Consider the following 69,772-nt stretch of genomic DNA (forward strand, 5'->3'; position numbering starts at 1 on the left):
GTGGAGGAGAAGGAATTATTGCGCACGGCCTGGTCATATCGCTGCTGCAAGGAAACGCTACAAGCACGCGCCGCCTCTCTGAGAGCTGCTGTGGGCGTGTGGGGTACTTATTAGAAATTGAATAAGGATATCACCATTGAGCATTCATAACACAAATCAATAAAGATATATGGACTTACCGAAGGCGGCTCAAGGTGTCTCGGAGACCTTGCGATGGCCTGAATTCACTCGGCTGGATTTCTGCAATGAGGAGTAGAAGAAAACATCATTGTTTAAAACGTATTTTGTCAATTATAGCATTGTGAATATTATTTTCAATCAAGCGATCCTTGTATATGCCGAGGTATACATTGTAGATATAAATAGTGAAGCTGATGTTATTGTGCGTAAATGTTCGGGCCCTGCATGTGTTTAAATGGTGCACAAAGAGAAGAGCTAAATCTGATCAAATTCGTTGCATGCATTATTAAAATTGCATTGTAATTTGATCAAATTTTCTGTTTAACAATACGCTGCATGATTGTAATAAAAACATTTGAAGCTTATTGAAACCATAACATCTAAATTCCTCAAATATCACCCAGATTAATTCCATCCATAAAAAACACGAGATCATGAAATACTAATGAACAAAACGCATGAGTTAAAGCCTTATATGAAGACTATTCTGGGACAAGAACAACATCTCGGCCAAGCATTGCGGCACTATCACTAAAACATAAAAATGGGTCCATGCAAATAACGAGTTTGTTGTTTCCCTGCTGGCTGCTGAGCATTTTCCCCACAAACTGATCGAATAGTCATTAGCTCTCGCGCACCATCTTCCCCAAGTCCCCGTGCCCATAAATCAAGCTGGAGCGCCGTGACCCCAGCGCGGCCGCGCGGTCCTGGATGGCACTCTGTCTTCCATTATATCCTCGTTTCCCCGGCGGAGCGACACAACCCCACCGCTTTCCCCTACGTTTTATGGAGCTCATCTTGATGTACCATTTTACGCACGAAAAAAAAGAAAATACACGCGTAAAAGACACAAGATGTTTTTTTTTTATAGGACAGGTTGCACCTTAGAGCGGCCGCGTGCTTTGTTTGGGTTTTCCTTGGAAGCTGATATTTAAATGGCCGCTTTATTTACAAACGGTTACACGGGCCTGTTTATCCCAAATGGTAGCTCGTTATATTAAAGATATCAGAACAAAAATATTGAGCTAATAGTGGATTTATTTTAATTAAAAATGGAACAAATCCCTGTGTATTTTACATGGATAGCTTCTTGCTACCTGTCTATTTTGTAGCCCTGCAAGAAACCCCTGGACCCTTTTTACTGACCTCTGCCTCTCGCGGCTATAACTCACGACAGTAATGAACAATCGGCGGAAATACCTCAAAATAAAATCCATCCTCCCAAAGCTCGGGCTCTGACTCTGTCCGCGTGGAAAAACATATCCGTCCGTGACAGCAGTATAATACATCCACAAACCCGGGGATCCTCTGTCTTTTCAGTCTGCCTCCTCTTTTCTTTTTTCTCCCCCTCGACAAACAAACTACACGGCCCGGACTCTCCTCACGGAAAGTGGGGGTAACCCGCATATAATCAGCATCATATGGCCAGACCGGGGCTCCGGTTTTCTTCCCCGTGCCATAACACCGCGCAGTATTATGCGCCGCGCTCACGTGACGCAACGTCAACTTAAATCCCTTTATTTGAGCCCGTGAATCATTAATGGAGGCAGTCGTTGCCCCCGAGGAGAAGCGGATCAGTTTGGAGGGAGAAAAAAAGAGGGGCTGTGTGACAGTGCGATGTATCTGGCAGAGGAGCGCGGCTCTCGCAGAGAAGCAGCTTTTTCCACGTGTCGCCCATTCAGAGGGAAGGACTGCTCTGTCAGGTTTTAAGTGCCATATATTTGGAGCCTGTTAGTGGCTGAAAGAGCTAATCCTGCTGTATTATGCTCGGTTTCAAGTGCAGCCACGGCTCGGAGCCGGGCTACAACCAAAGTGTTTTGCACTGCAGCGTGACAATTCGCACTATGTGAGAACGAGGAGGCTTTCCCTACAAAACACCATTTGAGGATGGCATCGTGATTACTCATCACACCAATAAAGCTCTCCCTCTCTCATTTCTCACTATTGCACAGCCGGGGTTGCAGAGTGCATTACACACTGCTCAACTCAATATCGCCCCCCGCTCTCATGGTCAGACTTGGGCTGTAGTATCACTTAGTCAGCGCCTGCCTCTCCATCAGCACAAGCCTGCATGCTGCTGGCTAAAGTGGAACAAAACGTCACACGTTTACCTGTCCAACATAAGGAGGCTGGGAGTCCCGGTGGTCGTGAGGGGTGCGTGTCAGTCAGCAGTGGGCGGAAAGTGGAGGTGAGGTAACCAAAGAGTGGCTGCTCGACCCCGCTGATCAGAACAGGGACCCCCATTAGACCTACATGCACTTATGCGTTTCCTATGACCAACTGAGTGATGGTAGAAATCACAGGTTTACGCGATGGAAGAGTTTAGCATTTTTTGCCTATGGGAGGAGCAGGATCGTGTGGCAAAAGTGCCGACTAAGCCACTATCTTTGCCACGATAATTTTAAACAACCGTCTTATCCAAAGAGTGTGCCACGCGTGCGTCGTGGAATAAATCTGGCTGCAAATTTTTTAAGGTTTTGCCAAAAGTCAGAGCCCCCGGAAGAGCCCCTCTGTTTTTCGGCACCGTTTGGCGCTTGTTTTCCGTCAACGCCGAGCAGCGGGCGTGGAAAAATCCCAACACAACTATTAATCATTCGGGGCGGACATGGACGGCATCCCACTCCCACATCAGCCTTTGTCCTCTCAAACTACAACTTGAGCGGTAAACTTTTAAAGACGGGAACAGAAGCAGGCACCAGCTCTCATTAATTCACCTTTAACACTGACCAAACCGAAGAGGAGGAATGTAAAATGTTGAGGTTTAAAAGTGAACTTTTACGCATAGCTTTTTTACGCATGACGGTTATGAAAGGAAGACTGTTTCTCGTCTGCGAAAGAGAATGCATGTTTATAAAATACGTTATTTTGTTCCGTATTTGTCCTCCCACAGGTGGAGACTGTCACTGGGATTACTTGGCTCGACCTGACCGTGCACTGGAGCCTCATCCAACCTTGCCTTTCGCCACCGCACCTGAACTCCCCCCTGACCCGGGCGGAGGCACACACAGTCGAGTGGATGATCTAAACCAGAGGCCCCAAGACTAACTTTTTCACATTTTGCCTAACTTTTTTTTTACAGAATTGCTTTTTGCACAAAAGTAGAAGTTGATTGATCATGTTTTAAATCTAATCTATTTTAGCATTAAACAAATGTTTCAGAGGTATTCACACAAATCAAGGCTCCTTATCACTGTCAGCGCAGAGGAGTACGAGGCGCAGACCTCTGGATGTCGGCCAGTCGGCGGTCCATATCTTCCCACAATGTTGACACTCGGAGCTCTTAACAGCCAGGCTTGGGTTACCGATACACTCAGCAGAAGATAACTCTTTCTGCGAGGTTTGCACCGGCCAACATCAAGGCTAATGCGAAATTCAACGCCTTAAGCAGATAGGAGCCATCTCTCATGGACGCAGAGCAGCACAGGGGCGGATTATGGGACTGGAGATCTGTGCCTATATAGTTGGTTTTAATAAAGCTATTTGATTTTCATGTTGAACTCACAGGCTCATTCTAACTAAAAATGTTTCCTTATAATATAGCCTACAAAAGTTTTTGGTGCAATATCTGCCTATTCAATTTTGGAGGTAAGTGCAAAACAGGTCAAAATTAATACTCATACTAATATTTATAATGATAGCCTACATATTTTACCCACCCTCAGAGCTTTGTTAATGTTTAACCTGTGTCTAAATTGACCATTGTGTGGACTCTAATGAAAGGCTCTTTCATGCTGTGTTGTCCTGACAACTTTTAGAAGCAACAGATCAGCCCTTTGCATTGTCACTGTCGTCTAAGCACCTTTTCTACCATTTATGAAAATAAAAAGTGATGAACAACCACAGTCAAGATTCTGGGAGATAGTTCTTAAGCTATTTTTGACATTCCTGAAGATAATCAACCGTGCCAACACGAATGCAGACTTATTAGTATAGGAGCATACCACATTTCAGCACTGCCGCCACATTTATTGTTGACATATCTCTTCTTTTGGATTAGAATTTTTGTGTTTGCACATTTAGTTTTTTTAATAGTTTTAGCATCTTACTTGTTGCTATGATTCAAAGGATTAATAACTTCTGAGAAATTGAACCTGTTATCATGCAATCATATTTTATGAAATACTCAATATGATACAGTTTAACACGAATATGACCACATTGTAATGTCTTACATGTTTGAAAATAAACTGTGATTATCAGATATGGGAAAATCTTCATTTAAACGACCTTAGAAAAATACAAATAACATTTTAAAATACATTTAGCAATTGACATAAACAATACAAATGTGATATGAAAGATAATCAAACAACTTAACTTCCGGGAGATTTTATATTTTATAAGATCACAAAACTAATGGCAAAGACAAATCTTTCAGATCTACTCACAAGCCATGGTGGTGCGTGCCCAGCAGACAGTGTGGTGTCAGGGGAGAAGAGCTCTGACTCGCACCCTGCAGAGGATCACTTCAAATGAAAATAAGGCAGATTTTCTGATCTATTTCTGACCCCCGGGGCATTCATTATTCAGCAAGTCACGTGGACGGGCGAATTAAAATTTCAGTACTTTGGAAGTGACCTCTATTCGCGAATCAAATGACTCCAAATCTGTAATTTAGCTAGTTGGGACTTCTGGGAGTCTGCAGTGCCAATCAGCTTCAACGCCATCTTCTTCAGAGCTTCCATGGCTGCAGGCAGGGCTGCACAGAGCTGACGAGGCTTTGCAGAAGTGTGCTGGAACATTTATGCCGGAAATCTAGGCATCCTCGTTTTATTCAGGCTCTACAGAGGTGTATGTTGAACAACTGAGTGATATACACATATACTATGTATAATACACCATGTGAATACATGGATTTTACATTGCGTATTCTGGTGAATGTTCATTTTATCAAATTTACCAATAAATAGGCGGCCCATTTATTACCCAATAACTGACGTAATTGTTATTAAGACACCATCGTTGCAACAGCAGACTAAGAGCCTTAGTAGATTACATGCACAATACCAGCATGTCTGTGCTGATATCTGCCCTCTGTGCGCGGCCTGACAGGGGTGTTTCTGTGATGGATTGCAGAAGAGCTGTCTCTAAGAATAATTTTGGGAAAATTCATGGCTCGCATTCACAGCTAAACACCGTTTTTGTTTCCGTGCTGTCTCTGGGCAAAATCTGAAATGAGAAGAAAAAAAGGCTCGCGGACGTCTCGGTGCTGATGTATGGTCTTAACATTGTGTGTGTCGAGAGGTCAGGGGTCAGAAGAAGTGCTCCGGGCCGGTGATTGGCCAGAGCTGGCTGTGTCCCCTGGTTGAACTCTCTATTGTTTGGATGTAGCAGGTAGTGACCAACACTCACACTCTGGTGCACTGAGGTTGGCTGAGATCTCCATAATGGCCGCATAAGAACAATACGTGTGTCCGGATACATTTCACATTTGGGGTTTTCTTTAATATTCGTGACATTAGGAAAACCCTGCAACACGAGGATCCAACAGTTGGTACATGAAATCCCTACCTAGTTTGCATCCATGCCAATGCGTATGAGAACGGTGCACATTTTACCGTTTTCAGCCATATGAGCATTGAAATACTAAAAAAATATGGTGGATGAGAACTTTTTATGGGATATATTATACCCAAAGGCATACATTTCTTCGAAGAGCCCGACAGAAAAATTCTGTAATTCAAGTAATTCTGAAAAGACGGCACATACTCATAACCTGAATATATTAAGGTTTTTTTCTATTAGTACAACTGTGTGTTTAGAAGAAACTGTGCAACCTTGCGGCTGGATTACCAAATTAATCTTCTCCGCAAATACCATAAACTCTTATTGTCTTTTATTACAGATGGCGTCAAAAAGATATATGGTGAATTCTCTCCATAGAAGTGTAGCTAGGTAAATTATCCAATGTTCAGACACGCCATTAGTTTTACGCACGGATCTCCAAACACTGAATAAGTGATTTAAATGCTCGAATCACGTTTCAAATACGATTTTAAAAGTCAGTCCGTAAAGGATAATAAACAGCATGAAAATAATATATATATTTTTTTTAGATTGCTATTCCAAAAATTGGGAGAACATTAAAAAGATAAAGACCAAATGCTAGACATTACGCACGGCTTTAACAAAGCATCTTTCGCCCGAATCAACCCAGTACAGGCGGTGACAAAATATTTCAAAGTCACGTCAGCTTTTTATGTGAAGTACATATTTATTTCACAAGGACAATTTGATCCTACACTAACCTACATCACAACGGTCATTACTGAGACAACACATACAAATATTCACAGTTTAGAACAACAACACAACATGGGACGCACTAGCACAAATAAAACTACACCTCACGATACCAACGAACGGAATTCTAGTCGACGAAATGCTTTTCTTATTGTGCCTTCATTATGATTTGTCTATGTACATTAAATGTGAAAGTCACCTGGACTACATTCAACAGTAAACCAATCCACTCAGACACACAAACTACACTGTTACTCTGGCTGAAGCCATACCTCTAAAACAGCCGCCTGGTTTTCTAAACAGGCATCTATAGATTCTCGCTAAATATCTTTCAAGTATATTAGAACTTTCCATGAGCAATAATACAAAACTGAAAAAAAAACAATATTCAAAAAAGGAACATATAAAAATGAGCTCGAACGTACTTTTACCTCACTCAATTTAAACTGTAACGGTACATTTTTGATCCAAGTCTTATGTCTGAGTGTGCGTAATCCTTCTTTCATAATAATACACAAATATATAAACACTTCAGTTGCCACCGTGGCATTTAAAGGTGAATTTCAAGCTTATATGAAGAGGGCGAGGACGAGCGGAGAGGGAAAGGGTACAAAGGACGTGACAGGGGCCCAATGGCAGAGGCAAGGTGAAAGAGAGAACACCATGTGTGTAAAATACTGAGAATTGGTCCAACAAATCCCACTTGTGTTATTTGCCATCTCAGTCTGGATTGGGTTTTTGTGGGGTGGGGTTCGTTCATGAACTATAGACCTGCGGTGCACGGCGTGGGGACAAGCTGCTGGCCTGTTTTGATCTGCTGCTGCTGCTGTTGCTGGGGCCCCGAGGCTGAGGCCGAGGTGGAGGAGCGGATCTTGGTGTTGGGGAGCTTGTGCTCCTTCTTCCACTTCATCCTCCGGTTCTGAAACCAGATCTTGACCTGGCGCTCAGACAGACACATAGTGTGCGCAATCTCCACCCGCCTGCGCCGGGTCAGGTACCGGTTGAAATGGAACTCCTTCTCCAGCTCCAGAGCCTGCTGGCGGGTGTAGGCAGTGCGGGACCTCTTGGGCACTCCTCCAGTGTAATTGGGATTGACTGGAGGGGAAAAAAACAGCCACACATAGGCAAGCAAGCAGGTGTTATATGCTGGCGTTTAATCCAAACCAATATAGTTCCTTCACTGGACGCATAAAGAGGTGGAAAAAAAATAAAATATCTGCGGATTCAGTGAGCAATAGCAGTCGCTCTGTTTGTTTTATTCGGTCCTGTTTCAGTTTACGAACATGACCTTAAATGTGGCGATGCCGAGTGCACAAGCATCCGCATCCAGGGACAGATTAAGCGTAGAAATGATTAACAAAACAGCGGGGTTGGATATTACAGTTTGGCTCGGCTCCAGTGGTGGAGGTAGTTTGGGTTAAAAAGCAACAAAGGCACATGGCCCCGACAGACGAACATAGGCAATAAAATTTACGAGGGTCCTTAATTACCGACCCTGCTGCTCGATAGTCGTAAATTGCTGTATGGGCTGCTACTAGTGCTGCCTCAATGGGCTGGCGTGTGTTCCAGTGGTTGTTTCGCAGTGGTTCTGCTGTTTAAACATGACGATAACTCACCGTTGTTAACGTGGACCTTTTTCATCCAGGGATAGACCACCGGCTCCTTGCCCTTCGCTACGCCGGGATATACCTCAGTGGCAAGGCTGCAGTCTTTGCTGGCATTTGCTCCTGCGCCACCGTCTGGGGCCGCGGCGAGACGAGGACCGTGGCTCTGTGGAACCGGCTGCGGCGGTGCGTGGTGCCCGTCGCTGAAATCATCGAGTCCGGTGGCGGGGACGTTCGCGTAGTCGTATCCCGATTCCGTGTAGTTTGACCTCGGATAGGATGGCTCGTCGTGATGGGGGAAGCCCGTATCCTTTGGCCGCTCGTAGTAATCACCGGGATTGGGGATGTATCCGCTCTGCTGGTATTCGTCGCATGGAGGAAAGGACGGCTCGATATAGTTGGAGTTTATCAAGTAGGAACTCATGGTCATTAATTTGTGAAGTGCAACAATACTAATTTTTATCGCGCTGTCGTTTTTCTGATCTCCACAAAACCCTCCTACTCCCTGTCAAATGTACAAAGTTGCCTGGTCACGTGTGAGGCGCCTCCAATCACAGCGTGTCCTGTGGGCATCATGTAAACAGGAACCAATGGAAAGCATGGCACTGGTACCACCAGCGCTGGTCGGACTGGCTTACGTTGGTGTTTTCCTTATTAAATCACAGTATATAAAGCAAAACCAATCAACTAGCTTGTTTACTGCATGAGGCCAAACTTATGTGGGTGAGGCTTTCCTGCATGTGGAAGAAAAAAAAAATCCTCCTCGGAAATCGAAGGTGAATATGAAAATGCAGCTCGGAGAAAATACAGATTTGACAAACAAAAGACTGTTTCTGACCGTCTATGACACTAGCCTGTGGTTTTTAGTGTCAAATGTGACGCATCCCAATAAAAAAGAATGAAGACACGAATAAAAAAAAAAAATAGGCTTATGCAACAACAAAAAGTGGAAATGCACAATATAAGAATATCCAAATGATGTAACGAGGAGAACAGTTAGTGCACAAGCCTATACGAGCCGCTATTCTGCGGACATTCGAGCCTGCATATAAAAAACACGACCTGTGCATCAGTAGAACCTGGTTATGTCTCGCTCAGGAACAACAGCACCACAAGACGCACGGCTGTGCTCGTGAACAATGAGCATTTTCAGCTCCCATCATGTTCATTAATGTAAGAAAAGCTGATTTCAAAGAATGAAAAGACTGATTTTCTAATTAACCAGGTCGTGGCAACAATTCCGAACCATCTTTGGCCTCTGTTTGGTCTTCTAACACCGCACTGAACTCATCTGACACAGAGCGCACGGCCGTGTTAATCACTTGTGCTGTGTTCACTGCAATTGACAAGCTCATGCAAACACTGGACAAACACATCGCAGACATGGATTCTGCGTAAAAAGCCAGAAGCCCAAACAAACCGTGGGGTTTTATTTTAAATCAACGAGCAGAGCATTTATAAAAAGAGATGGCAGCCCCCCCCCCCCCCCCCCCCCAGACACACACACATACACACACAACACACACCTAATTTAAAATATAATTAAATTATCTACATCTGAATATAATCAATAACATACTAGAAACATATTCCAACAACTTCTCTCAGCATGTCCACACAAATCTTTCAACATGTTTGATACGAGAATCTCCTGCAGCAAAACTTTACTGTAAAGATCATGCAAACTGTCATGTGCCATAGCAGTGAAAATACACGCTCTGTAGTAATAGTCACTCATAGTCACAATTATGTTATTATTAAATACTATTTTATGGTCGAATTCGCCCGAAAAACTCACTTTCCACATATGCTTGGCTCAAATTTAGCTAAACATAATTTTCAAAACTCAAATTTTCAGAATTTTTGTGAGTACATGTTTACAAAGAGGAGAAAATAAATGTAAATGTGTCTGACCGTGCTCTGCGCCATCTGCCCTCACGTCCAGGTCCTGATGTTTCGTGTCCATGTCCGAGGTGTCACACTGTATGTGCGTCCCTCGAAGATGCGGCAGCTGATCCACACTGTCCACGTCAACAAGGCCTCTGCAAGGAGAAACAAGAGGCCAAACTTCGGAAATATTGAAAGCTTTCTTTTTTCTTTTCTCCAGTTCTTTTTTTTCCCTTCTCTCTTGGCCTCCTGGTCCTCCCCTATTCTATTCGCTCCCCTAAACAGAGATAACTTCTGCCTGACCCCAAAGTGACACCGTTTCCATTTTGTTTCTGATTAATCTTGCCCATTGACAGTCTTTGTTAAACAACAAGGCGTGCCCCCTCTTTTCCAAAGAGGCGACATTTTCATATCTGTTAGACGCGGTGACCTGGGATTCACCCCGGACTTGGACTTCAGTTCTGCGGGGTCTGTTGGGGAGCACTTAGCGAGGGGTCAGCACCCAGGATGGTCCCCAGAGGAATTTTAAAATGCGCAAAAAGACCAACAACTATAAAGAAAGAATCCCACTTCGAGCTACGAGGGGGAAATGGAGAGTGGTTGTCTTCTAAACAGGAACAGGCAACTCACATATTTAACATTCAACACATTTCTCTCTTTTTTTTCACATTCTCAGAATTTCTACTTTTTGGATGTGCTGATGCTGAAGACTTAAAACAGGTGGAATCGTATTTCAAGCAGCAGCCAAAGGAAGGGCCCCATTTTGCTCTGCTAAAAAATGATTTTCTTTTTCCATGTGAGCACAGTGTTGCTGTGAGGCAGAGCTGCTGCTGCCGCTGTCTTGTGTATCTTACAGCCAACGTAACTCATTGTAAATGGCAGATGATGTACTTTCTACCATATATCCAGTGTTTCCGTATGGCCGAGAGACCACCTGAGAGGCAATATGTCAACATAATGTCAGCGGTAAGACGTCTTCACATGATATCTAAATTTACAGTCTGCTGCCATTCTATTATAGTTCCTGTATAAATATGGGCCAGGTCATTCAGGCTATTATCCACTTACAGTAACTTAGCCTTGCGTGAATAGTTCTGCTCTCTACACTTGTTGCTGTGGCCTATATATCTTTTTTCTCTTTAAATTTGGTTAAGTTAAACATCATCATAAAAACGCTATTCAGAGCTACAAACTAAGTACTTTAGATTAGAGGCCTAACACCTATGTTATCTCACATGGGCCTGCAACGTGCTGCTGTGCTGTGCGTAAAGACGCATTAAAGCATCTGCAAATCTCTCAAACACTGCAGCTTATTTCGAAAATGTAATAGGATAATAACCATCCAATTGACCCTTGGACTAAAAGGGAGCATCTGGAAGCAATGGTAATAATTTTCACAAAGTTTCACACACGTTTTCCTCAACAGAATCCGTTACAGGGTCGTGTTGGATCATTTCAATTATTGTTATTAGAGGAGAAAATAAGTTAACAAGTCCAGATGCGGTGCTCCCTCTCAGAGCAGGCACGGTGCAGTGAAGGTCTATTTAAGATAAATACATCATGCTGACAGTTTACTGTAAATTTAGTTTATCAGAGAAGTGCTGCGACGATGGTGACAGATTGCATGTGGCTCTCACAAGGTCTCTTGTCTGTGTGTGCAGCCGCTGCGTGACGGGCCGGCATAAAAAAATCCTCCCTGCTTCCCAGATGAGCCAAGGATTCGGCCTAGAGAACACCTTTCATATCTTTATGGAAATATTTATGATAAGGGTAAACACTGGTAATCAAATATTTTCCTTTTTTACAGAGTGTCACGTGTGAGCTTTCCTTTTACATATGTTATTTATCGCTGCACGGCAAATACGCACACGGAGAAGTGGAGCATGCAGGACTGGACACTGGGTTTTCATACAGCTGCTAACTTTGATTAGATATATAATATAGAGAAACTCCAAGGCTATAACTGAACAGTGAAGAGGTGAACCACAGCAGCTCCATTCTTTACGCATGCAGCGTATAGCGTATACGGACAACTTCCTCTGAGGATGGAGGCTCCTGCAGCGGAAAGCACCGAGTCTTATTTTTTATACAACCCATGTTTGTATAAAAATCTGTGCGTCTGTGCTGCTGCGGAAACTGTGAGCACACGTTTAAATAAGTTAAACTGTGCGTTTTAAGAGACTTTATGCAACCAGATCACTATGAATATCATGATTATTCAAAGAGAAAATATGTGAAATATTGGCAAAAATGACGATCTGTGACTTTAGTCAAAACTAATAGGCATCATGTTTTGTCGCCTTGTTATCTTACATAACGACCTTTTTATTTTGAATTTAACTAACACATTTGTGACTAGAGCATAATTCTGATTCATGTAAATTGATTTAATTTCCATTTGCTATTTTAAGTTAAATATGTTCCTTTTTCAATCATCACGAAAAACGTTCTGTGTGGACGCCAAATGAACAATACTGACATTCTATAACTGTGTTGAATTTTAACAAATTTGGAGATATGGGGGAGATGCATATTTTCCAACAATTTCATGTTAACACGACGATTTTAAAAAGTTAAAATCGAAAGTGGAAATAAAGACTGGTTTTATTTGCCTTTTTTCATAAGCGAAATTGTTTCCATGTTTTGCTATTTACTCTTTTGTCTATCTTGTTAGGAATCTGTGTTTAGTTGATCTTAATACGTTTTGGGATTGAGGAGACGGTTTTAAGTTTGAGTTTTTAAAGCAGAAATAAAGGAAATAAAAACGTTTTCTGATACGAGCCATCCTTTGTGTTCGTTTTTTTTTTATTCTTCCGTTACGACTACGACCAAACGTTCTATATTTTATCGAGCTAAAATCTAAAAAAAAAAGTGAATTTTGCCATTGGCGTTTTCATAGGCCTATTAAACAATACAATGCATATGAAACATATTGGCAAAAATATATATAAATATTTGAAAAACCAGCTTTCTCTCTATGGGTCAAAAAACATCTGTGCCATTTCAGTTCTCTTAAAGGGCTTCTATTCAGCTTATCAGGAAGAGAGGGTCTAAATGTTTTTTAAGGGGTCCGGGGGCACAGTTTGGGGGCTCAGGGCCTTCCCATTACCCTGTGACCGGGTCGAGAGTATCAATCCTCGAAATGCAAATGCTGCCCTCGTCCCTAAACATATCAAATGCAATTTATTCAAAAGAAATTCACCAATCAACCGCCCTAATAAAACGCCAGCCACTCAATCTTGTTGCCGGGGACGGGCGGAGGGGGTCCCCCTCCCCCGGTTCCAAACGCGAGGTCACTGCGCTTCCAGGGTTCACCTGGAGTGCAACGTGCCACATATGTAATTCAAAGCTATTCTCTCTTTTGTGTGGAGAGTCAAGATCGCTATTATAAGGCTGGCATCAAGCTCCGAGTGAACAGATGACGGAGACTTGTTCAGCGCGTAAACTTTTGACCCCAATTTTTCCTCCTCTCCCGCAGCTATCTCGCTCGCATCAGTCCCAGCCCAGAGAGATCTGTGGATCTGTTGAGATGAAAAATTCATTTCAACAAATGATGGAATTCATTTCAACAATGTGTACACCTTTTCGCCATCGACGCCATCACTTCCACGAATTTCATAATTAGTGGGAAGGTGCCAGCACAAGACCTGAAATGCAATTGTGACTTTGTGATGTTTCCAGGGAGGCAGTGGAATGATCAATCCGATGGGCTCCCACTTAAGACTAATAGGACCGTAAAATATGCAAATCATTCATTAGCGTTATAGAGCAAAGCAAAGCAGCCAAAAGTCTTTGTTGGAGGCAACACTCGAAGTTAGACTCCCTCCTCTCTGTTCCCCGCTCAGCCTCTGTCCTCCAGTGCTGCGCGTTACCACAGGCGCTCGGGCCTTTGGTGAATTCATTTTTACGCATTATGCTTATAGGCAACGCCAAGCAAACTTGTCATTAGCGTGAAGGCGTGTGTGTGCGCCCGCTGCAGTGGATGTGTGAGTGGTTTCTCCTCTCTCCATACAGCAGGGTGACTGTGAACTTGGCCTAAAGCGAGCTCTGCTGGTGGCTCTGAGAGGATGCAGATTTATCTTGGTGCTGTGGCTGACCTCCAGATGAACCTACACAGCGCTCCTCTCCCTCTCCCTCCCTCTCCCCGCCTGGCAGCGCGCCGCACATGGGGCCCTGTCCAAATTTCTCCCTTTGAAAGATTGGCGAAGGTTTTAATTTCCAAATAGCCGCATTCTCTCTGGGAAGAATATAAATCCATATTTTGTTAGGCTGGTGACCTCTTTACATAGCAATGCACAACGTTTGTTTAAGGAATATGACCGAGGACTTTTAGCAGTGTGTTGTTTGGATGGATCGAGTTGACTAATAATGCAACCATTGATTTTCAGTGAGTTTGTTTCAAAGAAGATTTTGCATTGGTTTCCTGTATTTCTTCAGAAAGTGGTCCAATTTCAAATAGATAGAGTTTCTCTCCACCTTTGGTGCAAAAAATAGTCAGAAGTCCTTACAAGTTATGGGCTCTGGTTGTTCTGCAGTTAAAAGTGAACAATGAAATTTGTTAGAAATATATATTTTTTGATGCGGACCTTTACACCAAAGGTTAATGTTTAGATTTAGGTAAAATTGGCAGTAAGGCTGCGTTAAATGTTTCCAAATCCGACAGCATAGTAGGTTTAAAAAAAAGGTGGAGTTGATGTTTGGCTGCAAAACATCTCCATCCCTTCCCAGATGAGTTGGTTATCTTTGAGCATATTTAGTCTGAAATGCTCTGATAAAAAACACGCGCAATGAGCCACATCCTTCCCATAAAAGCAGACGCAAAAGGCCAAGAAAAACAAAAAAATGATAAATCCATAAAGGGTCGAAAGAAAAGTCCAAGTTTTCGACTTCTCGTCCTTTTTGTACTATTTTGGAACCATTAACCGCTGGAGGAGGTGACCGCTCTCAACCTGGCTCTGATCGGGACAAGAGGTCAGCACAAAGCGAGAGTGACTTCTTTCTGAGGGGGTCATTTGAACTTTTCAACCCCAAACACAAAACGACTCGGCGGACACAAAACGGAATTCCTTTTCAGACGTCTCCCTGCTGTTGTTTGTTCCCGTGTTGTGTTTACATGACACTGTTTACAGCCTTTCCTAAAGCCATACGTGGTGCCAACATGTGGGGCGCAGGCATCAGGCGCTGCAGCAGAGACAACAACTGCAACTTTTCGTTTTTTTTTCCAGGGATGGAAACCGCAACTTCCCAAAAAAAGTCATCACAGAAGCCAATCACGCGGATCTAACTGTAAATTTGCAAGGCCTGCATTGGCATTTAACTTGATCAAGGAGAAGCTACACACTCCGCACACACAAACCCCTCCTGGAAACTTTCTGGCTCACGGTCTGCGAATTCTCCAACGTAATAAAACGACAACAACTCGAAGTTTGTGGGGGTGGAAATGGACACAGAGATAATTATCCAACATGTAAAAATGGATTATGAGTTACACCACAGATGGAGGGAAACAAGTTACACGGGGAAGGAAGCAATTAAATAGCCATGAGCCGGACCCAACCCTGCGCAACATCTGCCGAGACCAGTATTCAGCACTGCACAACTGACAAATTAGTGTAATGGACTAATAGGGACGGATAGAGGGAGCGAATACAATAATACGGCTGTTTAACGCAGACTGGCTGTTCTCAAGCTACCGGATAGTCCACAGAAACTTACCCAGAAACGTGGCGCTCATCCTGGGCAGCGTCCGGTCCATACTGAGCAAATGAGAAGGTCTGTATCGGTCAAGTAACACTTACAGGCTGCAAAGAGAGAGTCAGACGAAGCCTCGCCGTCACTGCGATTATATGTTATGTGCAATATACTGTCAACTCCCCAAAACCATAAAACTTACTTTAATGGCCACCACGTGACCGTTTATGGCCAGTGAGCCTATCTGGCCGCGCTCTGGATGATTTTTACGATCTAATTCATAGACAAAACCCCCCATTCATTTAGCACCCAAATGTCAGAGAGCCAGAATCGGCCCTAATAAAGTTTACACCGTGAAAAGTCGAGCTGATTCCCCTGGAATAGCCCAGTCCGTGCGCTAAAGGGACGCCCGGGCCCCTGGAGCCAGTCAGTGGCCAAGGACCCCCTGAAAAAGCCCCCCAGCTCCACAGAAAGGTGAGTAAAACTAGAAGCTTTTCATTCAAGGAGGGGACCTGTTGAGCTCGAGCCAGGATTAACTTGAGGGACAATTTCTGACAGATCACAAAAGTGGCGAGCAGGACTTTTGGACAAAAGTTGGAGCTCCTCTCTCTCCCGTCGTGGCAATGCGCAAACAGCACTCAAACCTTTTTTGTTTTTTTACAAAAACCTGGACTCACTGTGATGTTGCCGTTCCAGTAGAAAGTTTATTATAATGACCATCATCATCATCATCATCATCATCTTTATTATTATAGTATATTCTTGACTTCCAGTCTTTGAAAAACATTTACAAAAAAGCTTTATCACGATGGAGTTATACACATAGGCAATGGAATTTACCGTGGGACCCTCCACATAAAAAACTGCTACCAAAACAAAGACTTAACACTTTTCTCTTTTTTACTGAGATGTTGCGCCCAGGTGAACAACGCAAACAGCAGCTCTTGCAAAACGAAAAAATAAAAAAAAGACAAAGTAAAAGAAAGAAGGCACGGCTACTGTACACACAAGACTGAGTCTGCGCCTCTGTCCATACATGTGTTTCACAACGCACACAATGACCACACAAGGCTTATATACGTACTCTGCTGGCTCTACGTTTGGAAGCAAGTTTGTCAGACAAGAAGGGACAACACATCGAACAAATAAATACATACATATACAGTACATACATAGAAATCGAAGGCTAAACACAAAGGCAGCTCAACCCTTATCTCTCTTTTTTATTAGAGGCTGTTGTTGCTCTGATTGCTCACACAACTTTGACTGGATTTATTTGCGCTAGGTAGGTTGGTAGGTAGGAGATCAGGCTTTTTTTTAGATTTTTTTAGATTTTTCTCAGTCTGAACAAACAAGAAATAATTTAAACAAACATTTATTGTTGCTTTTTTTCCTTTCTAAATCTAGACAGAACTGTACATAATGCATTTTTTTCTTTTCGCACATAAGCATTACCGCGGTGGGAATAAAAAGGGGAAATAATATTAAGGAATATAATGGGACTGGTGTTGGACATACAGTGGGGCTGTGTGGGGTGTCCCCTGTCCCGCAGTCTGCCCGTCAACAAGTCTCTGCACTTTTTTTTGACATGACAATCTTAGTTTTTTTTTAATTCTTTTTTTCTTAGTGCTCGTTATCAGGGCTGCAGGAACTGGATATCAGGGCCTGTAGCCTCCCCCGCCCGCCGCCGCCATGCTCATGCTCTTCAGCTTGTTGTCCTTCTTCCACTTCATCCTGCGGTTCTGAAACCAGATTTTGATCTGTCTCTCTGAGAGGCAGAGGGCATGGGCTATCTCGATCCTCCGCCTGCGGGTCAGGTAGCGGTTGAAGTGGAACTCCTTCTCCAGCTCCAGGGTCTGATAGCGAGTGTATGCAGTCCGGGCTCTCTTCCCCTCGGGTCCTGCCAAATCTTGTGGAAGAAGAAAGTGGAAAAAACAACAGTGTTATAAAAATAGATGATCACAAAGAGAAACAACTTTTTCTTTTGTTATTTCGCAATTATTACACTTTTTTTTTTAAATATTGGCCAATACGGAAAAGGATTACAAGTTGGCACACAATAAAGTTTAAAAATGTGTTTAACACTAACCAAACTTATTTCAATGATTAAATAGCAATGTGTAATACACACACATTCACAAAGGCACCTCGGGTAAAGGCAATAGCTAAGTGCAAGGCGGACAAATTTGGTATTTTGGCAATTAAAATGTTACAAACAAATAAGTGCATTCTCCACATATCCAATACATTCAACTCATTTTGATATCAAGTTATGTTACAAAACAGTCCCGTAGCTCTGTTGACTGTAGTGATCATACAAAAACAGGTGAGAATCGCATATATGGCGCAACTTCCTCCTAATAACAAAGTACATTTATTGATGCTATCTTTAAATGATCCGGTTAATCGTGTTGGTACAAAGGACCAGAATAACATTCCAACGTGAATCCTGTTTTTCTAAACATTAACCCAGCGCCAGGTCTCTGGAATCAATGTAAGGTCGATTCATAAAAAGCAGTTTACCGTGATTTATGTGTAGTTTCCTCATCCACGGATAAATCTGCGGCTGGGACGAGTCGGTGACATTCTGAGGAGCTGTCGGTGCGCTCCCCGCGGGCTTCTCGTCGTCCAGGGGGGAAGCTTTGGACGCACAGTCCCGGCCGTGCAGCAGCGTGCCCGCGTTCGAGCTCGAGCACGGGGTCGTTATGGAGTTTTTCACGGCTCTCTGTTGAGAATGCGTCTCGGTGGCGGGAGACGAGGTGGCGACCGAGGAGCACGGAAGTGGGTCAGGTGGGGGAGACAGAGACGAGGTCCCGGTGCTGCCGGTGGACTGGGTGTACCTGACCGGCTCCACGGAGGCTGTCGCCGCCGCTGAGTGACTCGGGGAGTAGCCCTGTGTGCGCTCGTCGCCTACAAAGTGTCCGTCACCGGCGCGTCCGACTGTTAGGTCCATCCCGTTGTAGCCATAGCCGTACCTGCTGGAGTGCATGGCTGTGGAGTCCCTGTATTGCTCGTTTCCCGTACTATGGTCTCCATAATTATGTAACTGGAAGTCCGCGCCATTGGGATAGCGACCGCAGAATGAGTTCACAAAATAGGAGCTCATTTGTTGACAATTCCACCGTTTGCTCGTTGCAGGATTTGCGGTTGTTGTTTTATTATTTGCAGGTAAAATAGCATAAACCTGTGTGCTTGATTTGTGGCTCGTATGGTTTAGCGCGTCCTATAGCACCCTTGCACAATTTATGATGAATTATGGAAATGAGTGGGACATGGACTTGATTCTCTCTTACGTAGGCACCCAAATATGGGGTACGGCAGAGAATCACGTGCTTTTGTTGACCAGTCGTAAATCCTGCTTGGTGACCTCGAGAGGTAAACTCGTGCACGCAGGAAATACTGGGTGGGATGTGGAGTAGGCGCGCCTCCGTGAGCTCGTGGCCAGGGCAGGCACACAGCCGGGGCTCGGGTGTCTTGAATAGTCGTGGTGCGCCATCCTCTGGCCCAACTGGTGCACTGCCGGTCTGCGGCGCTCTCCGAGGCGTAGGCTCCGCACGGGGTCATCCAGAGGTTAACGACCATTGCGGCAAAAACCAACGGGCTCCTAAACAATACAACAAGTGACATGCTGAGAGTGCAATCTTTGCGAGGACAATGTGCAGGAATAACTCGATCAGGATCTGTTCTGCATGTTATGATGGGCGATTGTTACGCACAGTTTGTACAGTTAATAGAATATAGGCCCGTTGTAAAGTGCGCAGCGCTTTCACCATTTCTTTCTTATAATCATAAAACAAACGAAAAACACACATATGAGAGTAATGAAGAAACGTTTTGGAGAAATATATAAGCTAAACGTCACATAGTCGAACGACGCCACAGAGACGATTGAGGCCTGTCCTCTGTGCCACTATTAAAAACGAATATGGTTGAATATAAGCTATATATTAACAAACAACACATTTTACTATCTACACAACATGGTGAAAATCTAACGATGCCGAATACCAGACATTTAGGGATATTACATGTCTTCTGCTCGTAACCCGCCGCCATTTCGGTCTGATTTAACGGCGAATCTTTTGTCATGGTGACTTTTATACAGTCACTATTATGCGTTGCAGCTCTTGTTTTGTGTACTTTTATGAGAAACCATCTCAAGACCATGAATCACAAGTGGTTTATTTTTATAGACCTTTGAATAGCAAGGAGCATTTAATGGAACTTTGGAATTAAAAGAAAAATACAAAAGACAAAAGAAAAAGTAAAATAAATATATATTTTAGAAAGGGAAATATTACCGGTTAAGATGAACCCAACATTTGAAAGTCTACGGCGAAAACCATTAAACATACAGTCCGTTTAAAAAAATGGTTTAAGTTGCTTTACACCTGTCTATTTATTGTATTTTGCCAGTTGCGTTGTGTATTTCACATTGCAAAGAACAAGCTTCCCTTTGTTTGTCCATTCCCCCGTGTCCATTAAAAAAATAGAATGAAAAGGTATTAAATGTTTGGTTGAAGTGTAACAATAAAATAATTATATCATTTACATTAAATTTACATATCTGCACGGTAAACATTTAAAAAAGAAAAAATGTATTTGACAAAATAAATGTAAAAATAATAGTTTCAAAACGCCAACAGACATCCGCCCAACTTTGCGTAAATGTGTACGGTTCTGGTCTACAGTTATTGGAAGGTGTAAATCAGCCTTTCTCGTGTGCGAATCTCCATATGTGAGCAGAAAAGCAGATCTTAAGACGCCTCCTCCAGCGCTCTCCGTTTGCTTTTCTTCTTGTGGAATTTTTATGGCACCTTTCGTCTCTCGCAGGCAGCGCCGTGTCGTCTGTTTCTCCCCCACTAGCAATTCCCCCAGAGCAGCACCTTTCCCCCAACCTCAAACGCAAGCCCAATCCTGTGTTACTGACAAAAACAGCGAGCTGCAGATTATTTATTCTGTTCCAGGTATGTGCGCCCTTTGCGGCTACAGAGCCCCAGAAGGCACGGCGCATGAGAGGAAGGCTGAAATACCGGGACTCCCTCTACATTGCAGGGCCCACGGTAAGAGTTAGAGACCTATACACAATGTGCCTGTTGGTTTAAAAGTCACGCTCTCCCCAGCTGATTTATGGCTGGCCAATGGCAACAAAGTTCCCACGAAAATTATTTCCCAGCGCCGAGGGCAGGGACACACCCAGGAACTAAAGAAGCGGCTAAAGAAAGGGGAGGAAAGAAGTGAGTGCGCACTGCTGTCTGATTTAGTCTGAGGGGTAGAGCCGAGGGGTCACCGCTGCAGGAGAGAGGAGGGCAGTGCACTTTGCAGGCTCCCACGCACACTGGCACCACCGAGTCTAAGAGCACACAGATGAAATCCCATAAAATCTGATTTAAATTTTCTGCCCAAGCGTCATTGCGCACGGCTGCGGCACGACTGCAAGTGTCAGTGCACACATTCTGGATAGTTATGACATTGTATTAAACACAACGAGCAGACTCAGCAGAGCAATAACAACAACAGCCAACACCACATGTCTCAACACAAAGAAAAGGATAATTTAGCGCAACACCAGATGAGGCATTTTCTCACGACAAAGGAAATAAAAAAACAAATGTTATAAACAGGAATGGAAAATGGAAATTGACTTCATGTTGGATGCATTTACCATACGTTCAATTCTGCACCATTTCTATCGCGCAAAAATGAAAGCAGCTCATACTTTGAATTTCAGCTCCTCGCAGAACGAGTTTGCTTGTCGCACGAATAATTTATTGCACCCAAACAAATCACCGCAGTTTGACAATATGGCCTCGCAAGGTGACACAAACACAACAATGCAGAAATGTTAAATTCCGCTTGCAGGGACATTCCTGCGGATGTGTTGACTTAACAACATAACACACACACACACACACGCTTTCATTAAAGGTCAGACAAACGCTTAAAATGACCTTATTTTCCTCTCTGGCCATTTTCCTGTTTAGTGAGAAAGGACCCTAATTAATATGTATATGAATCAGAAAGGCAAAGTGCCTGGACAATCGTGTTCATTTCAAGACTGTAAATACGTCCGATATCCAGTCTGCACCACAGACTTCCCACAGACATTTGCAGCAAAACGGGCAGAGCTGCCACCACTATTCCCCCATTGTCTCCACGGGAGGGCGGTAAAGAGCACGTTTCCCCACCATTCACCCGATGGTTCTGGCAGCCGAGAGCGCATCCCCATTCAAATCCAACAACAAACAAATTAGGATTAAATGGCATGCAGGGACCAGGGGAAAGAGCTACAACAGGTTTCTACCCGTGCACAAAACCGGATCTTTATTTTTATCTTTTAACTGCAGAATAGTAAGTGCAGCGTCTGCTGTTATCGCAGCAATATGGAGTGTAACGTGAAACCAATTCCTCCACAGGGTTTCACCATTTAGACAGAAACGAAATGAGGCGCAACAGTTGCATATTACGCTGCTTTATGGAAATAGATACAATAGCAAACATGCAATAGACTGGTAAGTTGAGCATGTCTTACCTTGCGGAGGTTTCTTGTAAACAGGAGAGGTGAAGGGGAGGGAGCCGGCAGGTGCAGACGTGCTGTGACTAGGGGGGGGTAGAATCACCAGCTGAGTCCCGGGACGCGCCGGGGTCAGTAACGCACCGGGGCTCCTTCCACTCATCGTGCCAGAACGCGTCAGAGCCGCGGAAACCAAACGATCCAGTCCTATTAATAAGACAAGCTCCCGTGCGCAGAAAAAAAAAATCTCCCATATAACTCCAAAAGCAGGGAGGTGTGAGGGGTATAAAACCTGCAGAAGGTCGCCGGTGGGGAAACAGCCGCGTGGAGGCTGGAGACCGTTAAATGAAAAGGCTGCTCTATTCTGGTATTGGAAATTATATATAAAAAAGTTCATGTTCACGGCTTCCAGCCACGTGACCAGGCAGCGGCCAATAGGAGGCCGAGGCGCGTCGTAAAGTTGTATTGCCATGTTGTAAATTTTCATAAACAACAACGGATTTATGACCCTGCGCGGGGAGGGAGGGAGGGAGAAAGAGGAAGAGCGAAGGAAAGAAGGGGGCAGGTCACCGTCAGGCGCCATCTTACATAGGGAAGAGGGAACACAGAGTTCAACAGTAATTTCCCCTCATCACGCAGCCTGCCCCATCTCGCATCCTCATAGCTCACATTCCCGTGCAGCGCCAGCGTTTACACACCATCACCGCATCAGACCGGCGCGTAATTATTACCACCATAACTCGGGCGGTTACAGAACCAGTGCGCACATATTCCCAGTAAACAAATCCGCAGATACAATCTATTTTATTTCATCATCATATTCTCATTTACAAATTTAAGACATTCTTAAAGGTTTTTCAATTGTTCACATTTCACTTCACGACATAACAAACCCCTTTCACTGACTCGAAATAGATCACAGTTTTGGCACAGTGCTGTGTGGAGTCGCCGGCTCGTTTTACACTGTCAAAAGAAACGAACCTGATACTGAAAAATGATGCTGTCAAAATAAAAACAAGCGTGTGTAGTTGTTTGATCCTGTTGGTATTTCCACAAAACACGTATTACATGTGTGGCGTGAAATTCGAAAACGTGAAAAAGAGCAAAAGGCCGATGCCAGCATTTCCACAGTGCACAGCTAAGACCCTTAAAACATTTACATGAGTGTGTTCGTGTTTACAATGTAATGAGCATGTGGGAATGTGAGGTAGGTTACATAAACTAAGGTCATCCGACACTATAAACACGTGTGTGCTCGTGGTGGCCCAGGATAAGGTATTGCTATTCTAATGAATTAAGGGGTCATGAAAATAACATTACAGCAATACAAAACATCAAAGTTGCAGCTAGAGGCCTTCAACAACAAAAATAACATTACATTTACCAAGTAAGGCACATTTACGCACAATATTGTATTTGTTCCCTTTAGAATCAGAACCGCGAGTAGAGAGGGAAAAAATACTGGAGTAGGTAGCTTCGATTAATTTACAATACATTTCCACATTATTTTGAATTCTTCAGTGTTTTGTTACGAGCTGGTAGAAACTGGGTAGTATTAATTTGAAGGAATGTTGATTCAGTAGCATGATCATGTTAATTTTTACGCACGTACTGCGCATAGAAAAATATAGTTTAAATAGGTAGTTTAACGTCGCTCTTTCATGCGGAGTCTCTTTAAAAGCATTTTCGGTGTAAATATGAAATGCAGATCTTATACAGTTTACTGTTAAATTTTATTACAGAATGACCCTAAGCTGTCATTCAATTAATGAGCTTGTGAAGCTGCAGTGAATGAATGGTGCCTCTGTTCGGTTCCTAACTCATATTCAACACTGTGTTTCTTTCATTCACGCTCGGATTTTTTTATTTATTTCTGTCTCATTCTTTACTTTGCAGCCGTTTCTGACTCCGGCCCCGCGGGGGCCCTGGTCTCTTCGGTTTCGGGCCCCCCGGCCTCGCACACAGCCTGGGTGTCGCTGTCGTTGTCTGCCGGGTTTGGCACCGCTTCGCCCTTGTTGTCCTTCTTCCACTTCATCCTGCGGTTCTGGAACCAGATTTTGATCTGTCTCTCTGACAGACAGAGGGCATGGGCTATCTCGATCCTCCGCCTGCGGGTCAGATAGCGGTTGAAGTGGAACTCCTTCTCCAGCTCCAGGGTCTGGTACCGTGAATAGGTCTGTCGCCCACGCTTACGAGTTGGGTCTGTGGAAAACAAGATAAGACGCATGAGCTGTGACTTGCATTTGTTTGTTTTTTTTATCAATGAATAAATTGTTAAATAAAGTGGTATTAAATGATAATAAAAACATCGAGTCTCGTTAATTTGTGATTATTTGTGAAATTAATTGTGGCTCATATTTTACGCACGCACTAATCAGTAGGGCAGAGGATTTTCTGCTTCTCAGCATCTGTTTAGAGTAGTCCTGCTGGGGGTGTTTGGCTTATGCCTCCTTTGATACTCTGCATGCCTTTCCAATTAAAAGCCACTCATGTTGTGTACACCGAAGGAGCCATGAGTAATTAGATTACAAGCCCAACACCTCCTCAAAATCATAACAAATGTCTGTGTTTCAAAGTGGACCGCATTTTAAACCCACCTGACTTCTTTATGTGGCCGATAGTACCGGTGCATATTGATCCAGCAATGTACGAGCGAGTTTCGGAAAACACCACGAGCCTCTGCAGTGCAGACCCAATTAGAAAAGAGCTGCAGAGTGCAAGGGGGAACTGATTTACACAACAGGCCGGTCTTTTTTACAACCACAAAGGGGAGAAGAGGCTATAAGAGTAATAGGAGTGCAGAGAAACCCCCCAGCGGCAAGGTCTCTGCGTACTGAACACACAGAAGCGCTGGCCAAATGAATTTATGGCTGCAGAACTCATTAGTTGCGCAATAAAAGTTTTACGATTCTTTCCATGCAACACCAATGGCTTCACGAAATTAATTGAACCACTAACGTCCAGCGTAAGTATCCCAACGCTTTGTGAAAGCATTGACCCGAGGGTTCAGAAACGGCACGCATAAGACAGAATCAGGACGTACCTGATGCTCTCATCCAGGGGTACATCCGGTAGTGTTTGTCCGGCGGAGAGGTGAGGGGTCCCGGCCCCGGATTGCAGGAGCCCTCGGTGAATATGCGGCTCTGGTCAAACGGGCTGCAGTGCAGTGCGTGCGCATCGTGCACCTGGCTGTAGCCCGAGGTAAACACGGGGCGGCCCTGGTATACTGCATTATTGACGCTGTAAACTCCAGACAGGGCCGGTGTGAGCGCAATGGCCGCAGCACTCCGAGCAGAGCCATAGTCCTCTCCACTGGATCCAGAACGACAAGAAGCCCGCTCCGCGTTCGGAAACAGAGCCGCCGCCGTATACGCGCTAAGAAGACCATCCACATAATAAGAACTCATATTTTTTTCCTCTCTGATTTGTTGGCCCAGAATCCTCAGTGTCGTTTTTACGAGGTAGCGTGATATATGACAGCAATACACACTAGATTTACACCAAACCCCATTTTTGCTCTGGACCAAAAGAACTCACCACGTGACCCAGGCCTGGCCAGCTCTCAGCCAATCAGCGGACAGAGACGGATTTCATGATGGCGCAGCACTGCAGAATGGGATTAACACTTCACACACAAACACATACGAGAGAAATTCACACAAGCCCACTGATCAAAAGGTGATTTGCGTTATTTAAAGTCTGGATTTAGATTACTCTTCTCAACGGCGCTTTACAGCCAATCAACGATTCAAAAGCTTTTAATTTACCTGTAACGTACATTATTATAATACAATACTCAAGATAAACATAACACACGGACTGACAATTTGTCCTAATATCCATTATAAATTGAATAAATAAATTACCTTTTTACAATTCCTACTTTGATTGGATTATGTTGCTTTTAATACACGTTCTCGTGCCTTTACGCATGAAACTGCATTTTGACTATTGATGCACGATATTAACAACGCAAATAATTCATGCTGTATAGAAAACACGCTGCGTATTTGTAATAGGTTGCAATTATTTGAATTTCCAGATATTTAGATTTTAACAGTGAACATTTTCAGACATATAAAAAGATTATTTTACTACACGAACTAGAACTCATTTATTAGTAGTTGTAGTACTAGTAGTACTGCTATTATTATTCTGGGTCATAAATTATAGTGATAAAAAGATATATATAATTGCAATACACAGAATAAGAATAAAGAAAGCCAGAATTACGTAGAGAAAATCATCATGATCGTTATTATTATTGTTGGTATTTATGATTTATTGCCATTACTATTACTGTCACGATTATCATTATTATTATTACAAGGTTAATACTGTTATTCTGTTATTGCTTGTATTAATATATAATATACATTTGCAACGCTAGTTGTGAATATAGACTATTGGTTAACATTGTGACTATAAAATATCAACGTATTCAACAGGAATAAATGCACAGAGGGGAAATGCTCCTAATTACTTGGTAGTATTTACAACCATTTTAATAAACAGGGTAATTTGTTTTAAGATTGTTTACGTCTATAAAACCATGGTAAAACCTCCCATAGAGAATGACAGCGGTGAAGAGAGAAGCTACTATTTGAGGACAAAGTGAGGGAGCGTCATACTGTTACATTCTCCTCTCTCTGCAGATGTATGAAATTATTTGGACCCTTAAAATGCTACAACAGTTTGTTCGCCAGGGCAGGTTCATTTGAGAGCAGCGTTCAAAGTAGTGTGTGTGTCTGTGTGTTTGTGCGGTTGTGTGTGTGTGTGTGTGTGTGTGTGTGTGTGTGAGTGTGTTGTTGTGGAACAGTGTCGCCACTCCCTGGTGACTGGGTGGAACTACACATGGTAGGGACGCAGCAGTGTTTTTGTCATTTGCTGCAATCAGGCAGAAAATACAAGATTTTACGCAAGGAAACTGTCGTTATACGTGACTTTGTTTTTTGCAGTTGTTATTTTATGCAAAGCATTGTGTCTTAACAGACTGATGCATATATATTTTTGATAGAAGCATCTATATAAAGCCTTTAACTGTGTTTGGATCTAGCTGCATGGCTTTATTGCTCCTTCTCCTCAAGCAGCAGAGGAGCAGAGGGCGGAAGGTTCCCAGGTATAGGAACAAAGGATCTCTCCAAATGACCGTGAGTCCTACGCGTCCCCGTCGGGGAGAATCCAATAAAGCTGATCATTTCCGCTCGGCCTTTTGTCCACGTCGCAGTCCCACAGAAAGAGAAGAAGAAAACAAATGGGTGCCATTCTGGAAACGGCCTAATTGTGTCTGGATGGCCATAAAACCATTAAAACTGGAATGCCAGACAGTGCAGCAGACCAGGCGTTTTATTGCACTGTCTCTGGACGAGTCTTTGAAGTTTGGGTCCATCTGCGTTTCCTAACGCGTCACAACAGCACCTCAGTTGTGCCAAAGTCCGACTTCAATTCTATCTACAACAATATACGCGTCTACGTCCGTGTCGTAGGGGCCTTTAATGTGAACAGGAACAGAGCTGTGACTTTGCAGCTCCAGGTGACGCCACATTTGCTCACTTCTCGTAGCCTATATACGTTACATGTCTTTGTGCCAAATATTTCCCCCAACATGCAGGGACTTGAAGCAGCATTACGCAGGGAGGCCATATTTTAAAACTAGAAGTATTGAGCTCTTCTCGAAAACCCTTTGATTACCTATTTGATGTCATCTTTTCAACAAGACAAAAATGATCCTAAATGTGTAATCCATCACACTCTTTGCCAATGGGCTTGTTCATACTGTTGGATCCGGTTATGGAGGTGGCTCTAGCTTCAGGCTGAGAGCCTGTGTCATATCTGAGCTGAGCAAAGGCACATCGGCTGCATTATTTTGGGCTTCAGCTGTCGAAGCCCTCGATGTCTTTTTTTGTTTTGTGTCCTCTCGCCTCGCAGCGCTTTGCACCCCATAAAAGGTTATAGCGGTAATTGTCTTTTATGGCTGTATACAGCTAACAACATCCTCTGCCAAAACGCAGCTCTGTCCCCTGTCCAGAAAGACACACACGGATTTTCACTTACACGTGTGTGCATTTTGATTCGTGTGTGTGTGTGTGTATGTGTGTGTGTGTGTGTGTGTGTGTGTGTGGGTGGGTGGGTGGGTGTGTATGGGAGTGTGTGTGTGTGTGTGTGAGAGAGAGTGTGTCCTACAAATTGAAATACCTGCATATACTTATTATAATTAGTAAAATGTGAATTTGCACTGTATATTCAAGTATCCAAATATCCTCAATTTGCATTACGAATTTTCGCGTTAACCTGATAATTGTTTACAATGCAAACTAGCAGCCATATATTATTTTTGCGCAGCAGACATTCGTGAATCCTGATGTACACCACTATAATCCTTTTCGATATGCGGTCAGAATGAAATAAGAGTGTAAAGTGCATGCTTTCGCAGATATAATTTGTTTTATTTAATAAATAAAGTACAAATTACATTTGTGAACCAAAATTCAGACGGTCAACAGACCGTGAGGTATTCAATAAGTAGCCTACAGTGTTTTTATTCCATTTTTCTCTCACTAACAAACAGTACGTTCTTTCAAAATGTTACTCCCTGAAATTCTGACATTGTTCAGTATCTAATGCAAGCAAATCTATTATAATCCACCATCGGGGGGGGAAACGTATTGTAGGTAGTTGAAGAACATATAGGTAGTCAATATACTGTCGTGTAATTTAGCTTCTACATCATGTTTTAACCTATGAGCATTTCCAAGAGGTTTGTGAGGTTGATGCACCTATACTTCAAAATGCGATGAGTCTGGCTGTTCTACGGGTCCAATGTTAGATTCATGGTCATCAGTCATAGTTCTATAGCAGTAAGGGAGAAATAATAAAATAAACACAGTTTCTTTACAAGCTAGACGCTCAAGTGACTCAGAGATAGACAACAAATAGCCTATAGCTACAAACACACAGCTAGAAACATCCATACACAAACAAGCACAGGGACCAGTCCATCTAATACACGTTAACGAGGTATTAATAAAAAAATATCAACATAAGAAAGGAACATATGAAAAAATAAACGAGTGGGCACTGTTAAAATTGTGCAATATAAAGGTAGTCGCAGCAAAATGAAGCCCAACATGCTTTTTTTAATAAGACATTTAAGCCTAATAGCTTCTGTTATATAGAACAATAAGACAATGAAGTTTAGAAACAAGGTCCAGCAGAGTTAAGAGCTTCCACACAGAAAAGCTCATCAGCCTTAATACTGTTTTTCTCTCTATACGGTTCAGTCACCCGTCTTTCGGTAGGCCGTCTTTATTAAACTTCTTCATCTTCATCCTGCGGTTCTGGAACCAGATTTTAACCTGTCTCTCGGTGAGGTTTAGCTGCCTCGCCACCTCGTACCTACGGTCCCTGGTCAGGTAGGTGTTAAAGAGGAACTCTTTCTCCAGCTCCAGGATCTGATGCTTGGTGTACGGACAGCGTTTTTTTCTCGTGGCACTCGCGTGGAGCCAGTTGGACACTGGGTTATCTGGAAAGAGTGGGGTGCGACAGTGGGTGTGAGGGCCCAGTACTACGTGTCCAAATAATAATAATAATAATAATATAAACACATCACTCATAATTTGGCGCAGGAGAACATAATCATTCCAATAGTTTAATGTTGAGGATGGTGACAAGACAAACGCAGCTACATCCAAATAAAAGCTCCTCCTCATTTCTCTCTATCCACGTTCACTTTAAAAGCTGCGAAAGGTTAATATAGCAATGGGAGACCTCGGCCATTAACAGCCCCCATAAGGAAATGGCACGTTCAGAGTCAGACGCGCACCCCCATCACGCACCCATCCTCTGTTCATTATGTTGTAAAAAATAGTATGAGCACAAAAAGGGCTGTGCAGCGACTTACTTGGATCGAGGATGGGTTTCTCTTCGACCGCTTCCACGCTCATGTCCCCCGTCTGGCCGGAGAGCGCGTCCTTCTCCACCGGTGATGTCGTCGCCAGAGTGCCGTTCGCGTAATCGGAGAGCAGCAGCGCGGTGTGGGAGCCCGGCAGCGCTCCCTCAGCCCGCGTCCCCAGACCCTCCGGTTTGATTCCGTAGTGATGGGTGGTCGGTAATCCGGTCATGGGCAGGGAACCGGACATGGGCTCCAGCATCCACGACTGATATCGCCCGTCCGAATCGGCGCCAACCGGGCCCTGGGGGTGCCCATAGTGGTGATGGTAAACAGAGGTTCCCGGGAACTGAGCCGGGACGTGGCTCCACGGCGGCCCGAACACCGGAGGCTTGGACGGGAAGGTGCAAGTCCCGAGCTCGCCGTGGTCGCCGATGGAGGCGGGCTGCCTGCCATGCTGGAGCCCAGGACCGGAGGAGTACCTCGGCACGGAGACCTCCTCGCTCTCGGGCAGAATGAGGGAATCGACGTAGTAACTAGTCAGCGTTCCGGATGTCGACATGGCAGAGAAATTATACTTTCACATGTACGCAGTCATTCCTCAGATACATGCAAAAGTAAAAAAAAAACGTGCACACACACACCGCACACACATACACACGCAGTAAACCCAGCCTCACAAAATAACAATGTGGAGAAATCAAGTAGCAACTTGGCCCCACAGAGAACTACAGTGGGCTAGTAATGGGGAGACAGGCTGCCACGCCATTGGGCAGCACACACACGTGATCATAAAGGCTGAACAATAAAGGATAAATCAATCCCTATGGCCATTAAATACTCACCCGCTCTCCTATAACCACCTCCAGTTTTTAAAGATAAGAAATATCCAGATATGAGTGAGAACTGTGATCTGTGGGATGTAAAATTTTGAATAACCGAGAGATTTAAAAAAAATGAAAAAATCTCTCAGCCTCTCAGCCACTTGGTTCTGGGGAGATCTCCTCTATCCAAAATGATACAGTGCGTGTTTTTGGGAGGCTTATTTTACGAGGTATTTTATAGGCCACGTAAGCACCCTACCACTGCTGCTCACCAAAAACACATTTTAAACGCCACCGTATTAAAAACATGAAGCTCAAACAGCGTCTGGATCTCGAACCACGTCCATACAAATTACATTTTTATTTACTTTGCTGCGTTTCGGCTTCTTCGGATATCCTTCAATGTCCGTACTTTTACGCTTCAAATATCAAACCTACTTTATAGAGAAAAACACCACAATTCTTATTTTACCCTTTGCCAAAATAGTTATTTTCACTTTTCAACATTTTCCTACAGAGGATATTTTGGGTAGTTTGGTAGTTTAGCGTAAAGCGTTAAAAACCAAACATGTTCATTCTCATCACGTGGCCATACTCTTCTACCATAACCGCATTTGGTGATTTCATTTAGTGATATTGCACATCACTGTTTGAACTAGAACTATACATCTTTAAGACCTAAACATCCACATTATAGCACACAGTCATGTTATATCCAAAGGTGCAGGACTATGTTCCTACAGTTGGAAAAGAAACAAACATGGACTAGTTTTTATGAATTGGAAAAGATTTTAATTTGGAATTTGTCATGATTTTAACACGAAAGAAGGAGGAGTATTTTATTTACAATTTGCAGTTTCTGACTTAACGACATACATATAACAACGCGGTTAAAACTAGTGTTAAAACACTTGTTAACATATATTTCCAAATTAAATAACTTACTGGAAAGCCTGTAAGTGCGTGATATAAAATATAAAGTAACATTTGTGATATAAAATAGCTACAACAATGGAAAATAAAAGGATATTGATTACTATTATTTTAAAACAGGGAAATAAAACTGAATAAATTCGGTGTAAATGTCTATATTTTAGAAAGCCGCTGAATTGAATCGCACAGAGCAGATACATTTCGTAAATATATTAGAGGTTTTCGACTTGACACATGTTTCGTGGCTTAACCCGCAGAATGTTTGCACCGCCGTTTTCACTTGCATTTGGCCTTTGCGTCGGTATCGTCACTGCCATTAACAAATGAAGTGTAATGCGCGCTAGCAGCCGGTGCTTTGGTGTAACGTTACACCTAAACACAGCGAAGGCGTAATGTGGTGTTTGTGGTTTGCTCCTGTTAAAATGAGCTAAATGGTGCGAGGGGTGATAAACAACAAGACACACGAGCGCGATTCCCTATAAAATACACAATGTAGAGGCACTTTTAGATTAGGAATATACATTGAATCCATGGAATAAATGCACAAAGGAGCGGGAAGAAACCTGCCCGCTACTACATTTAAAGAAAATATACAGACACAAAAAAGTCAACTTTAAACCAACGCGCAAATGGCTCAAAAATATGTTGTAAAATATGCATATTGTGTTTTAAATGGCAGCAAGAATATTCACACTAAAGGAGACTTAATATGTGTTTCAGAAAAACTGCAATAGACATCTGATTTCAAAGGGGGTGGCTTTGTGCGTAAATGCGCATTATATCCTAAACTTATATGAGCCCACATTGAATATATGCAAAGCGGCATCTCCTCACATGTTACCCTGTGTGTTTTATTTATTACCAGCAAATAAACGAAGGGCTTGGCCAACACCCCACAAGGCCACAGGCAATGCAACACTCAGGAATTTTTTCTTCTCTGCAGCTCTTCCTATTGCATTTTAGCAAAGGAAAACAAAACAAGGTGTCCAAAATGTGCACTCGCGTTGCAGGCTCCTCACCTCACTACCTGCACGTTATTTGTCCAGCAGAAATCAAACAAGCCGTGGGGGGAAAGGAGCGGCTGTGCGCCAACTCGTGCACTAAAACTTAGAATAGTCAAACACCTTTGGAGCAGGAAAAGACGCCACTGTGCCAATGGCTCTTAGGCTGTAAACCTAAATCAGGGTGTTTTTTTCACTCGGTTTACCGCAGGGGCTATTTACTTCTTTTGCCTCCGCAGATAACAGCCTGTCTGGCGGATCTAAATGTCGCCATAAAGCCCTTCCCCTCCTTTTGTCTGAGCCACTATTGCGCAGCGGAAGCATCCGGTCCCATTGCCCACGGAGGTCGCTGTTGCCTCATTCACCTTCCCCTTCCCCTCCACTGCAGTGGTCGTAACCGAGGCCTTGTCTGGCGTGTCTGCGTCACTACTACTCACGGAAAACACTCACGGCTTAAGCCTTTAATTCCAAGTCCACGACGCATACCGCAGCCCAGCTCTGATCAGGTTAGAAATTCAGCACACATGGGCCGCTCGGCTCGCTTCAAAACGACAAAACACATGGAGAACTATAGAGGACACAACAGGAGACAGGTTAAAGAATATACACAACAGCCAGCCACCCCTCCCCGATTTATGAGCCGGGCAGGTTTGCGACATGCTTCCAAATCACCTCTGCACAATGTTCCACAAACCCAATCATCTTTATGTCCCCGGTTTTCTTCCCCCCTTGGTTTCGATGCATGTAACTGGGGCAGTGAAGACAGTGTCATGTTGCAGAGTTAGAAATGGACCCCAACAACATGAAACTACCTAAACCACTCGACAGTCGATCCGGGCCTCAAGTGGAAACCCAATCATCCCATTCGTAATGCACCGCGGTCGTCGGTTCCGTCATCGAGCGTCCACAAATGCGTCTGTGCTGAGAAAGTGCAAGTGTGTGGCACAACACTAAAGTGAAGCCGCTGCAACACGGCACACAAATAGACAATTGTCACAATGAAGAATGCACTTACCCGCACCCAGAAGCGTTAATCCTACTATTCCGAATTAAGCAGAAGGTAATGTTCTATCCACATTGCGCATCTGTACAGTAAGGATTTCTAGCAGAGAGCCGGGCCTCCTCTCCGTCTGAGAGGCTCTCCCACGACTGAAGCTGCTCTTAGAGGAGAGGGAGAAACCTCATATACCAGCCAGTCATAAAACTCTACAATAGCCGGCTGGGCATGCAGCTAGACGGCTTATAGCCTAATATCTTAATTATTTCCGATGGCCATTACGTTTGCCCCTGAGAACCTGTCTGAGCTGGTTCACAAAACAACTCCCATCCCCTGTGTTGGGGCACGTATTCTTTTTTGACATTTGAATTTCAAAACAAAGCATTTAAAACTTGATAACAGAAACCCCCCCACGCTAGAAAAATGCAATCAGTTACTCCTTAATGCGAGCTGATAATTTATTAAGCATTACACAAAAACACGATGTCATATGTACACAGATATATACAGTAAAAACAGTTCTCCTTCACTTTACGCACCGTTTTTTGTGTGTAAACGTCAAAGTGATTAAAGATTCAGTTTATACATTTAGCTCATACGTAGAATAGTTCTATATCATGGTGGACTACATCTAATGGCCATAATGAATTACTCTTTCCTGGGTGATACATGGGTATTATATTCCAGAGTGGTTCAAAATAAATTCTCAAAATAATAAGGTATATTTATATCATGCAATTCCAATTAAAATAAAATAAATTCATAATTGTTTGACTTAAATTGGGGGAAAATGTTATTGTTCAGTGGTGGGGGAGAAAGTGGACAAATCAAACACTTCCACAGTGTGTACTTGTGTGTGTGTGTGTGTGTGTGCGTGTGTGTACATGTGTGTGTGTGTCTGTGTGTGTGTGTGTGGTTCAACTGCATAGATTCAATTCCACTGACGACACAATCCAAACATACGACAGAAGTGACAGATACGTGTCGACGAAACAAAATAACACAACATCAGAAAACAATCAGATGGTACCTCTTACATTTTTTTAACCATTTGTCTTTTCTCAGTAGCTCACAGAGGACGATGCACTGACATTACGCGTGTCTGGGGGAAAAAAGAAAGTTGTAACCCCACAGTACAAAACGAGTCATGTGGACAAGTGGTGATGGAGTTTTTTTTTGGGGGGGGGGGGGTGTTTTGGGATTTCACCAATTCTTGCCTCTGCTTCAGTGTGATCACGTTCTTGGTTCATCACGAAAATCCGTAGTTGGAGGTGAGCTCCCGGATACGGTTCTCCCGCGTCATTTTCTTCAATTTCATCCTGCGGTTCTGGAACCAGATTTTAACCTGTCTGTCCGACAGGTGGACGCCTTTACTGATCTCTAGGCGGCGCTCTCGGGTCAGGTACATGTTGAAGAGGAACTCTTTCTCCAGCTCCAGTGTCTGGTGCTTGGTGTATGGGCAGCGTTTCTTCCGGCCACTCTTCGCCGTCAGCCAGTTGGCCACGTTTTCACTTTTTTTGTCTCCTAAAGAAAATGGCAGATATATACATGGTTTTACGCACTGCAACATGAGGCACTGCGGCGTGTGATGGTGTGTGTGCGTATGTACATTACGTCTATGCGTGTGTGTGCGCGTGTGTGTGCGTGTGTGTGTGTGTGTGTGTGTGTGTGTGTGTGTGTGTGTGTGTGTGTGTGTGTGTATGTTTGTGGAGGGGAAACAGAGGCAGCATCTGAACATCTGGGAGTGTGTGTGTGTGTCTATCTGTGTATTATGAAGATATTACAGTAACCCTGGAGTCTGTCTTTGTGTGTATGTGTGTGCATGTGGGTGTGTGTGTTATGCGTAAAGTATGCCCTCTTTGTTAAACCCACTAGACTTCTAATTAAAACGGGACCAACTGTAATTGCAAAATATAACATTGCATATACATCATTGTACATCGGTTGTCCACTTAAATATTAACAACGTATTTCACAAAAAAAGTACGCTTATTGAAACATGGCACAAAAAGACTATGTTGGCCTGCACGAACACATGTCAGCCTGTGTTGTGTATTTTACGCAGCGGTCAAGAGATACTGGATTCATGTTGTATATTATTGTACTATATCATTAAATACAATTTTAAAAATAACCTATTATTGTCATAGGACACGGTACGACGGAATAACTCAAACCACGTCCAGCTTTCAAGCTAAGGTTTTTACGCATCAAATGTTGGCGCGTTTTCATGCACAAATGTATTGCATTGATATCACAAATAGTTGTATTTATGAAGTTACGACAGAATAACTATACAAATCTATTTTTATCGGAGCTGTCTTACTCCTGTAGCCTAAACAGTAGAATAAAACTTGACAGGTACAATTAAAAAACGTGTCTACCTGCACTACCTGCATGCAAACTAACCACAGTGCATGACCACACCTATGATGAAATGGGATTACCTTTAGTGGTCTTTGCTGGTCTCTCTTTGTCATTCACCTCCGCCTCGTCTGCTGAGGACGCCTCTGCATCCGAGGACTCTCTTGTCTCCTCGGCCCCCGGTGCAGCGTGAGGCTGCACGTCTGCTTTCGCCGAGGACACGGGCTCCTCGGTTCTCCGTTCTTCCAGCGCCGTGGCTGGAGCAGCAGTCGAGGTTGGTGGCGTGTGGAAACGAGCAGTAGCAGTGGGGTGTAAGCCAAAATGGGAATGGGAAGGGTTCGGTTGGGGGCCGTTGGTGTTGTAAAGTTTATGAGAATGTGCGTGCGTCTGAGACAAGCGGAAGTAGCCCGGCACAGGCACTGAGCCCCCGCCGCCGCCATCAGTAACTGTACAAGAACTCGAGCCGAGTCCGGCTGAAGTCAATCTCGAATAGGTCAGATCTTCGGCGGTTGAGGCTTTAGGGCACTTCGGCTGCTCGTACAGACAGTAGGTGCTCTCTTCCTTAATGTTCTGCGGGAACGAGCAGGGCGCGACCTGGGGACCTACCGGGTGCTCTTGATCCATTCGACATGACCTCTGCGCGTCCATCCACATCTCCATGCTGGACATGTACGCACCTGAGGCTGAAACCATATTCTGGGCGCCCAGCTCGCTCCGCTTACCCATACCTGGGAAGTATCCATAGTTGGGTAGTCCGTAAGGCACTTCTGTAGCAGTGCTATGAGGCACGCACACCGCCGTCCCGGTGTAGTGACCTCCGCCGCTGTCCGTGCGGCCACTGATCAGAGAATCCACTAAAAAGGCATTTCCTGACGGGCTGTCCGAACATGACATTATTGTGGTGTATTTTGGCGAAGGGAGAAGATAGCCCTTTCTGGCTGACATTTCTTGTACAAAACATGTTGGATATGATTAGCGGCACCCCCCTCTCCGCCGTGCGGACCGTAAAACCAATGGAAATGCTGGAAGATGGGCAGTCCCTCCCACTCCGAGGCTACGTAGCAGCCGAGGCGATATCCATCATGGAGCTGAGGCAGAGAAAGGAGACAGCGCAGCAATCAGTATATTCCCTCACCTCGCTTTAATGCACCACCATTAGCATGTACAGAGGGAGAGGGGTCTAACACGTCGCTAAGTTTGAAACTAAACATCTTAATGAAAACTTTGCCATTCATGGAAGCATTCTTTAACGAAGTCAGCACACAAATATCAGCTGCGCAAGACGCCAGGATGATGTCTGGAGCAGTGCTTGTCCCTATAGGTGCAAATCAATACCACAGAGCTCAATAGTGGATGTAACAGTAAGAAGCATCGCATTTCTAAAACCTAAAACCCATGTGCTGATGTATGAGTGGCTGTCATTAACTTGTAAACATAAAGCTACATACAGCAACAACTCCCTTTCGCCACAGTACACACACTGCTTCATATGAGGTAGATGTGGCCTTAAGGTGGCAAATCAAGTTCCAAAGTTTAGGGGCTGCTGAAACCCACAAACAAAGACATCAAATAACAAAGCCATCGGACTTAGCGGCAATAAAGTGTTTTGAACTGCAGAGGAAATTCGCCTTTGGCAACATCACTGGGTGAAAAAACCGGTGTGCATCCTTTTAGCCTGAAGACAGTGACTTCTTCCGCACTTAAAACAAATATGTTGAGTCCAAGGCGGCCCGCAGGAAGTGAGCGGCTGACATCCAAGAAACGGTTTCCCACTTTTTTCACCCTCCGATATTGATTCACCTATTCTCCACAGGCACTGTCAACGCTAATAATATCAAGTTTGCTTTACCTGTACTATTTTTTTCAAACAAAAATATTACATCGCGTCAAACAGACGTGATTAAACTATTAATTTAGACTAATGTTAAATCAAATCAAATTCCCGGACAACAGCAAAGATATGCCTGTGCGCAAACAAAGAGGGACCATTTCCTCGTCACAAGTTATAGCAATTCAATTTAGATTGAAGGAAATTCCTTTATGCTGTACAGAAAAATAATTAACTCAATATATGAGGAATTATTGCTTCCTTAAAACGCAGCCAGAATTTACTTCCTGAGAGAAAATGCATGCTCTTTAGGAGCCTGTATTACGCACTAGATTTATCTTTGATTAAGATAATTAACAGGGGTATAATACCTATTTTACAGTTCATAATTAGATTTTGTATTATAGTAGTTATGTATTTGTAATGTGTGTATTTTCTGGGCATTTCTGTGCCTGATTCGGGTCATTCCCAGCCGAAACCATTACACACAACAACAAAACAAGGACAAACTTGCATAGTCCTTGGACGAATTGGATTAACAGCAAAAATACATTTTCGTTTTGCCTCTGCATTCATTTATATTCCACATAAAACATCAGATAATAGCAACTGCGTCCAGTGTGCAAATTTACATTTTGGGTGGAAACTGCTGAAATATTGATCACGCCGTTTCTGAGCCGCCACCCTGCGACACAGCTAAGCAGACATAAAGCTTGCACATACAAGTCACCCTGTCGGTCCAATTTGGGGCAATAAGGGCCACAATAAAACTCTCCTTCCATCTCGTAGTGTCCTTGGACATGTGCACTCGATTGCTCTCTCCAGGTTGAAGTTAATCTTGGCCAGCTTTGCCATTACCAGGCCCAGGTGGCCACGAGCCCCCCGTGTGTATTTGCAGCCGGTTGTAGCAGAAATGGGCAAATTTGGGAGAAATTCATAAATTGCGCCCATTTAGGTTTTAAAACGCTCCGCCATTGACAGCTCATTTATGTACACTCGCTTAGACCATAGCGCGTCGACGGTGGACATTTGTCAATCCCTGCTGCTCAAAAACGCACATATTTCAAATGGCTTAAATGACTGCTTGCGCCTATGGTTATTTATGTGTGTCCGACTGTAGTACAATAACCCGTTGAAAAAAAAAATGGTATATAAGGGATTTTTTTAAGAGCACATTCTGCATTGCGGGATTAATAAAAAAAAGACAAATGCAGCGCGCAGAGCGTTTGCGCCTGTTTATCAAATTCCCCCAAAACCATAAAATAATTCACTCCAGTATTGGGCCCTTAAAAAACGCACAAACTTACAGCGATAACTCCAAAGCCCGTGTACTCTTCCCAACAGTGGCCTGTTCCTTATGGGACACATGAGCTGCTTAGGAAACTAAATACATCAATTAATTATGTGCGCAGAGTATTAAATTGTTGTAGGCCTGCACACTTCGTGGTGTTGCGCTGACATGGAGGGCCTATCGATATCTTTGCGTTACAGTTATTAATTGTGGCTATTAAATCTTCATTTTCACAGCTGCCTGGCTATAATGTCCCCAAAACAGTTTACTCTGACCACTGGCTTTGATCAGGCCCATATAATCGTGGCCGAAGAGGCCGTTTGAGTCGTATCATGTTCGTCTCGAGTGCAGTTATGAACAATAACGCGGCGTTTTATTACATCCAGCGGAAGTATTTATTTTTCACGAGAGACAAAGGAGAACGAGACTCAGCGCGCACGCATTGGAAGTCCAGAGCAGTCGCTCGCCACTTGGACTGACACCGAATAGCTTATCGTGCGGATCTGTGTCCAGGTCAGGAAGGAAAAGGGAGAAGCGATTGGTGCCCTATCACAATCAAATCGACTCTCACTAATAACTGACTTTATACACTTGGCACGTACATACAATAATGTCTTTTGGAAGGGCGTCAAATGTTGTTAGTGGATTCTTTGAAGAGGAGAGGGACGACGGGGGTAAAAAGGAGAATGTGAGCATATAGAAAGCCAGCTGCTGTGATTTAAGATGAGCTGCATTAGCCCGAGAGCCAGCTGGGAAAAAACTGTTCTGTACCCAGCTCCCACTGCTTACTGTTGTATCGTTAAGATGCTAACTGTAAACCATTCTTTAAAATCATTAAGGCAAGACCCCCCCCCCCCCCCCCCCCCCCCCCCCCCACACCAAAATTCAAAACATTTGTGGTGAGACTGGACGGGGTTGCGGATCTCTGCAGGTACAAGCCGGCCATGCTATACTTCACCCATTAAAAAGCCCAAGCTCAGCAAAATGAATAGCACATGCAGCATGAAGGCTTGGCACAGATGTATTGCCTTATTAGGGCCCCCAGGAAGACTTTATCTACCACACGGCCCACTGAGCACGAGAGCGTAAAATGTGGGATCCGAACACAAACCGGCGCCTTTCTCGAACCAACAGGCGCCCACCATAAATAAGTTTGTTGTTGCACCAGAGCAAACTAGAGAAGCTCCTGGTTGTGTTTGCAAACAGCGTTTTACCTGCGTGCATGCGAGGTGAGCCTGGAGACGGAAGGATCCGCGGCCATGACATTGGTCCCAATAGCGCCGCCCGGTGGCAGAGGAGCGTCTGATCCTTGAGTGCAGCCGTCGCCACTACACTGATTCGAGGTGGATAAACTGCACGAGGGGGAACAGCCTCTCAAATGGAGTCGATGCAGCCAACAAGCAGAGGCTTCTCCTGCGCGTCCTCTCCCTGTCGTTGCTCTCGCCTCCTTGGTAACACAGTTAATAACCTTGGGTCTCAGACGGTTTATTGCACTGCACTCCAATTGTACAAATGCTCCAGACTCTCAGACAGCTTTTATGGCCGCGTTGCTGCGGCAACGGGGAGGATGTCCCGTAATTAGGGACGGAATTCCAGCGCGCAGTAAAGGATGCGCAAGGCAAGGCCGGACTATGGCAGAGAGAGGCAACCATAAACTTCAGCCTCTCTCCCCGCGTTTATGGCCCTTTTGACTGTCATATATGAACGCCAATGCGCTGCGGCTAGCTCCCATAAACACAGTGATAACAACAGCAAATATGGCAACCCTCGCCAAAGGAGAAGGCTGTTGGGACACTGTTTCCAAAGCCAATCAGTGAAATGACAGCGCGCACGCACACACACACACACACACACAAACACATACAAAGACTACAAAGAGAGAGGGGGGATAGAGAGAGAAACGCATAGAAAACTAAATGTAGCCGGTGCTGGGCTGAATGTTTGGCCACAATTAATGTTGTGGAGATGGATAAAGTGTGGACGCATGAGTTGACAATGACACAGATTTCCTGTAGTTTCAAAATACTGTAATAAAGCCGAAACATAATTGGAAAATGTAGCAGCACAAGACTACAGCAGGGGAGCAATTATACCTCTTTTAGATTTCGGTTTATCTACAATATAAAGACCAAACTTTCACCATTACGCATTTATGGTTGTGTAGAAACCATTGCTCAACGAGAAATGCCCAATATTTTTTAATTAGTTACTTTATTCACTTTTTCCATAAAAATAAATATAAACACATGTTTAATTTGCTTGAGGTAGTGCTTACGTGCGCCTCTAAAGAAGCACTACACGTGAGCTCTCGTTTATTCTGCACTTTCGGTTCGTAATAGTTTCCTCTGACACGTAAATGTGAGAAATTCTGCTGCGAGTCTGTTTTAATTTGGCTTGCGTAAAACGAAATGAGAAAAATATACAATGTGCGTTTTTTTTTTTCTTGAACATGACGTATATCTATTTAAAAAAAAGTCAAACAACACGCAGGAGTTATAATTCTTTTTTTTTAATAATGATTTCATTTGTGGTTTTTATTTGGAAATAGAGTATAATACACAAGAGTTTTGGGGCATACCAAGCAGTTGATTCAATGCGATGACCCTGACAAGCTTTGCCCTGACGGCACACTTTAAAATGCAGATATTTTGTTTTTCTTTAAACCTTGATCAGACTGCAAGTACCAAAGGATCAGGAGTCGTGAAAAAAATATTCTGTTATGCGCATCAGGTCCAGACCGAAGAGGCCCGCTGCATAGGCTGTATACCTGTGTGAATGTGTTGGGCGTGTACCTCAGTGCAACTCCACACGAATCCAGTGGACAAGCTTATCTCTCTGGTTTGGCCTGCATTATCAATACTCTCCTGATAGTCTCAAACAAAATAAAAATCAAATAAAGGGACAAATATGGATTTGGGTCTTGAAAGATGCTCCAAAATATAAATATTCAGCCTTCACTCTGCAGGTTCAAAGGAAAGATGACAAAAGCTTGTTTTGAGGTCAGCCCAGACTCAACACCGATCCCCACAGCCTGCCTGTAATAATGGACTTTTGTTTTTCTCCAAGCCGTGGCATTGAAACGAGATAGTAAACGAGTGGCTACAAAATAAATAAGCAGACAAAACAGAAACACATTACATTCTCATCCGTTCGGACTCATTATTTGGTCACACCAATATAGATTCAGTTATTAAAGTCACATGTTCGCCATCATCCCAGAAAACCCCAGCAGTTTTCTGATCTTTAAAACAGGAGGAATAAAATGGTAAAATAAATCTTTTGATTACAAAATACACTAGATCAGTCAATTAGACTGCTGGGACTCTGTTTGTCCGCGTGAAGGGAAAAATATAAGAAGGCGTGTGAGAGTCTCAATAGCGATAACATCGGGCCTTCGCACGCACAGTCTGGGCGAGGACAATAATCCGGTTCTGCATTTCTCCCAAAATCAGAGTCGCTATTAAGTCCACAAACTTAATTCATGCTCCCTCTTGAGGTTACTCAGATCACAGGATACTGTTGTCCTCGAACTTGAAATTAACCGTTGAGAAGTGCTGCTGCTGCTGCTGCTCCTGCTGGAGCGGCCATTGTGGTACACAATGTACACAGGGAGAGAGTCACAGCCCCGGAGAGTCAGTCTGTAAACGCAGGGAGTCCCCACAGCAGAGGACTGTTCGAGCCTGGGGGACGGGATGCCGTGTTTGGCCCCTAAAGCAGAGGGTTGGACGTGTAATACTGTAATCTATCTCGGTTCAGTTTCTTCTCCTTCATGCGGCGATTCTGAAACCAGATTTTCACTTGTCGGTCGGTGAGGTTGAGCATCCGAGACAGTTGCAGGCGCTTCTCCTTGTTTATGTACACACTGAAAAAGAATTCTCGTTCAAGTTCTCTGATCTGATATTTGGAGTAAGGGCACCTCTTCTTGCGGGTCCTCTGTCCATCTGGAAAACAGACACACAAAATGTAGAGTTTATAGAAAATAGTAAAATTTCGTGGAAGGCATGACCATGTTACAAAAAGATTTACACGTCCTGGAGGTTACCCAGATTACGCACGGGCGGATTTCCTCTACATAAAGCATTAATAACATATTTCCTATTTCAACATTTCAAGTGTCATATATATTGATATTATATTACACTGGAAAGATTACCAAACCATTCGCAGCTGGTTCACCAGACAATACACTTGGGCTTTGACCTTTTCAAGCGAATGGAAACAACAAGCTCACTTTCAAATGCAAGCAGTTGGCTTCAGGAAAAAGGAGAATATGTTGCAATAAACAGATTATATGGAAATGTACATATTGGTTTATAGAGAAGACACAGGGGAGTTCATGTGCAACGGGGAACCCACACACACACACTCCATGATAGTTTCATTACGAGAGCTCATGTGTGCTAAACCTTAAACTAGAGCCACCACCCTCATTACATGGAAATGCCTATTTAACGCTAAGAAAGCGTGAAACAAGCACGTGGATATTACATGAATTAAAGCAGGTCTCTATAGGAATTCGAATTCATATCTGGGTGCTTTTTGGGGACGTCCAGGCTACAGAAAAATCACTGGCCTGTTGTCTTTCACGGCCAATTTCAATTCCAAACACGTGATCCTGGAGCTTATAACAAAGTTTTGTTGGGGGTGGGGGGTCTACAGGCCCTCTATAAACCTTATATGCTTATAAAACAGCATATAAAAAATTTAACAGCAGCGCACAAGATTGCAAACTTTCTCTCATAACCTAGGCGCTGACTTTAATACGTACTGCTGCTGCTGGATTTCTCCTCATTGTTGCCGGAAGACAACTCCGGGCTGCTCGTCTCCTCCCGGGTCTCCTTCTCTTCGGCGTCCCGGCACGAAGGCGCGTCTTCCGGCGCGGAGCTGGGCTGCTTGGTCGCCGTTTTGTCCCCTGAGTAGCCGTTCGTGGAGGAGCTCTCCGACGCGTTCCCGTACGCCGTCTCATAAAACTGATCGAAGGCTTGTGGCAGCACGCCATTCCTGCCCACGTTCCCGTAGAAGTTGGAGGCGGCGGACCCTGCGCTCGTGTGGTGGTGGTGGTGGTGGTGGTACGCGGCGGCAGCAGCGGCGGCTGCGGGGCTGTTTTTACCGAACATATCCCCTACGACGGCGTTCTGCGCCGACAGGCAGTCCCGGTGCACCATGTCCTCTGCGCTGGGGTAGCACTGGGGCAAGTTCCCCCGGTGCGACCATTTACCGGACGGGTCAATGGCTGCATAGTCCCTGAATGTCACCTCTCTGACGGGTTGGACCTGCGGCAGGTTAGAGGAGTAAGAGTATGTCATGGGGCGAGTGGACTGGGTCTGGGACAAAAATGAGGGAAGACCGGAGAAATCAGCCCCCGCCGACACATAATAAGTGCAACTGGGCAAATACATGTTCGATCCGACGGGGACCCGCTCGTCAAAATCCATCATCGTAGTACACCCTCCACTATAACTCTATGTTGAGGTTTGATTCCTCTATAGCCGCCCTGAACATGGCTCTGAAGCGCCGTGCCTCTTGCCTCTTTGAAGCAGGTTCGCTAAACAGAAATTTGGAGACGTAGGCTGACGTGGAGAGCCATCTCCATCCACTCCACGGAGGAGGAGGTCACGTGACCACGCGGCAGAAATTGACAGATTTTCAGGCTGTGGGTGTGTGGGAGTGTGTGTGTGTGTGTGTCTACGCACGCGCGCCTGTCTGTCTGTGTGTGCGTATGCGCAAGAAAGTAAGAGGCATGACTGCTGTGTGTCCTAAAGCTTGACATTGGTGGTTCATCGCCATGTCGGCTTAAAACCGAATTCCTTCACACGCAACGAAGTCGAGGGAAGACATTACTATATGTGGACGTTGGCAGATAAAAATAGAGAGGAGGGATTTCAATCGAAGCTTTAGCCAAAGTATCAATAAGAATTTTCCAGATGTTCCTTCTCTCGGTTTGTCCTTGAAATATAATTGTGCGCATTTAAGGCTTTTTACTTGTTCGGAAGTTATTTGTTCAGTGCATTCAAACTTTAAAAAATCTGAATTCTAACTACTCTGCAATGACATAAGCTAAACAAACATTAACTGAGTACAAATGCTAAAGCTCTAAACTGGAGGAAGGCAACAACCACCTTGTCTCCAAAGTCCCCTTTTAGAAATGTCTGAGTCCTCATCATTTAGAGGTTTTACAACATGGCTCACCAAGATAACCAAATGCCCAGTGAGCATTTGGCTATCAGGGTCATGTTCAAAGTAGCGGCTAATGTTTCAGCTGGCTTCAGTCTTCTGTTTAGTGCCAGCGTAGCAAAGATACAAAAATCACAATTTTGACAAATAAAGACAAAACAAATTCATCGTTACCAGAATTGCAACTTTAAAAATAAAAACAGTAAAGGGAACTTTAGTAGTTTTTATTAATTTGCACCCATAAACAAATGTTTAACATCCTAATTTAAGGATCCTGGTGACATTTATAGTATTGTAACATTTCATCGTCAGTCAAAGCAACAGGAAAAACAGACAGATACATCTCAAGGGGGGAAAACAGGTTTATTGCAGAAAACGAGCATGAATTGAGTTTAAACTAACGCCAACAATCGTTAAAACAATCTGCTTAGTAGTAAAAAGTTATAAGCTCTTCGGAAAAAAACCCTATGCTATTTTTAAATTATGCTCCTTATTGCTTTGTTTTTTCCTCATATTAACATTTAATGGCGGCAGTAACATCTCCAAATAGACGCAACAACCATTACGCACGGATATGGCTTAACGTTTTCGGGCGAATATTTATTCAAACGCAGGTGGTTCAGTGGGGAGACAGTTTCTATACATTTCTTAAGTCCTCTTATCTATAATTTCCGTTAATTCCCTTCATTCTATTACACATATACATACATGCGTAAATTATATTCACACGTACAAAAAGGAAGGAGTAAAACGTTGTTTTAAAAAAGGATAGTGTTGCGCAAGATGTAATTCTAAATATATATATAAATGTATAGTTGTATAATAAGTATATACATTTAAAGTATATACTATTCCGTGAAACCTATTCGGAATCCTTAATGTGAATGTCCACAATTTCCACAGGCCATGAACCGGTGGAAAAGGCAGTGAGTTGTGGACCAAAGGTTTACCTTCCAAGCCACGCTGACTCATTTGAAATGCAGATATTTCTTCTATTTGGTTTTGTAAATGTGTCAGTGGACATTCCCTGGCTCTCTGATCTGAGGCCACCGTGGAGCTCGTTTTGGATAGGCTGCAACCTGACTCTAATGTGCTGTGAATGCAAGACCTGATCACGGATTAAGACCGCCGCGGCTGGCCTTGCCCCACGGCCCGACGAGCACACTGGGGCCCAAGGGGCTCCTGATGGCACATGTGGACCACAACCTTAAAAAATCACACGCAATAAGGCTGGTGCAAGTACCAACTAACGCCCTGTGAGAATCAAAACAGGAAAAGCAGTTTTCGTGGCTGTTTCCACCGTCCACTTTAGTTGGATAAATTGCACAGACACAAGTAACTGCACTGTCTTTGAGACCACACGCTCCGCCTCTCAGTCAATCCAGACAAATTCTAAGAGTTGTGCTGAAGCTTTTAAGCTGTAATTGAGCACAGGATGCCCAGGAAAACCAAAGCCAGCTCTACACAGACCTGCGTTTTTATAGCTGCTATAGTATTCTGCTGCTCCCTTTTACCTCCCCGGCCAGACAGACACCACAAAACTGGCCAAGTGTGATAGGAAGTCGCCACCTAACCGGACTCAAAGTCAGCAGCTGGGGAGCTCCAGCAACAGAGACATAGATAATGTCTGTACACAACTAAGGTAAGAGAAAACAAATAAGTCCATCTTTAACCATATTTCTGTTGTTAAATTGCTTCTTTTTTTTTAATTTAATTTCCTAAAAATAGACGTAATAATTAAAATTGGGAGTTTACGTAGTGTCAAATATGTTTTGTATGAGAGGCAGTCAGTCAGCTGATCCTCTGACCATCCTTCTTGTGCATGCGGTTTTTCTTTCTTGATCATAACTGCAGTCTTGTGTTGAGTTAAGGCTCTCAAAGCCAAAGCTTTTTGTCTGTGTGTACGGTCGACTTCAAGTTCGGGGGAGGGAGCGACTCCTTCACTGAGAGCAAAGGGCCCACACTGTGCCCCGGATGGAGTTCCTTTTTAATTGCTGTTGCTTTTACGCACGGCTTTGGGTTACAAGATTGGTCGATAATGTGGAGCCTGTAACTGTAGACTGAGGGAAAAGTCAAATGAACTCCACCTTCGCATTAATCGCGTATCAAAAGAGATCCAGTGTCTTCGATTTACTCTGCTGTAGGTCAGGATTTAACTCTGAACAGTCAAATACACACTCGTGATGTTCCATTTGAGAATTGTCAAACCTTAAATTAGTTTGATGGAAAAAATTTAAATTAACAATCTTTGGGGGAAAGGAAACACGGGCATCAGAGATAATTATAAAATAAGTGACAATGTCTCAATGGCGGAGATTTGAAATGGACAAGGCAATATATTTACACAAAGATAGGTTTTCCCTGTCATTATAGGTTTGCTTGATATATTTTCGTTCCTTTACGCACGGACACAGACACACAGATTAAAGTTTTTGTATCAAATATAACACTCAAATCCTACAATAGTTCTAAGTCAAATGTATTAGCACTGTATGCTTAAGTTTAAAACAGAGAGGAGCGTCTAATACAGAGTGACAGACGCGCGGCGGCGGTATCAGGAAGAGAACGCGACAAATAGGCCAGATTGCCCCATCCTTGTGCCATAAAACCTTGTTGGACAACAAGTAAACAAGCCAGCCTGGGGAGGATCTGAAAGTACAGTTTAACACCACGTCAGGTAGGCCCTATAGGCTGTAAAGGAGGCTAAATAGGCGCATTCAGTGTCCTGCAAAGACACCTCCTGTAGTTTAAGTCTTAAAGTGGAATCTAGGGGGAAAAAACAAGAGTTTTAGTACGGGCTGATTTGTTTTCATTTTATTGTAGGAAAGAAACAGCCACCACACCTGCGCCTCAATGCATCTATTCTTGATCTCAACATGAACTGTGTCTTTATAGTTTACAGTGTGCAGGGAAAGCGGCCGCAAAGATGCACAGGAAGTCTGCCTGTATACAGAACTAGAAGAAGAGGAAGGCTTGTAAAGGCCAAACAACTGTGACGTTTATCTGCGCTAATTCCTATACATGCATTCAAAGGTCACAAGATACAACTTTACAGTGAATGGCGTTTTGTAATGCGGGGTGAGAATGCGTAAAGACATGCGTCAAATCTGGGCAAGTAGGCCACACTAGGCTGAGCTAATTAGGGCTTATTTATAGCCAGTGTAGATTTAGCTTAAAATATGCAGTGAGTTTTTTTTCCCTTGCACATTCATATGTGAGATTTAGAAAAAAGAAGTGGTTTTGAACTTGAATGGGGCAAGGTCTTGGCACGACCATTATTATATTGCTGGCTACATTGATACGAGGCTGCAGTTGCGGCAGGATTGTAAAACCATCAGACTGAGACGTGAAACAATCTGATCTCGCACTTTAACCGTGTATAAAAATAAGCGTGCAGGAATATCCGAGTGGAAAATGTTGAACCTGATTCAGCCAGCGACGTGTTGATTTATCCACAGGTGACAGAAATGTGGGGCCGACGGAGATGGCGACGACAGACCAGGCCAGGCGGACCACACATGGGCCATTTGCAGGGAGAAGCTGGCCAACTCCACGGTCAACGGGAGCCACCTCTGACAAAAACCAGTTGAGGAGGCTTACTAGAAGGGGTCCAGGGCAAACTGTGCGTCACGAACAGCGGGCCTGAACAAAAAGGACATAAAATGAAATTATTTCGAAACAGGAAAGCCAGAAACAAAAGGAGAATGACAAAGAGATAAGAGGAGATTAAAATGTAGAAAGGGTTGCAGTTTGAGTGGAAAAGGGGAATTCAATAGGCGAACCAGGCTATTGCGTAAAAAGATCACAGCAAATATACAATCAGAAGATAGAACATTTATAATTTCCACATCAATCCCACTCATAGAATTTCATGAATATATAGAGTAAATTAAATTTATATATTTAACAAAAAAAACATAGGATTTGGCCTTGCGAATAGTAATAGATCGTTTTCTTTGGCTGATTTTCAGCATTTCGTATTGCATTTGTCTTAAGATGTGTTCTGTGATGAATCGTAAGTGTAAGCTTGACATTTGGAGAAGGTCTAACGCGCAAAGCTTAGAGACTATTTTGTTGGAAAAAATGAGAATGCGCGTGCTATCTGCCGCCACTGGATTTGTCATGTGAAAACCTAACAACACATACAGATTTGGTCGGCTACACCGCATTTACTGCTGATAATATGTATATTTATGAGAAAACTGGTTTATTCTATTAAAAGGACGAAATCTAACGGAATAGCCTCTGAAATACATTTCTCGCTCTCGTCTTTCATGAACACATCATGGACACCGTACGAGGTGCTATAGTTAGTTTGATCTCGCATTTCTTTGTTAGATAAAACAATGGTGAACGACTCATGAATGGATATTCGTATTTGTATTAATCTAAGATGGATCTATAAGAACATAGATGATGGAGAAATCATCATACGAAAACTGTTATACTGTCCGAAAGAACCGAGACGTTAAATTAACCGCATTTAATGTTAAATGTAAGTTTGTTTTGGATTAAAACAGTCAACCTGTCCTATCAGTCTATTGTCTGGAAAGGATGCAAACATGAGGTATTTAGCAGAGGTTTTAAAGCTATTTTTTAAGATACCTTTTCTCCCGCGATCCTTATTTTGTATACTCCAATGAAACCAAATGGTGAGGAAAAACATTTAACTTGGAGGCCGAGGCAACATATTTATTAAATGTTCAAATTAACCCCGATTACACGTTACTCCCTTCAAGTTTATATTCATTTTAAACTTGAATTAACGTCAAACGTGTATTCCCCGAAAAGAGAATTCCCTCAAAGTGCGTATAAGAAAACAGAGGCCACACATCCGGCGCCTACAATCGCTGTGTATCACCCGCTTAAAACATTCATAGACTGCAGAGCCTTCATAATTGAATCCAGTAAATTATGTGGCATTTATACTGGAAACCAAATTAGATGATGTACGGGTGTATCAGGCCAGGGAAATCCGTCTGTGGGGGAATAGAGCGCCGGCGGAGACGCGGAGGAGGCTTCCACATAATCTCGGTCAAGTGCTTCTATTTGACCGCTGTCACGGTGCTGGATAAACTCGCGTCTGCTCAGGTCTTTGAGGTGAATTACAAGATTAACTTCCGAGCCCGAGTCGTGTTTTCAGGACTGACCAAAGCTATATTGTTGAGTGACTGAAGGTTGCAAGCAGGCCTCGGCCGAATTACGCACGGAGACAGCGAAGGTCAAAGTAAAGAGCAAAGACGAGTGCTGGTCCTGTCTGTCCTCAACCACGTCTGACAAAGCAGGGGAGAGATGCACGGGACCAGGGGAGAATACGCACTCCATATTGGTTCTATTTGACCATTTCTATTGATCCGATCGCCACACAATACATCAGTTTATTCAGATGTATGAAGATTCTTCCTGGATTTATATATAGTGAGTATTTGAAGATGTAGCATATACAAAAATACTCCAACCTTTCATGTAAATGGGCTAAAATAAACCATCTCCGGATTGTTTTCTATTTTCAGTTTAAACACATTAATTAATGTGGCACTCAAATATTTCGTTTCTAATCGCTCGTCAAATGATAACAGACATTTTTTTCCATATGACTTCGCTTTCTTCGCAAAGTCGTGATTATACAAATTAAGCACGGGACAGAAAAAGCCGCATTTAGTATTTAATAAAGGCAAATTGATCCTATTTTCAGCTCTAAATTAGCTGCAATTCACCGTTCTTCCTTAGTGTGGCAGCAGAACTCAATTCTTGAACAGTGATCCAGTCCAGCCTCGATGCGTCTCGCTGGAGCTGTGGGCTGTGCCATCCCGGACGGCTCCTCGGGGAGGGGAGGGGAGGGGAGGGCGGAGCACCGCGCTCTGAGCTTTGGACTATCACGTCACTCCGTCTTGGGCTGGAGGCGGGACTTGCGCGCTTGTTTTGGTCCACAAACCAATGAGACGCACGACTCACGTCACTGCAGTCAACTTCCGCTCTAACGCTTCCGCTCCTCCTTTTCCTTTTGGGCTCCGCGATGCGCCGGGCAGTCACACATCGCCGCTTTTTCACCCATCTCTGAGCTAACGCGTGCGCGCTCCTCGGTGCCTGTGCGTCAGAGGACGTTGGCGCGACACAACGCAGCGTTCCGTGCGCGCGCTCATCCTGGCCACAGCGAGCTGGTCACGTTCCAATTCATATTCAGAACATATCCGACTTCTCACTATTTAGAAATACTCCACAATCCAGCCTTTGGCGAATCCTGTGGTTACTGCACCTCTCGTGTGGAGAAACAAAGGATCATTAAGATAAAATAGGCTTCAATACTACCAATAAAACTGGGGGGGAAGGAAAATAGACTATAAATGGACAAGAGTATTCACTAAAGCTAATTAAAATTATTGTCGTAGATATTGTCGAATTATTGTCAGTATAATTACTATTATGATGATTACTACTATTATTATGTGGCCCCCAGGTTAAGGATCAGTTTTGTATTATAACCTAGATTTGAGGTAAATAAACTCAAACAAGAGTCTACATCATATTTTAGTGACATTCACGCATCACGCCTGCACGTTATACGAATGCAAACAACAACATAGGCCTATGGTATATGTTATCATATGCATATATTAACATATAGGCTGAAGGCTAAAATGCAGTATATATATTTAAATACGCACACTATATGCTTCAAGTGCGAAATAAACTAGTGACGTGTATTCTAAAATAACTACTGAGAAGACGTATAGAATATAATCCATAAATATGGCATATTTGATTTAACAGCTGAGGGAGACATGCAGCTGCAGTTCTGACTGGATTTGATTTGACGTCTGACATTTGACTGAGTCATTCATCACATGCAGCCAAATAGTTTTGGTAAAGGGATTCACGGATTACAAGCAACAGAGTTAATAAAAGAAGAATGGGTGAGTATCAACTTGCAGCCACAATTTAATATTGTGTATCAGGGAAGAGTTACATTCTGGAAACCAACGGGTGACATGATGATGGCACTTTTTACGTCTGAAATCTAAGAGTGGCCTGTTGCAGTTCCGTTGAAGGGGTTTGCTGCTGTTTATTTGATATCTATTCAACACATAGTGAACACAGTAATAATACAATGCGTCACGGCTTATTGATTAGCTGCCTTGTCCCCACTGTTCGTTCCTTAAGGGTCAACCCGTATCATCAACTCAGCTGAAACCCGAGAGGCCTGTGGATCAGGCCTCTCATGCACGCGATGATGAGCAATCCGATTTATTTTTAGTTACATATTTATATCCATTATTATATAAACTAGTAAACTAAACGTCCTGTAACGTTTTAAAAAACCAACCGTTTGAGAGCTGCAACATTTCCATGTGATGCTGTGGATGAACAGAAAATGAAAAACTGCATTTGTTGTTTGTTATTTTAAGTTGAGTAATGAAAACACAATGCTGTCATGGATGTGTAAGTCGGTTATTATTTAGTCTCGTTTTCAGATTTTCACTTGAATGGGATACTTTGGAAAATAAAGATGTAATGGAAAATTCGAGTCTTCATCCTTTTTTAGTCCAACGTGAAATGAATCATCGTCACACCGACTCCTGGGCTCAGGTAACAGTATTGTACGGATGACAGATTCATTCACTGTGTAACCCGCAATAATTGGCTAAAGCAATATTGGAGTGTAATCCTAAATATTGACAAAACATTACACACGGAATAATCCACCAGAATAGTTTTGATCTTACATTAAAGGGGCATGTTATCTGTGATCAAATACAAAACTCTCCTGACAGTGCTGCAGGAACTTGATCGTAAATATTCACTCTCATAACACATATGGACACGGATACAATCGTCTGAGGCAGGAGCAAATCGTTTTCTCGTCTAGGCATTACACCTCAAAACAATCTTAATTAAATCAGAACAAATTCGAATTAAAATCTCTTGTATTAAAACTGGACTCCATCTCGAAATATTAAATACATTTCCCAACATTTCCCCTTTAAATATGACACGAGAAAACATTTATAAGAAGCCAGACGAAAATGCACTGGAGGATTTCTATTTAAATTCCACTTTGCAACTTTTTTGTTCATCACAAGAACTGGCCGTAATTTTCACCTGTAGCCGCACATATACGCCACTGTTGTGTGTTTATTGCATTTTATTTATTTTTGGATTCATTTAATTGCGTAAAACGTACAGAATGCTAGAACTATAACCCTGCAGAATACTTAACAGGCATATAAATAACAAAATAATTTGATAACCAGTGGTAGGCTATTTAAGCCAACCACATATCTATGTAAGTATACACGGGATATTTAGACAGTCGTGATGGCCAAATGTATTGGTCCATTTCCCTTTGTTCTATACGTCAGCTTTGTGCGTAAAATGTTCCATCTCAGTAAACATATAAGGTAACATAACAGTACAGCAATTTAATAAAAGGGTGAGTCATACCAAAACGTGTCTTATGGCTCAATGTATGTCAAAATTATAATGTCCATAAGGATACTTTTTAAAAAAAGAACCGTGAGACAATTACTTTTGAGAGAAAATAATAGTTAGTTCGTATCAGTCCGCTTTAAGATCAAATGTCCTTGGGATAATTTTAATATACAAATATTTATATATATTGTAAAGTCACATCAAGAGGAGTAAAATATGGATATTTATAGTTTATGTTTAGTGTTAAGATAATTTTGCAATTTGCACCCGTTTATTACGGCAGCTATCCACACATAAAATGGAGGTAATTATTATGATATAATGCAACATAATCGTATTTTATCATAGGAAATAGTTATTACAACCTTCGCTGTTTGACATTTTTATCTTATTTTTATAAATTCTATTATTTTAACTCGGAGTAGGTCCATCTGAGTTTTTCACAAAGTCGTCGCTAGATGGCGATGTCAGCCTATATTTCAGCACAGACCAGCTGCAACAGACCTGTTCTCTCCTCTGCTAGAGTCAAGCACAGCACTACAACACATTTTCGAATATTTCAATTTCCAAACACTTCTGCTTATTAATATTTAGGGGGCTACATACCCAATAAAATCCACAACACGACACCTTCAATATATTTAAACCTAATTTATGAGTCTGGGCCTTAAAGTAAGATTTTTTAGTAATGATAGGACGTTTCATTCAAAAGATAATGTGGTTGAGCTTAAAAATAAAAAGTTTAGCTACTATGAAACTAACCATTTTCAAAAAGATAATTCAACCAGGTCCACATTTTATTGGAAGGGACTTTAAACACCGACATATTAGACGCACACACAAATAACCTGGGTATCATGCCGGAATTTACTTTATATACACAACCACATGGAAACGCACACATTATAAAAAGTTATGATCGATATAAACACATTTCCCGGATGATTATCTAAGCATTACCATGGAACTGCACCATGGATTGGATAATGACGGGTCCATATGATAAGACAAAACTTCATACAAGCAAAGCACGTGAGTAGGTGTTTAACGAAGTAGTTAGGAGAGATTAATATTTAACATCCCCAAGGTCCAAATCCGTCACTTCCTGTGAAATCCTCGCCTCTATCATTTCTCTAGTTAAAGCTGAAGATAAAGGCGTAGCTCGGTGGCGCCCACCTTTCCGAACTGGGGTCCTGCGTAAAGATTTGAGCATGCCACAGGGTGGGAAGACAAAAAGAAGTCACACATACTGCAAGTGTTATATTTTCTCTTTTCTTTTCCACTTCCATAAAAGATAAAATACAAATAAGTGGCAGGAAGTGGAGATGTCCAGCATTCAGGGGCCTGCGAATTATTTGTTTGCAGTTCCAGAAGCTCCGGGAAATCATTTGGAAACACACAAATAAATCATGTTCAGTCAGGAAGGAGTTGCGTTAATCCAATTCACAAGTCCAAGTGTGTGAGTGTATGTGTGTGTGTGAGCGTGTGTGTGTGTGTGAGTAAGTGTTGTAGTAGTAGTTTCTCCCACAGATGTTGTCCGTAATAGAAAAAAAAATGGAACTAGCTGATGGTTTTCAATTTGTGGACAACTTTCTTCTCCTTTACGCGTCTGTTCTGAAACCATATCGTGACCTGCCTCTCGGACAGGTTGGTCTGCGCGGATATCCTCCTCCGTTTGTCCTTCGTGATAAATTTATTGGCATTGTACTCGCGCTCGAGTTCCTTCAGTTGCACCTTGGTGTATGGCACGCGTTTCTTTCGTCCACGTCGATACGAGCCAGAGTCTCCCCCGGTGTGGGACACTGCGTCTTAAAGGGGGGAAAAAGAGCTGTCATAAGCTGCCTCTCAACAAGTGGCTCTATCACAGTCATTCAGACAATGATTTCGTCCTTTCTAGAAATTAAATTGTCTTAATAAGTGATCCACACATTTCCAATTCATATGATTCCATAATATTTGCATGGAAAATATGTAAGGATATTTATTCTAAAAACGAATCACACCAGTAGGGACCGTTTTAAATCACATTGTTAAGAAAAACTTAATTTCAAAGGTGAATCTATATTATTTCTCTAGTTCTGATATAAACAGATTATCCCACAGAGTAAATTACATTTAGTCCGCCTCATTCTGAATAATTCTGCTCTGTCCGGTGAAAGAGGAATGTATGTCCTACCTGGTATGGAGGACTTCCACATGTGCCCGGGCTGGGGCTGCTCCTTGGCGCAGTAAACCTGGCCGTTCCACCCGTTGGTGGCGAGAGTCCACGGTTGGTAGCTCTCCATAGGCAGCAGGGACTCGTGTCTGGCTTCTGACGGCGCACTGATTGGCACCGGCACGTCCAGGTAACTGGGAACAGGTTGGTACGGGCCTGAGGGGTAGGTCGGATAAAAAGCGAATTCCTTTGCCCGAGAGGCGAAGTCGTCGCCCGAGGCAGATGTGTCCATGTATTTCTCCCCGTACGCAGAGGGGGGCTGCGCGCCACACGGTTTTATGCTGCTGTGATGCGACATTCTGCACGGGTAATAACTGCTACCGAAGTACCCATACGGCAGGGACGCGCTGGAGGAATTCTGGGCGGCAGAGCACGGGCTGCACTGCTTCACTGGCTCGCCCATGCCTGAGGTTGGCACGTCGCTGGAGGAGTACGCCGAGCTGGGTGCCAGGGACGCGGGGTGCGCCATCAGATTCCTGCACTGGTTCGCAGCAAAGTTGCCACCGGGGAAACCCTCCATGTTCTTGCTCACTTCATCGGAACCTCCGCCGTTGTCGTAGAGGAACATCACCGACGGGTCGACCCAGCGCGGACGGAGCAGTAGTGACGTTGTCATAGCACGGCATCCAACATTAGAGCTTCTGGCTCTTTTTAAAAAAGACCACAGACTGAAAAAAGGAGATACTGGTTCCCAGAGAGTCAAGGCTCTCTGACGCGCACCAGATCGGTTGAAGGCTGCACAGCCATTGGCCCAGAATATGTCACGTGACGGGGCTATGCAAAGAGGACGGTAAACATCACCCAGTGCAGATAATTAAATGGAGAAAAATGCGGCGAATAAGATGACCGTATCTATCAAGGGATTCAGCTTTTGTCGTGTGGGCTTCATGCGAGATGAATATTGTGCCTTTTTTTAAAAAACAGATCCAAATTAGTGTGGTCTTATCATACGAGGTTATATTTAATCATAAACGCGTCTAAATAATAGAACCACGTGTTGTTAGGCTTTACTTGGTTGCTCTTCGGATATTTAAAGCTTAAAAATTAAGCCGATTACTAAATAGTGGTCGAGCATTTCTGCAGACAGCAATTATTCAGTGTGTACACATGACTAATGTGTGTTGCCTGTGGCCCTTTACCGACGCACACTGACCAGCCTTTGTTTGCGTCGAACTGGAAATCATTACACAGCAAATCGACAAAGGGGATTTCCTTTCGTCAAATATAATGTTAAAATTGCTCCTCGAGGCATTAGACGCCTGTGTTGCAGCTGATACCCACACGGTGCAGAATACGCACGGAGGCGCATAACGCACCGCAGAAATGGTGCATTGCATACGAGATAAAGAAGAACTGTTCACGAGTGTAGGTATTCCACAGATTCCAGGTATTTCAAGTTATGCATGCAAGTGACTTTTGAACACGCTCATAACAAGGCCACGTAGAAACCAGCTCTTCGTCGGTTTCAGGTCAAAACTAAAGGAAATGTAGAAAAATAGGCGAATATTCCAGGCTCTCCACGTGTTAACAATATGCAAAGGCACAAAACAGCTCTGGAGTCTGCGCCTCTGTGCATGCGAGCGGGTTTCTAACATAGGAGGTAGACGCGGCTGGAGGCCAAGGTCAAGTTGAAAGTTGCCGTCTCGCCATGCAGCCTGTCGGGCCATTCAGGCTTTGAAGGCACCGTCTGAGCGCCTGAAAAGAGCGGAAGAGGGGTGAGAATTCCTGTCCCAATGAAAAGCTATTGGAGGACATTAACTTTTACTATCATTTTGTTTTCAGTCTCACGATTTAGTCTGGACCCGCTTCACGGAGGGGCTGCGTCTAAAGCCGGCGTTGGATAATATAAAAAGGAGTGTTTAGAGTTTTTCTGGATTTGTGTGTTTGTAGATGTTCTGGGGGGTGTTTTTGACATATACGTGTGAAAACGATGTTGATCTCTGAAAAGAGAGGACTGGATAGACGTGCATGTGTGTGTGTGTTTGTGTGTGTGTGTGTGTGTGTGTGTGTGTGTATGTGTGTGTGTGTGTGTACGTGAGTGTGTTTTTGTGTGCGTGTGTGTGTATATGTACGTGAGTGTGTTTGTGTCTGGTCTGCTGCTGTGTGTTTACGACCAATGGCTCTGTGTCTATTCTGTGTTGGAGGAAATGGACGTGGTGCAGCTTTCACTGGATTTGTGAGCAGACTTTCAACATGAGCTGCGGCCTAATGGGGGGCATTTGTATTGTATGTAAAAATAAAATCAATGTGCATACATATATAATCCATTTCTTTGTTAACCAAAAGAAACAGAAGGTGCCAGTGCCGTGCGTAAACACGGATTCAGACGTTCAAGTCTAAACGATTTGGTTCTCATCTGCTTCTATTGATGAAATAAAACCTAATCTTCGAATTAATAAAAGGATTCAAATAGTTTAAAGACACATTTCAATTTTATATTTTAAATAACAAACAAAAAATAAAAAAACTATTTTACAAACTACTTTGAATTATCATCTACTACACATAATCTGAGATGTTTTGGGTTTGTGTTGTAGCACGAGAACTGGAACCAAAAGATACAGTGGAACCTTGGTGGATTAAAATTAGTTTAACTTCCCAAGAACAAAGATTGCGTGTGGTAACATCAACAAAAACTAAAAATCAACGAGGGCAAGTGCATCATTATAAATAACCCTTTAATTTTATATATTTAAAATATTAATGTTTTAATAACCATTACAAAACAGGCTTTGCCGTTTATTGTGATGTGCAAACAAGTGAACAATAATCATGGACAATTGGAAGATTAATAGCTGGAACTTGCTGTTGGTTGATTGGGTTTATATTAAGAATGTCCTCTGTGAATTTGAATTACAGAGCCTAGATTGATTAACAATGCTTATAAAAGACATCGAAGGAGAAAACATGCACAATTGGGCTCAATACACCGAGCGCGACAAACATTGGGCAATATCCTCAATAAGATGAGTCGGAGTTTCTGTATTTTCTCAATTTCAGGAGGCGAAATCCAACATAAAAAGTTCTTCATATGAGGAAGGATAAATCATGCAATCCCTCAGTGGCAACATGCTGCAACAAGCATGACTCATGGAGTACGAGGCCCGGCCTGTAGCGCACACTGGCCTGCGGCGTTTAATTCAATGTAATCAAACTGTACTTCAAAATAAATGAATGCTGCTGCTGTCATGTTAGATGTCAAGTTAGATCTGAAATCAACCCACATTATTTTCATCACAATAGCGCTTTTGTGCTTCGTCAGTTATGCTGCCGCGAGTTGTTCTAGTCTGGATCCTTTATCTATGCGTATATTTATTGTGCCATTCGACTATTTGGTAACGTTTTGCAGTCACAACAGCCCTGAGTCCTCGCCAAGGTGGCCGCCGGCGCGCACATGTGGTCATTCCAGACATGAGACATCCTAAAAGTACAATGAACCCAACAGCAACGGGAGGGGCGCACGAACTGTCCCGCCAGAAACAGACGCACAAGACGCCATGAACTTCAACTTAAAACACTGTGTGCCAAAGGTAATCCCGTTGAGAACAGGCATTTATTATGCAGTGTTAAATTCCTATCAGACAATGTGTGGGGAAACCTAGATGATGACTTTGGCAAAGGGGGAAACATGATCCTACAGAGATCACCATGTAATCATAAAATGATTCTTGATTTTGATATGGACCTCGCTGATCCATCTGAAGGATCACCGGAGGGCCCAGGACTGCACTTCTGGGAGCTGGCAGCGCAGCTTGTTCAGCCCACCGTTTGTACTGGCTTTACGCAGCCGGGGAAAGAAAGGGTGCATTTATTCCCCGGCCTGCAGCCTGGGCAAAGCAGTGGAAGGCTCCAATATAAAGTTATGATCAGCTATAAATGGCCATCGTTAATAGTGTAAAGAAAATGGTTTTATTAAACGGGCTGCTAAGGCGAAGTACATGCAGTCAAATATGAGTGTTGATGATGACACGTGTTGAAAGCAGACAGCTGTCACAAAGTTGTTTAAACATAAGAGCCAGTATGTTTTTGTGGTCGGAGCAGTGAACCACAGGGCGGTCGCACACTTGACTTCTCCAGTTTTCTTCCCCCCCCTTGGTAAGACGCCCACGGTGAATATAAAATAATAATAATACAAATATCCCCTTCACTGTAAGCCATAGGTCCACATGTAGCTGAGGGTCCCTGTGTGGTGCACAGGGCTCTTTGACGCGCAAACACTTCGCCCTGTTTCAGTCTTAAACGTTGCGTTAACAGTCTGCCAGAGCTACAGCCTGTGAGCTGCACATGAAATCCTTTATTTACATACACGGAATCTCAGTGAGTATTAAGGTCTGCAGTTTGTTTCACTGAGCGGTCAGCCGGTACTCTGCTCCACGGCGTGCGGGCTGGATATTTGATTGTTGCCGCAGGAAGGAACTTAAACAGTGGTTTAAATGTCATCACTAATATATAAATAGTCTACCTGCAAACCACCAGGATGCAAAAAAGGTTCTGGATTAATACGAACACTAAAACATGCACCTTTGTTTCCTTTAGTCGCTGGAGAAAATGGCACGATGGTTGTAATCGAAGCATTCCAAATATTATTTTAGATATTACATGTATAGTCTTAAAGGTCCTATTCTTGCCTTTAACTTTGTACAATTTGCATTTTAAATAGGAGGCCTAAAAAACATTTCTATTTGAGCTCCAGGATCCGCAACAAATAGTCTTCAAATGAGCTCCATTTAAATTGAGTAATTCGTGCGTCAAATATCCCACAGACATGTGATAGTTCTATAGTTTTGTCGTTTCCTTGTTGGGAAAATAACATGGTATAACATAGGGTAGTGAATATAGTTAACTAACGGCGACGCTTGTATTAAAATATAAATGGCCTGTATCTTAATGGATTAGGCTAGTTTCTCTGTTTGCTCCAAACAAGTAAAATAAAAACGAATTATTGGATAATTAAACTTTATTGATAATTCATCCTAATATGTTTATAGAAAACAGAGGTTCAGTCAACTGAAAACATTTCCTTTTATTTTGAAAGTTCATGTCGGAGATTCTTTAATTTGGTGGAATTAAAAATAACGTAGGTGACGATGTTTCGTGTTTAGTTTGGTTACCTTTAAAAAAGGCATAATTTACTTTTGAAAACACGTCAAGTGGTTTCATAAAATCTATTATATAGTTATATATATGGTTTATAATTTATGATTGATAATTGGTCGTTTCATTAATTCAAAATACTGGTTGCTAGGAACGAGCAGGGATTGAAAAGTGTTTGACAAACACTTGTGGGTTTTACAGGACTACAAACCTAATCCAAATTCGAACTATAGCGCATGGAACATAATCCAACACGGTTTAACTGAAACTCAAAATCACTTGTCCACCCCAATCTGTCGTTTCGCACTACTCAACTAATTATAAAACAACATTTCAATCTCAGATTCGCAAGAAATGATTCAGAGACGCTGTGCTCATTTCGGTGTGCAAACACACCCTTCAATCACATGCACATCAGCTGGGTGACACCTGAATGCTGAAATGCACCCGCACAACATCAGCACCCGAACTGCACAAACAGCAGAACCTTTGAATCTATAGAGGATATTTCTAGAAATACATCCCCAGCCCTATGGTCAACCATTACCAGCCAAAGTGACAGAAAACTAAAAAGAAAACAGTTATGGGGACTTTTGTTGTGGAACTGATGCCAGCAACAGTGTCTAAAAATAAAAACCCATTTGCAACCAGACAGACTTGTAAATATCACCTTGCTCAAAGATGCCAGGGACGCACAGACCAGCCTAAAGAATTGCATGCACTCTTGTGAAACGTCAGGGCTTTGCACCTGGTGTGTTGCCTTGCTACTGCTGGACTGGCGGTAAGCCATACCCCCATGATGTTTCTCCCCTTTAATGGGGATTCAGGCCTGATCTCAGAGGCTAAGCTGAGCCTTTCCTGTAATAGCACGGGAGAGGCTTGTTTGCAGGATGGAGTATAGAGGTGAGCGATAAAAGTGGGTCTTACAGCGCTTACAGCTGTATAGTCATCAGGACATTGTTTCGCTCCAAGGTCAGCGAGTTAAATCTCTGGTAGCTGCGTCATCCCGTTTCAAGGCCAAGTTGAAGCAGTGGCGACGGGAGGGGTCGGTATAATGAAGGAGAGGCTCGGGATTTTGAATTCTCCTCCAGCTTCTGTGGATCGCGGTGCGCCTCAGCCAGCGGCGGACTGAGCGTCAACCAAACCCATCCGCACGCTATATTCTGCCTCACACTGAAACACTTTTTGCACTTTTAAAAAGTGTGCAATCCTGGCAGGTTCTGCTCTGCCAGGGCCATGGACTGGATTACATGCGTACTGCGCACGCTCCATGGTCAAGTTCAAGTTGGGCTGGCTAGTAAAACTGAGGGGCGCATTCTGCAGTGTCTGCCGCGGGGGGCGCTCCCCCCCTCTTTGATCTCCCCTCGCAAACCGAGACACTGAGGCAGAGCCGAGCCTGCAGTCCAGTTTTCTGTTCCTCTGCCTCAGAGACATGTGCAGCTTGCAGACTAAAACCCTCCAAGATGCATCTGCCCTGTACACAATTCATCACGTGAATATGAAAGCGATTCCACAATCAGCAAACCCTCCAAACCCATCTTCTGTCCTTCGCTATCTAAAACACACACAATATAAGTGACACTACTGTAAAGCCGCAAGGTCATTCATGTGTTGCGCAAGAGCTTCTCTGGGTGTTATCTCCGGATGATCACAAGATCCCATCTGCCCTGGCCACGACCCATTGCACAACCCCCGGTTAGAAGGAAAACAATGGGATCTGTGCCACCTTGGGGCGGTTCAACGAATCACTGCATGGTAACCAATTCCTTGAGATTTAAAAGTACACCAAGAAACTTTCTTGTCGAATAATCTGCCTACGCAGCCTCAACGCCGCATCAACTCCAGCAGTGAAGCCATTCACTTTAACATTCAAATACTGACCAAAATATTGATCTACAAGAAATTTTGAAAGATTAACCCGAATTTATCAGTTAACATATTTTTAATTAACCCATTACAGGCTATAAAGATCTCCAGGTCCATGGCTTTGCCCCCTGTGACTAATATACCAAAACGAAACAAATCCCAGTTTCTTTTCTCCTCTGACTGAACAAGATATTTATGGTTCGCCTGAGAAGCTCCTTAAATCTTGTGCATTTCCATTAATGGCACATTCGCACTGACTGTTTGAAAAGTTACTGATAGTAAAAGTTATACAACTTGAATCAGATGTTAAACTTTGGTTAGCCTAGTTATTTAAGTTAAGGTTTTTAGAGAAGTCAGAGAAGAAACATCAAGTAGTCAGAGAGAGAGACTTTGTTTCCTCCAGCAGGCCAGATGAGAGAGTTGGGGGAGAGAAAGCCAAAGGAATTTCCCTCAGAGCTGTGTGCTGCCGGGTGAGGGAGGCGGAGGCAGCCGTCGCTCGGGGCCTTTTCCTCTTTCGGACAGGCGAGGGCGCACAAGGACAGCGGAGGCTCCATCCTCTGCAGCCTGCCTCCCTTCCCTCTTTAAGTCCCCCCGTGAGACCACACGACTCCACCTCCCCACACACAGTTATCATTCGCAACTGAAGGGAACCGCCACGCACCATGCCCTGCAGCTGCAGATCCCACATCAGCTTTTAAAAAGGATTGAAGTCTTTCAGTTCAGGCGTCAGGTGTGGTCGAGTTACAGCCGTGATGACGCAGAATAAATACAGTGGCACGAAATGTAAAAGACGGATCAAATGGTTAATATAGGGAACACTAAGCGACCATAATAAATTGTTTCTTCATCAAAAGATCCAAAACCAACTGTATTTTGTATATATTCTAATATCTATACAATTTAATTTTTTGACCAGGATCAATAAAGTGTCAGAAGTGAATTTCCACTATGTGTGGATTAGTAAAGTTCTATCTAATCTAATTCGCTCCTGACTTCAGCGATGAGAACATGCGTATAAAGTCACTTCTGAGCATTGGTCAGTTATATAGGACTACTTGGAATACAGTTGAGCTGGATGAATCACATGTTAAACAGGCGTCACCGTCTGACAGCATCCTGCATGTGGACATCTTGTAAACTGCATCCTCCACGGTTCAACAGCACCAAGCGTGTGATGGAAGTCCATTTGCTGCAAGTTGCGTTAAATCCCGATTTAGAGCTTTCTGCTAACAGAAGGAAGAGTGGAGCATTAGCAGGCCTATATTTCCTGCTGAAAACAAAAGAAAAGACGAGGCATTTAATTTAGAAAGTCTCCAAAAAAATTTAAACTGCATTATTAGATCTGGGAAACTGCCACTACCTTGAACGTATCGCACTGAGCATTGCTGAAGCTCTGTCACAGCAACAAAACATCAAGGTTACATTTTTACTGCTTGAATTAATACGTAATGGAGACATTTCTTATTTCTTGCAAATTAACCATTATTTAAATTGATATATATGTGATGTATTTTACGGCAATTCTACGGCGGGCTTTATAAGTTGTTCAGGGCAGACATGATGAATTGGGGTTTGTGCCTGGCTGACTCCTCTCATACGTGCTCTGTTGACTTTAAAGACTTCATGTCAAATGGCTTTTTATCTAAACTCTGACCACTAGGCTTGACCTCCGAGGACTCAACTTGACTCCACTTAAGGTGAGAATAAGAAGGGCTCGACGGATAAGAGAGGAATGAGGAGAGGAGGGGGGGGGGGGTTCACTAAATGGAAGCAAATAACTCATTTATTATTGTCAATTTTGCGCAAAGGTATAAAACAAAGCTCCATTTAAGGTGCATCAAGTTAAACCTTGAAAATAATCTGATGGAATATTATTGTGGATCATATATATTGGTGCCGTTCTGTTTTTAGATGGATACAGACAGATGCTCTGTTTTTGGTTTTATTGCTGCTTGTTGTACCATTATGCCCCCCCCCCCCCCCCCCCCCCCACCACCTCCATCTCGAGGCTGCCATTTCGCCTTCTGTTTTCCCATACATCCAATCAATGCGTGTCGTCATCAGGGGGGGACCCATCATGACGACTGGCCTATTAAGAATGACAGCTCCGGGGGAAGAAAGAGAGAGAGGGTAAATGGTGATCCCTCCCAGAGCTCTCTCTCCGCACTCTGAAGCGCTCTCCTCTCAGGGTCAGACCGGATTGAATCCCCTTCTTTTTCAGAAGCCTCTCCTTCTCCCTGGGACTAACCCCCCCACCCACTAACACACACATACACACGCACGCAGGCACACACCCCTCCAACCTGAAACCATTGCCTTGGTTTGTGACGGCTTGTGCTCTCCGAAAGTCGGGGGTTTCTAAAAGTCGTGCCTGTGATGGAAAGCAGAGAGGAGATGGTGATGCTGGCGGAGGGAGGTCAGCTTGGCAAGAGCGGCTCTGCTAATTTGTCGGAAGCCATCGGGCTTCCCGGACGAGAGCCGCAGGGAAAGCCGAGCCACAGGAGCTGCCTGAGCCCCGGCGCGGCGCCCTACTGCCGGGACAGGAGCGAGCTGGCGGCGCAGGAGGAGAGCGCACGGAGGAATATGTGCGCCGCCGACGTGAGGCCAGTTGGCGCGTCCTCCACTGGAGAGAGGCACCGGAATCATCACCCCCAAAAAGATGGCAGCAGTTCGGACACAGAGTCGGACTTCTATGAGGAAATCGATGTGAGCTGCACGCCTGAGAGCATGGACTACCCAACAGCGAAAGGTGCGTATAGAGGCTGTGTTTGGGAGCTGCATGCCACTGCAGGTTTTCTGTGATTGCATGGTGTTGGTTAATGAAGGTGGGTGGATGCCAGCGGCTGAACAGAGGCTGTTACGGTAAAAAACTAAATGCCACATGCATGCAGAGCTTTTGAAAAGTAACATATGAAAATAAAGAAATAATGTAAATCTATACTCAATTATATACCGTTTATCCTCAATGACAATAAAACACATGTATAGCTGCAGGCTACGCTGCACAGCTGTTCTGTCAAGTGACCAATGTGGCTGGAAACATGCTGAGGTGACACCCACAGTCCAACCAGACATTCTCCCTCTCTGACTTTGACAAAGAGTCACTCGCACAGCAAATCGAACCATGCGTGTATTACAGGCATGAAGAAGAGGACAGGATTGTATTTAAACCACAAGCTAAAATGTGAAGAAAAGGCCAAACACGGAAATTATCTAGGATTTCATTCTGGCATTTTCTAGACACAATTTTCAGCAAATATCCTACACCAAAATGACATGAGCCCATTTATTCAAATTAATGTAAATATTTGAGCTGATGTGTCACATGCTAAAATAATTTCAGAAAAATATGAATGTTAATATGTATCTCAGTAATGTGTAGTTGCTGTTTTCCTCAGACCAAGAGTGTGCAGCGGATGACAAACAATGCAACTTGATAATTCACATTTTTAGTGATCTACAATTCTGGTTTTATCAATAGACTCTGTTGGGCGATGAAAATATTAGCAGGTACTCCACAAAAAATAAAGAAGCTGATCTCCCTGAGCTAAATGTCAGCAAGGCCTTTTAATATTAAAAGTAAATCAATGAGGAAATAATGAAATTAGTCTTCAAATGTCAACTGTGAAAAAAAACGGCATATTCATTACGAAACGAATGAACGGAATGAAACGTCTCCGTGTTGCATTTAAATGACTCTACTAGACGTGTTTTGCAGTCAATATTAATTATGAATGAATTATTTTTTCTGCATATCCATTCAGGTAGAAATGGAGATTCTCCGGGGCACCCGAGCGACCTGGGTGTTGACCCAGGTAAGAACATGCCAGGCCAGGGCTCTCTGTCCTACTCAGCAGACCAGATTCGCCGGTACCGGACGGCGTTCACCCGGGAGCAGATCGGGCGGCTGGAGAAGGAGTTTTACCGGGAGAACTATGTGTCCAGGCCGCGGAGATGCGAACTGGCGGCCGCATTAAATCTGCCTGAAACCACCATCAAGGTAAGGCGACGGGAGGTCCGAGGAGCAGTAGGCCTCTGTGGCTTGATTACGTGCTCATATTACGTCAGCTTGTGTTTTTAAAGATAAAACTGGAAAGGGTGCAAACCGCTTTGCGTTATAATAGCTAACCGGTCACGAAAAAAAAAACCTATGGGAGAATACACCAATAAGCCAAAGACAAAGAAAAGTCCAAAATCAAGTTGAAAAGACTAAACCCTCCAGACGGAGGGTATAATGCAGCAGAGGCCTGGATAATTTTTTTATAAATATTTACTTAATTTTTCAACTGACTAGATAACAAATATAAACAGCAATATGTCTCGTTTATTTTCCTGTGTATTCCAATGCGTAAAAACTACCCAAATACAAATTCGTACGTAAAAGCGGAACTATGCCTATTGTTGTTTTAACTGGGGCTTGCCTCTCTACAAATGGCTGTCGGTGTGGTTAATATTTGACCCGCTGTGTCTCTGTACCAGGTGTGGTTTCAGAACCGCAGGATGAAAGACAAGCGCCAGCGTCTGGCCATGACGTGGCCTCACCCCGCCGACCCGGCCTTCTACACATACATGATGAGCCACGCAGCCGCCACCGGGAACCTGCCCTACCCCTTCCCATCCCACCTGCCACTGCCTTACTACTCCCACCTGGGGGTCGGTGCTGGCTCGGCTCCGGCCGCCACTCATTTCTCCAACCCACTGCGCTCCCTCGACAGCTTCCGGATGCTGTCCCACCCATACCAGAGGCCGGAGCTCCTGTGCGCCTTCAGACACCCCTCCCTGTACCCGGGGCCGCCCCACGGCCTCGGCCCCGGGGGAACCCCATGCTCCTGCCTGGCCTGTCACTCCAGTCAATCCAACGGGATCTCGACCAGGCCCCCAGGCTCGGACTTCGTCTGCTCCCCAACCAGCCGGACTGACGCTTTTGTCACTTTCACGCCCTCAGTGCTCAGCAAATCTTCATCTGTGACATTAGACCAGAGGGAAGAAGTGTCCCTGACCAGATAAGACCAAAACAAACAAAACTCTTGCTCTATATTCGCCTTAACCATGAGCTTTTTAAACCTAACATATTATATGATCAGGAATGAAACAGCATGAAGAGGTAGCCTGTAAGCAGTGAAAACCAGCTCAAATTTGAGGCAAGAAAATTAGCCAGATTTTCAGCGACGTGACGCACAGCAAATCTTCCACTAGTAAAACAAAATAATAATCCCTCCGCAGAGCCAGGACAGCGGGATGAAATATAGCGGCATGGACACAAAACCAGATTTGATTTTTAGAAGATTTTGATGTGCGAGAGGAAAGGGAATTGTGTGAAACGTTTAAATCTCCGTGATGGATGGCGTTAAGGTTTGTATCATCACTTGTCTCTTTACGCGTCCAAATCGACCTACATGTACGGTTAGAAACTGGGGGAAGGATGCTTTCCATCCCTCCTCTTTTAACAAGGGGATTTGTTAACAGACTGTGGCCGTCTCATTATAAGCAGCTTTCCACACCGGGGCCCTCTCCACGGCGGCACCGAGCCGAAATGTGCAGATGCAAGTGAAATTAGTGCGTGATGTATATGTACGACCCGGTGAATTTTGAGTGTTGAATTAATGGTAATACCACGAAGGAAGGGAGGAAGAAAGGAAGGGATCGTTGCTGCCAAAAGGTAACAAGGCGCCAAGGGAACGGATTACTAGAGCCCGCATGGATTGAAGAGGAGGGAGGAGGGAGAGCTGTGCCCAGAAGAGGATGGAGAGAGGGAGGAAAATCCAAATTGGAGAAGTGAAATTTTTTATTTCAAAAGGGGCCATCAGAACCTCAAACATCTCCTCCTTCTCTCGTGTAGGAGCCAGTTCTTAAATCTGATGAACATGTGATAACATTATACGCCTTTAGGCCTCTTAGTCTATTTGTTCTCGCTTTGCAATGCTGCAGTGGCACCAGTTTAGTGGCATTTCATTTCATGGAGAAAAACGGACTAACAAGTGACTTGATTATGTTTCATTTTATTCTGTTTATATTTTATTTTTTGTTCCTTTTTTTTGGCTGGGTTTGTCCTCAACGTCTTATTTGCAATAAACACTGTCAAAGAATCAATGGCGCAATGGAGTCTGTCTTATAAACACCTCTATCATTCCAGGGGGGAAAAGCAGGATGCAGAAAATCTCTGTGACTTTAAACCGAGAAAACAAAATAAAAAAACGATTTCAAACAACTTCTCTCCCCTTCATTTGACCCCAGTTCGTTTTATTTTCGTTCGGGCCAAACCAGAGCCTGGGTTTTCCATCCAGCAGCTTCACCATTCCTCTCCAATAATAACACTAATTCTCTTCTCAAGTGGCCGGTGTCAAAACACCAGTGGCCTCCATCCCTCCTGATGGGACCGCTAGATTGACCGTGACAGTTAAGTGGTCCCCGGGCTCTGTTAACGCCACTCATATTTTCTCGGCGACCGCTTAATAGACACGACAGAATTACTTGTCTGAAGATATTAGAGTTGCGAAGAGATCGATGATTCAGGAAGTGGGAGGGGGAGGGGGTGGGCGCGACCAATCAGAAGCGATCTTAATTGGCCAAATTTGACCTGGGCTGCGCAAATTACGCGAATGTAATGGGACTGATTGTGTTCCGCAGACATCACATAAAAAAAAAAAAGATTAAGGATAAGGATAGATGTTATTGGAATACTGTTCTGAGAAATGTCTGGATAAGCGTGCATGTGCCCTGAATGCATGGTTCCAGATGCGTAATTGGA

The 69,772-nt window shown here is 43.6% G+C and overlaps 8 protein-coding genes across 11 annotated transcripts; 1 reads left to right on the forward strand and 7 right to left on the reverse strand.

The window, feature by feature from the left end:
• Positions 1–6,380: 6,380 nt before the first annotated feature.
• LOC133972387 (homeobox protein Hox-A4) lies at positions 6,381–11,515 on the reverse strand. 2 transcript variants are annotated; one of them, XM_062409816.1, is made up of 3 exons: positions 9,942–11,515; positions 8,040–8,385; positions 6,381–7,518 (listed from the first exon to the last, which is right to left on the reverse strand). In XM_062409816.1, exons 1-3 carry the CDS (start codon positions 9,954–9,956, stop codon positions 7,187–7,189), a joined length of 693 nt encoding a protein of 230 aa, XP_062265800.1. In that variant the 5' UTR covers positions 9,957–11,515; the 3' UTR covers positions 6,381–7,186. The 2 variants fall into 2 exon arrangements, with proteins under 2 accessions (XP_062265800.1, XP_062265799.1); XM_062409815.1 differs by lacking the exon at positions 9,942–11,515 and having other exon boundaries at positions 8,040–9,466.
• A 4,645-nt stretch (positions 11,516–16,160) lies between these two features.
• hoxa5a (homeobox A5a) lies at positions 16,161–19,162 on the reverse strand. The gene is made up of 2 exons (XM_062410606.1): positions 18,129–19,162; positions 16,161–17,514 (listed from the first exon to the last, which is right to left on the reverse strand). Exons 1-2 carry the CDS (start codon positions 18,709–18,711, stop codon positions 17,264–17,266), a joined length of 834 nt encoding a protein of 277 aa, XP_062266590.1. The 5' UTR covers positions 18,712–19,162; the 3' UTR covers positions 16,161–17,263.
• A 3,750-nt stretch (positions 19,163–22,912) lies between these two features.
• On the reverse strand, positions 22,913–25,619 carry LOC133971977 (homeobox protein Hox-A7-like). Its single transcript, XM_062409131.1, has 2 exons — positions 25,163–25,619; positions 22,913–24,321 (listed from the first exon to the last, which is right to left on the reverse strand). Exons 1-2 carry the CDS (start codon positions 25,524–25,526, stop codon positions 24,005–24,007), a joined length of 681 nt encoding a protein of 226 aa, XP_062265115.1. The 5' UTR covers positions 25,527–25,619; the 3' UTR covers positions 22,913–24,004.
• A 2,968-nt stretch (positions 25,620–28,587) lies between these two features.
• Positions 28,588–30,683, reverse strand: hoxa9a (homeobox A9a). The gene is made up of 2 exons (XM_062409184.1): positions 30,020–30,683; positions 28,588–29,641 (listed from the first exon to the last, which is right to left on the reverse strand). The coding sequence occupies exons 1-2, from the start codon at positions 30,567–30,569 to the stop codon at positions 29,400–29,402; spliced, it is 792 nt and encodes a 263-aa protein (XP_062265168.1). The 5' UTR covers positions 30,570–30,683; the 3' UTR covers positions 28,588–29,399.
• A 3,529-nt stretch (positions 30,684–34,212) lies between these two features.
• LOC133972468 (homeobox protein Hox-A10) lies at positions 34,213–37,071 on the reverse strand. The gene is made up of 2 exons (XM_062409942.1): positions 36,210–37,071; positions 34,213–35,286 (listed from the first exon to the last, which is right to left on the reverse strand). Exons 1-2 carry the CDS (start codon positions 37,069–37,071, stop codon positions 35,012–35,014), a joined length of 1,137 nt encoding a protein of 378 aa, XP_062265926.1. The 3' UTR covers positions 34,213–35,011.
• A 4,710-nt stretch (positions 37,072–41,781) lies between these two features.
• Positions 41,782–44,917, reverse strand: hoxa11a (homeobox A11a). Its single transcript, XM_062410002.1, has 2 exons — positions 44,014–44,917; positions 41,782–43,186 (listed from the first exon to the last, which is right to left on the reverse strand). Exons 1-2 carry the CDS (start codon positions 44,681–44,683, stop codon positions 42,954–42,956), a joined length of 903 nt encoding a protein of 300 aa, XP_062265986.1. The 5' UTR covers positions 44,684–44,917; the 3' UTR covers positions 41,782–42,953.
• A 9,788-nt stretch (positions 44,918–54,705) lies between these two features.
• On the reverse strand, positions 54,706–56,696 carry hoxa13a (homeobox A13a). Its single transcript, XM_062410054.1, has 2 exons — positions 56,026–56,696; positions 54,706–55,657 (listed from the first exon to the last, which is right to left on the reverse strand). Exons 1-2 carry the CDS (start codon positions 56,678–56,680, stop codon positions 55,410–55,412), a joined length of 903 nt encoding a protein of 300 aa, XP_062266038.1. The 5' UTR covers positions 56,681–56,696; the 3' UTR covers positions 54,706–55,409.
• An 8,704-nt stretch (positions 56,697–65,400) lies between these two features.
• On the forward strand, positions 65,401–68,031 carry evx1 (even-skipped homeobox 1). Of its 3 annotated transcripts, none has more exons than XM_062410456.1 (3): positions 65,401–65,777; positions 66,793–67,024; positions 67,504–68,031. In XM_062410456.1, the coding sequence occupies exons 1-3, from the start codon at positions 65,401–65,403 to the stop codon at positions 68,029–68,031; spliced, it is 1,137 nt and encodes a 378-aa protein (XP_062266440.1). The 3 variants fall into 3 exon arrangements, with proteins under 3 accessions (XP_062266440.1, XP_062266439.1, XP_062266442.1); XM_062410455.1 differs by having other exon boundaries at positions 65,401–65,773; positions 66,789–67,024; XM_062410458.1 differs by having other exon boundaries at positions 65,401–65,773; positions 66,879–67,024.
• Positions 68,032–69,772: the final 1,741 nt, after the last annotated feature.

Source organism: Platichthys flesus, chromosome 17 (assembly GCF_949316205.1).
Source record: "Platichthys flesus chromosome 17, fPlaFle2.1, whole genome shotgun sequence".
Taxonomy (NCBI): domain Eukaryota; kingdom Metazoa; phylum Chordata; class Actinopteri; order Pleuronectiformes; family Pleuronectidae; genus Platichthys; species Platichthys flesus.

What these genes read in the sequence shown, in the direction of transcription:
- LOC133972387 (XM_062409815.1), bottom strand. Translation starts at nt 8,457, where the DNA reads ATGACCATGAGTTCCTACTTGATAAACTCCAACTATATCGAGCCGTCC. An exon ending in AAAGGTCCACGTTAACAACG is followed by an intron (nt 7,519 to 8,039) that starts GTGAGTTATCGT and finishes TTTCCCCTCCAG; the next exon opens with TCAATCCCAATTACACTGGA.
- hoxa5a (XM_062410606.1), bottom strand. Translation starts at nt 18,711, where the DNA reads ATGAGCTCCTATTTTGTGAACTCATTCTGCGGTCGCTATCCCAATGGC. An exon ending in GAAACTACACATAAATCACG is followed by an intron (nt 17,515 to 18,128) that starts GTAAACTGCTTT and finishes TTCTTCCACAAG; the next exon opens with ATTTGGCAGGACCCGAGGGG.
- LOC133971977 (XM_062409131.1), bottom strand. Translation starts at nt 25,526, where the DNA reads ATGAGTTCTTATTATGTGGATGGTCTTCTTAGCGCGTATACGGCGGCG. An exon ending in CCCCTGGATGAGAGCATCAG is followed by an intron (nt 24,322 to 25,162) that starts GTACGTCCTGAT and finishes TGTTTTCCACAG; the next exon opens with ACCCAACTCGTAAGCGTGGG.
- hoxa9a (XM_062409184.1), bottom strand. Translation starts at nt 30,569, where the DNA reads ATGTCGACATCCGGAACGCTGACTAGTTACTACGTCGATTCCCTCATT. An exon ending in GAAACCCATCCTCGATCCAA is followed by an intron (nt 29,642 to 30,019) that starts GTAAGTCGCTGC and finishes CACTCTTTCCAG; the next exon opens with ATAACCCAGTGTCCAACTGG.
- LOC133972468 (XM_062409942.1), bottom strand. Translation starts at nt 37,071, where the DNA reads ATGTCAGCCAGAAAGGGCTATCTTCTCCCTTCGCCAAAATACACCACA. An exon ending in ACCAGCAAAGACCACTAAAG is followed by an intron (nt 35,287 to 36,209) that starts GTAATCCCATTT and finishes CATTTTCTTTAG; the next exon opens with GAGACAAAAAAAGTGAAAAC.
- hoxa11a (XM_062410002.1), bottom strand. Translation starts at nt 44,683, where the DNA reads ATGATGGATTTTGACGAGCGGGTCCCCGTCGGATCGAACATGTATTTG. An exon ending in GGAGAAATCCAGCAGCAGCA is followed by an intron (nt 43,187 to 44,013) that starts GTACGTATTAAA and finishes TCTGTTTTCCAG; the next exon opens with ATGGACAGAGGACCCGCAAG.
- hoxa13a (XM_062410054.1), bottom strand. Translation starts at nt 56,680, where the DNA reads ATGACAACGTCACTACTGCTCCGTCCGCGCTGGGTCGACCCGTCGGTG. An exon ending in GTGGAAGTCCTCCATACCAG is followed by an intron (nt 55,658 to 56,025) that starts GTAGGACATACA and finishes CCCCCCTTTAAG; the next exon opens with ACGCAGTGTCCCACACCGGG.
- evx1 (XM_062410456.1), top strand. Translation starts at nt 65,401, where the DNA reads ATGGAAAGCAGAGAGGAGATGGTGATGCTGGCGGAGGGAGGTCAGCTT. An exon ending in TACCCAACAGCGAAAGGTGC is followed by an intron (nt 65,778 to 66,792) that starts GTATAGAGGCTG and finishes CCATTCAGGTAG; the next exon opens with AAATGGAGATTCTCCGGGGC. An exon ending in TGCCTGAAACCACCATCAAG is followed by an intron (nt 67,025 to 67,503) that starts GTAAGGCGACGG and finishes TCTCTGTACCAG; the next exon opens with GTGTGGTTTCAGAACCGCAG.